The sequence below is a fragment of the Leuciscus leuciscus genome, assembly GCF_965113295.1.
Source record: "Leuciscus leuciscus genome assembly, chromosome: 6".
Classification (NCBI taxonomy): Eukaryota; Metazoa; Chordata; class Actinopteri; order Cypriniformes; family Leuciscidae; genus Leuciscus; species Leuciscus leuciscus.
In genome coordinates, this window is record NC_138730.1 from 18,288,012 (window position 1) to 18,360,100 (window position 72,089).

Consider the following 72,089-nt stretch of genomic DNA (forward strand, 5'->3'; position numbering starts at 1 on the left):
TGATCTCGACAGACACTGACTTTTTAAGATTTGTTGACTTTCAAATATTAATATGCAGCGATGCTGTTTCTAGAAACAACTTTTTCTCCTCAAAGAATTTCATCCTTTGACGAGCCTTTTTCTTTTATTTATATCAGGGCAGATACTGTATATCACCCTGACATTTCTGACTTCATCAAACGAAAATGAATTTAAATTCAGAAATTAAAAACATTTTCAAGTCTAAATCAATGTATAAACTGCATTCGTAATGTATTTTGAAGAAACTGATAGATGAGCATCTCACCATTGATCCTTATGTTGTATAAAAATTATAAGATAATGTTATATAAAACATATCACTTTCATTTCCTGAACTTCCACTCTATGAAAGTCGATGGGAACCTATATTTGTTTGGTTATGGATGTTCTTAAAAAGATTTTCTTTTGTGTTCAGCAGAAGAAAGAAAGTCATATAAGCTTGGAACGACATGAGGGTGAGAACATGGGTGAACTATCTCTTTAAATAACGGTTTCTGATGATAAGTGCATGTCACACCACCTGTCCATGTTGACATCTGCCGAATTGACTATAGCTTCGACCAAATGATAGATGAATGCGCGGCCAAATACCATAGAGTTTGATTGGATGCATGGCCTTTGACATCAGCAAAAAGAGACTTTGCATTTTAATTATTTGCATTCAGTGTTGTTTCTTCCCTGCTGTCTGTGATCCAATCAGATCAGACTTGCGACCCCTTGCACTTTTCTTCCAACATTTTAGCATGCCATCACTATGGTTGAATTGCTGCGTGTACCCACAGTGAACCACACTGACACACTGGAAATCTGGTCACCTTATGTGGCGAGTCACGCTTGTCTGCGAGATAGAAACATGGGGACTTTAACTTCACAATGCTGCTGTCAATCACGACCACGCAGCACTCTGGAGCAGCAGATGGTTTCGCAGAACCAAAAACAAATTCATCTGAACCCCAGCAACCGAGGTAAATAGCTCACACGCTTTGAACAGACTCCTGCTGCCGTGGAGAAGGATGTTTGATAATGGGCTCTGTCCAGGGTGCCAGCCTTTCGAGCGCCGCATGTCTCCATCTCCTCAGTGCTCATCCATCACACCGGGAGCGATGACGGAGTGGAGGACTGAGGGAGGTCACTCTCCTCATCGTTATTCGCCTGCTGATAAGTGCCAGCGCTCGTCTCTTGAGGACCGCACATTTAGGGCACTAAATTTGCCACAAAGAAAGTAGGAGGAGACCATATGCCGTCCGTCTTTAGGGGTTGTTAAGAACCTCTTCACACACTAAGGTGTGATGGAACGTTGAAGGATGAGTTGGAATATGCCATGTGAATCAGGCAGGAAATAATGTTTATTAATGACCATGTGATTGATGTTTCAGAACGCAAATCTGATTTTGGCGTGAATTTTAAAATGAATCTCAGGAATGGGAAAATTGCTTTCCATTGACAGATCAATACATATTTATGTATTTCAGCAAATTAATTCATTTGAATATCCGTGTACACCTGAAGCCATTACTAGCTTGTTCGCTTCATCTGATGTCTTTATGCTGTAGATCTGGATTTCAACTGGAATGACACATTTGAAGGAATAGCAGCACCTCTGCTTTCAGTGCCAACATAACTTTTAATGGTGTACTTCAGTATTCTCTTTCAAAACTTACAGGACTGGATTTAAAATATATTCCCTACATTCATATTTTATATATATATATATATATAAGTAGGGGATTAATTATTGTCTTGGTGTAATTGTAATTAAAAGCAATACAAAAGGGTTGTATGTCACATGCATGACTAGAAGTGTAAGTGTGACCAAACATGTTCAGGTCGCGTTTCACCCCAAAATGAAGGGGACAAAAATGTACAGTCATATCATGAGATATATATAATGTAACGAGAATAATTTGGTGTCGGTAAGATGTTTTAATATTTTTGAAAGAAGTCTCTTATGCTCACCATAGCATTTTGATAAAAACAGTAATAATGTGAAATATCATTACAATTTAAAATAACTATTTTCTATTTAAATACTTTAAAATGTAATTTATTCCTGTGATGCAAATCTGAATTTTCAGTATCATTACTCCAGTCTTCAGTGTCACATTATCCTTCAGAAATCATTCTTACATTGCTGCATTATCAATGCTGAAAACAGTTGCTTAAATAGTAAAAATTAAAGATAATTGCAACTTTTTATCTCACAATTCTGACTTTTTTTCCCCTCAGAATTCCATGATATAAAGTAGCAAATGCGTGTCATAATGTCAGAATTGCATGATATATTATGCAGTTCTGACCTCATAACTCACAATTGTGACTTTATATCATGGAATTCGGAGAAAAAAAAAGTCAGAATTGTGAGATAAAAAGTTGCAATTATCTTGAATTTTTACTGACGGAAACAAGCTTCCATATCTTGATGTGTTATTGAGTTTCTTTAGATAAAATTTAAACTAATTTGCGAAAGGAAAGTTTTTGTTAACTTTTTGTTAAAAATACATTCTTAACATTTTCTATTGCAGAGTTGGGATCCAGCCAACCATAATCAGTGTGCTACAAAAACAAAACAAAATGTTAGATCTTTTTTAACTAGGTCTTTTTTGCCTATTTTATTTAATTCAAATATGGCAGAATTGATAAAATTGTGCAAAACTTTGTTTAATCTGAACTACCATTTGAACCAAAGACATCAAATATATACCATGTCTATGAACAGTAATGACTTCATATCAAACAGCAACAGTTAAATTAACTTCTCAGCGAGTAAAGCAAAACATCAATGGCAAAAATAAATTGGTTTGCTTTCTAACTACAAAGTTTCGCAGCTTCGTACTCTTTGTAGAACGGCTGTTTGGCACTAAAAGTCTGCAGTGTGTTGAGTATTCTCTGTACCTCGGAGCTGGACAGTTTGAGCCTATGTCGGAGTAGGCAGGAGAACAGATCTAATGGCAGTGGTCCAGGAGGAGACAGTCTATTGACCCGGTATCGGATCTCCATTAGCTGCAGCAGGGCAGAGTCTTGAGATCCCTGAGTGTACGGATAGTCCAACTGTAGGATCAGGTCCTGGATAGCCTCGGGGTCAAAGTGCATACTGTAACCAAACAGCTGCATGCTGTTGATCTTCATGTATCCAAAGTTCTGGGAGGAATCCATAGCTTCTAGAGGCTCGAAGTAGACCGTATCGTTCCCCTGAGAGGACTCGGTCCGAATGCGGCTCCTCAGGTAAAAGTGAACAGTCTCAAAAAAGCTCTTCCACCGGTTGCCTAAAGTCAAGGTCCAATTGAAGCAATCCAAAGGAATGTCCAGCTTGGTTTTCTCCCAGTCCGGGTAGCTGTTTTGATTGATGGGCATAGTCCAGCTTTCTGAATGGCTACCGCCAAAAGGGTTGACGTAGACGGACAGCGCAGGCTCTAAGGTGGAGTTCTTGGTCATGCAGATCTGCAGCGAGATACCCAGGAGCATGTGGACACGGTTGGATTTGAACTTGTTGCTCTTTAGCGTAAGCAGCATCCTCTTTCTCCAAGACGGGTCGAACCAAACGTTGAGGCGCACGTCGTTGCTGACGAAGATTGCATGTGTGGTGATGCGGGCGTCTCTGTGTTGCAGTAGGTAGCGTAGCTCCAGGTCTTGTAGGTCCGTCTCAAAGCCCAGGTAGTGGTCTGTGGGGTTGGGGACGGCGTATTTACAAACTCCATGACTGAGAACGTAACCTGGGTTGCAGCTGGAGCAGCGGGTGCGGTTGTCCACAGAGCAGGAAGCGCAACGGTGGCCATCACCCACTTCGCATGGGACGACACCCTGGCACGAGGGGTTCTCGTACGGACAGGCACAAGTCCGTAATTCCTCTGTGTAAAATCCCAGTTGGTTATTCTCACTGCAGTACAGGATGGACAGGGTGAACTGTAGCCAGTAGCCCAAGGGTCTGGGAAAATCAACAGTAAACAAAAAATGTGAGTAAATAATTGTATAGCTTGTAATGTATTCAAATAATTGCAAAGATCATAAGGCAATGATTCGCAACAAATGGTGACAACCAATAGACAGTTTTGTTTAGCAACAGCACTAATTGGTTTCTAACCTTCATCTCTGCTAATATCTGCCTTTGAAAGCACTGGTAGGACAAAAGTAATCCATTAGTGCAGCAGTAGCCTCAGAGGCTTTAGTGGGTGGTTAAACAATAGATTAGTCATTAGTCTTTTATACTCGCTTGGAGATCGGGCTTGGCTAAACAATTGCGCTTTCAAATCAAAATCCAGTAGTGTAATACTCATTCAAAGTGTTTTCACAATCTCAGAGGTAAATTAAATTGCTCAGAGGTTACCCTTTCAAAGCTCAATGGACTTGATCGAGATTTTACTTATGTTTAATTTATGTATCATCGACACATTACATAAAAAATAGACACAAAAGAAACCATTGTTGGTTTTAAAACTTTCTGATCGATATGGGCCCCAAATATTGATTTACTCACTCCCATTTTTGGGGGAGTATTATCCGTTAAAGCAAAAGTCTCCATTGGTTGTCCTTTTCATTACTGTCTAGGAGAAACAACTGAGATATTGATTCCCTATGGGATGGGATAGAAAAATATACAGTTTCAGCTAAAACTAAATAAATGAGAAACTTCTTCAGTTTAATGATGCACAAAAATTCTGAATTCCTTATAGACTAAAACTTTGCAGCTTTTCATGTAGCTTCATTTGCATAGCTTGCATAATTATACAACAAAAAATTAGGATTCATGGGTATAATGTGTGCCTATAAATACATTTTACCTCTCCCTTAGAGACACTATTTTGGGCTGAATGCGGCATCTCTTGCTGAGGCTGAAGAGCTTGTTAGCAGTTCGTCGGGTCTTGGAGAGCAGGAGGCTAACGCGGCTTTCTAGCTGCCTGTAGCGTTGCTGTAGAGCGAGGTCTGTCCTCCACAATGGCTGGATTCTTGATGAATTTAGAGCGCTCTGTGTTGGTAATTTACCCATGAAGCTCTGGAACTCATCTGATGAAAATGGAAATGTGAATTAACAGCATTTTTGTGATTTTTTTTTTTCAAAATGTAGTTGTCAGCAAAATACTAGTCTCAGCCTCAGACGTCATGACGCCCACGGACCGTTGGCTGAACGTCTGATGCATATGGCACACAAAATTGGAAACACTTCAGGAGTTTCGAAGTCGTCATCTGAATGGTTGAATTCTACAGGATTTCTGGGAGACGTGTGTGTCACGTTCTTTAACGGTCCGCATGGAAACAAATATGTCGTGAAGCCAAACCCCCTCATCGAAGAAGAATGCCGATATAATGAGCGCTTATCAGGCTCAACTAAACGCTGGATTTTCAAAAGTATGTGAAGTTTGCGGCATAGACTCTTTAAAATACGTCCAAGAGTTTTTTTAAGTTATTTCAGTACTCGGGTGTAGGTCCGATACTGTGCTCATGTACTCGTACTTGTACTCGTAAAACTACCCCGATACAACCGCACCCGATACCACTTTAAGGGGCCGTTCACATGCGCGTCACTTCTATTATGAGCGTGATTGCCGTGCGCCTACATTTGAAATAACAAATTTGCATGCACAAAAAAACACGATATGTGAACGTGACAGTAGCCTAGCCTATCATTAGATGAGCAGGTAGTTGGAGGAGGAGTAATTGGAGCTGTTTGGAGATATTTTAAGATAAGCGATGATGATAAAAGTAGAGCAGACTGCAAACTCTGCTCTGCTAAATTATCAAGAGGAGGGGTGAGAAATAGCTCCTTTAACACAAGCAATTTGATTATACAAGTTGTGTAGGCCTATTTACTTTGTTACAGTCAGAAAGTAAAAAACATCTTATGAAAATAAAACATTGTTAGAAGAACTGTAATGGTAGGCTATTATTAAGTACTCATATCGGTACTTGGTATCGGCAAGTACCCAAATGTAAGTACTTGTACTTGGTCTGAAAAAAAAGTGGTATCGGTGCATCCCTAACTGTAATAGTGTTTGCCTGGTTGCTATAGGCCGATTGTTTTGTATATTGTAACACAATGTTTTTCTTAGAGCAAGCTTTAAGATAACCGATAAAAAAGAGAAATGATAAATAATTAATACAAATGTACATGCCAATTTAAAAATTATTTTACTTAAATTAATCAAATCAAATTGTATATTTTCATGAGTAGCCATTCTGTGTTATTTTAGTATTATTTATAAACTATTGTAGGTTTTCAGTTTTCATTTAAGTTTAACATTTTGTCTTTTTTTTTTTTACAAAAATGAAATAGCTTTTACATTTTTATTTCAGTTCAAGTTTTAGAATTAATATTACTAAAGATATATTACTAAATATTACTGATTATGATTATATTAATTATTTTTAATAGTTTAATAGCTTTGGTTCATAATAACTACACTGATATCAGGTAATAAGTGGGATAATGCACAGTCAGCCGGTCATTATTCCTTAAAAAAAAAACTTCAGAAGAGAATTTTTGGTGAAGTTCCCAAGGAAGGGAGTCTTGCTAGTTAAGCAGTCTTGCGGCCTAAGGGGGACAACCAGCACCTCATGAATGGAGGGGACAAAAAATGCTCCACAGAGAAAAAGAGAAAATCAAGATGTAATGGCACCTGAGTCTTGAAATTCCTGGTTCTCCTGTCTCCAGGCCTCCCTCATGCGCTCCAGATAGCTTTCCTGGGAGCGGATATCAGCCTCGGGGCAGTTACACTGGGGAAACTCCTTACTGCATTGGCACCAGCAGTCATTGTCTTTGCACACAAACTGGCCTTCAGCATTGCAGCCTATGTAACCTAAGGCAGCCTGAACAAAGCTGCTACTTAAATAACTAGGCAGAATAGCCTGAAGTCCTAGAAGGAGAAATACAGAAGTGTAAGGTCGACCACACATGCCTTTGCTTTTCCATGGCTGAGAGTCAAAAGGGCCTCAGTCTTGTCAGTTGCTAAATCCTTTAATCTAATTAGCAAGCACAGTCATCTATCAACATTCAAGTTTTGTGTATAATTAGCAGGCTAATTAGACAACGGCGGCATCAACGCTTTGATCATGTTGCTACCATGGCTCATCACACAACCTCGGGAAAACACTTTAGAATTAACAGCAGAATGAGGGGAAGTGTTTTATGAGGAAGTGTGGGATTGTGTATATCCCTACCTTGCAATTGAACTTTGTTCTCCTGGCTGTGAACCAGAACGGAGCTGACAGAGTCGAGGTTGTCATAGTTACTGCACCCCAAAGGGCCGGTCCTGGTCTCAGTTACCTGGAGATAGAGAGAGAGAGAAGCAATTATTGGCTTTGTCTAATAAATTGATTAAAGCGGCTGGTGAATATCAAATACAACTGGACATGTGGGTGAGCGAGTTTCAATGTAACCATCTCAACAAAAAACTACTGTTCTAATACTACAGTAAAACACTGCTGTTCACTTTCAGAAGTTGTAGGGATGTTTTCTTGTCACAAAAAGAATGTGAAACACTATGTAGGTTATATCATTTTAAATATATTTGAAGGATAATTTAAGTTTATTTTACACACTTTAAGCATTATCGTATCGCATATCAAATATTGCATTATTTAATGAGTTATCGCATAGGCTATTGCAATTTTCTTCAATATCGTGCAGCCCTAGTATATATGTATGTATATATATACACAACAGTTCTTTCTGGTTCTTGAATCTGATTGGCTGAGAGCCTTTTCCAGCCGTGCGATATTCCCCCAGTATCAGCATTGGAACCATTTCACCGTTTGTATCACTCCGCTTCCAACATTTCTCACTGAGAGTGTTATGGCAAACCACCATGATTTTACAAATACTACTGTTATTATGTCACGGAATGTAGTTTTAAGAGTTTTTTTAGGTGAGAATGTAGTTATTTAGATCTCAAATATGCGACTTACATGTAAACATAGCGCATATTTGACAATTTGTTTTGACATTTCCGGAGATTGAGCTCCAGGCCGTCAGCGGCCATTCAGCGCTCATGTACTCGCCAAAAACAGCTTCCTCTCGGCCAGTCCTACGGGACTTTGCTGCTGGCTCTTATTTACATAGTTTAAACATGAGGTATTATTTATTTTGGGTATCAAGCGGGCAATCTTTGGTATTAATCTTTTAGGCCTACTTTTTCCAGAGCAAATTGATTTGGCCAAGGGCAAAGTTAAGTTTCATAACTTTATATTTAAATGAAATCCTGTACTAGCTGCTTTTGTACTTTTGACTGAACTGTTTATTTCCTATTGTACAAAGGTCTTATACTTTTGTTTATTTAAATATTATTTTTCAATAAATATTTTATGTAAATAACATGCCATATTTGGCATTGAGAAAGGGTCCGTTAGAGATTGTGATTTCGACTTCAGTGAAAGTAAGCTACGTTATTGCACCATTAGATGGCTGCAAAGACTGTCTTTAAGAGTGAGTCAAGAGCAAAGTCTTTTACAGTATATTAAATGGGACTCAAGGTTGTAAACAATAAGATGCAACTTACTAATGCATTGACTAGAGCTGTAATGTAAAATTCTCTAAACTGAAAAGGACAAAGACATTGCTTTCCTCAACCGGACATTCAAACTGATTTTGTGATTATGGATATAAGATTGACCTTAAGAATATCAGCTAGATATGCAGGGTAATGCCCTCACTTAGTCGATCTCTCTTTCTCTCTCATAATACTCTACTCGACATAATACAACAAGCTTAAATAAAGTGACTCAACGTTCCTTCATTACTAATTCTAAAGTGACATTTCAGAATTAGTATAACGGAGGCTTGACCTCAACTGTTAAACTGCCAACTTGAGATTTAAATCCATGGAGGAAGGAAGTAGTTCTGTACAAAAGAGGGTTTTTAAAGACTGTTGTTTCTTATTTATTTACACTTGTGCTGTCAGACTGTTAAATTTGGTCACACTTTAGATTAGGGTGCAATTCTCTACTAACTATTAACTATGACTTAATTATAGTTTGTAAGGTAGTTGTTAAGTTTAGGTATTGGGTAGGATTAAGGGATATAGAATATGGTCATGCAGAATAAGGCATTAATATGTGCTTTAATAAATAATTGTGTTCTAATAAACAGCCAATATCCTAGTAATATTAATTCTAATAAAATAGTTATTGGACCATAAGGCTTTACACCAGAAGCCATTTACAATTTAAAAGTGTGTGTGTGTGTGTGTGTGTGTGTGTGTGTGTGTGTGTGTGTGTGTGTGTGTGTGTGTGTGTGTGTGTGTGTGTGTGTGTGTGTGTGTGTGTGTGTGTGTGTGTGTGTGTGTGTGTGTGTGTGTGTGTGTGTGTGTGTGTAAAAATATTTATATTGCAAATTAATGCTTTTTAATTAATTTGCAATAGAAATATTGCAAAATATTTCTTTTCTTTTTATCTTTTTAATCATCAAAATTGTTCTTTGGATCTTTGGATCTTTTTAATCATCAAAGAATCCTGAAAAACTGTTTCCACCATTCTTTTTTTTAAAATCAGACTGTTTTCATCATTGATAATAAATGTTTCTTGAGCAGCAAATCAGCATATTAGCAGCAAATCAGCATCCTTGTGACACTGAAGACTGAAACTTTTGAATATATTACTTAAAAAAAACAACTATATTTGATATTTTATATCTGAGCATAAATTGTTTTAATTCATTGTTTTCAACTCAAATGTAAAAAAAAAACTCCTAATATTTCCAGGTTCTCCATGACTAGTTCTCATTCACTTCACTCTGTCTATTTTCTGTTTTGAAATATTATTTAAATCATTATATTTTTAAAAGTTTAGTAAAAAAAACAACAACAAAAAACAGCACTTTTTGTACTTGCAAAAGCAACAAACTATGTAGTTCTACTTCTGTTTGTGTAATGATGCAAGAGTTGGTTGCATCTGGTCCTAATTTATCATGAAACTAATTAGGTTAACATCACTGTATTTAATTAACATTTTTATTATCTTTGCGCAGCCCAGAGAGCACTGTTTGTCTCTTTATTCTGCGGTGGCATAAAACTATGGATTTTATTCAGCAAAATAATGTAAAAGCTGAGATAGTTTATCATTTATGTAAAAAAAAAAAGAAATAAAAAAAGCTATAAAAAGTATTAAAACGACATGAAGTCAAGGGCAAGAATCAGCGGAGTGTGAGAGAAACAGAGAGTGAAAAATCACAACTTCATTACACCCACAGCAGGCTCTTACGCTTCTGGAGGGAGATTCATTAAATCCTAAAAATTGTCTCTGAGGTCCGAGCCAGCTCATTGTCCCTGGAAAGGCCAAACACACAATAGGCCTGTTGTTGCACTCTGCATGTAATTGTGCATCAAACAAATAAATGAGAAATATCGTATTCTGAACGTGGTAAAATGACAAAAATATAAAGTGTGTTGTTAATTGTGAATATGGAAGGGAAGGGAAGATTTTACTTGTCTGTTCTTCATGCAAAGCTATTTAATGGCTTCAGAATATAGGGTGAATTTTATTATTATTACGTGTGGGGGGATTATTTGACATTTTACAACCTGAACTAACTATTATTATGCTCATTAAAAAAGCTAATAAAAAGGTAAAATTATCTGATATTTTTAAGGCCATATGATGCTCTTTTAAAATATTGAGTGTAATGGAATAGGTTGACATGCTTTAATTGCAGGTCCTCTATTCAGCCTGTCGGAAACGTGCCGATTTCTATAAAGCCCCTCCTTCTGAAAAGCTCAGAGTGCTCTGATTGGCCAGCTGATCCAGTGCGTTGTGATTGGCCACACCTCCAGTGTGTGTCAGAAATGTGAAAGCACCTAATCGCAAGCTTCAGCTTCCATGGTGTTAAGCAAATGTAAACACACAGTTAATAATGTCAGCGGTTTTACTTTATCAGTTCGAGCCCAATTCTGAAAATGCGGATGATCAAGCCGATTGATCGAATCCAAGTTTTTCACACTGTTTCACAGTGGTAATTTGTCTTCGTAAATAGCCTGTGTTGTACTCGCCCAGGTTCAGGAAACTGTCCTCTGTAAAATGTGGGTTGTACTGATCCAGGAACAGCTTTATAAATACATCTTAACGTCTGATTCCTAATTTCATCAATTTTTGAAAGGCCAAACTTCACATCAGACACACAGCATATCTGTGACATGAAGCCTCGTCATCTTTCTTAGCGTATGCCTTTGGGCGAGCATTTTAATAATATTTTACATTGTGACGTTTGAGGAAGACTTCGAGATTGAGGCGTTTTAGGCAGGTCTGTTTGATCCCTTTGTGGGACACTGCTTTGTAACGTTGCAGATCTTATACATGCATAAACAAACCACACTAAAGGACAAGGAAAACATTAAAAAGCATCATATGACATCTTTAACTATTTCCCCGCCAGCGTTTTTTTGTTGTTGTTGTTGCCAGCCACCGCCAGCATTTCTGATCATTTTCACAAAAGTTTCATGGATATCTGCATGCAATATATCAAAAGAAAGAACAAAGCCTTTTAAACAATCAAAAAAAAAAATAATTATTCTAGCTGAATGAATTATTTTTTTAATCAACACTTACATTTACATTTACATTTACATTTATTCATTTAGCTGACGCTTTTATACAAAGCGACTTACAATTGCTATATATGTCAGAGGTCGCACGCCTCTGGAGCAACTAGGGGTTAAGTGTCTTGCTCAGGGACACATTGGTGTCTCACAGTGGATTCGAACCCGGGTCTCTCACACCAAAGGCATGTGTCTTATCCATTGCGCCACCACCACCCGTATGGTGAACACTTGAATTCAGACCGATGATCAAAACACAGATGGAGTACATCGAGTCCATCAACACCCACAAACTTCACAGTCCTAATTTCATTTAGTAACATTAGGCAGTTTTGATTATGCTGTTTATTGATGATCACGTTATTTCACATTATATGTAGAAGCAGAAAGCAAGAAGCAGAAACAAGCAATAGCTTATGTAATCATATGCATATATGCATATGATTACATAAGCTATTGCGTGTTTCTGCTTCTTCTTCACGTCTTTTTGTGATGTTTGATTCTTGAAACAAATCATTCTTTTGAGCTGGTTCTCAGGAAGTAACCTGGTTCACTTATCGAACTGAATCAAACTTTTGTTTCCGGGTTGATGACGCAAGACGTAGCACGTCAGACTCAAAAAGAACCCAATAAGCCGGTTCAACCAACTGTGGAAGTTTGCCGAGGATTACTGAGGAGTCTGAGTGAGTGAGTTGATGATAATATGCAAGCCTGTGGCAATAAAGTTTTATTAAAGCCTGCAAAAACCTTTCTGTCGAGAGATGTTAATACATTTTACTTCAGATTATATTTTAAGTTGTTAAGCAGAATGAAGGAGTTTATAAGACTGGTTTATTCTTTCTATATACTTAAGACATGTAGATAATTTCCACATTTGTGCATCAATGTCTGTAATGTGTGCTGTAGGTGCGAAACTTTTAGAAATCTTATCCAAGATGTAAGCTACTCAAGTCGTATCCGACAAAGGATTCGCGAATGAAACTGTGACCGTAAACACCATTAACGTAAGTGAATGAAAGGCAATAATCAGAGATATGTGTTCAACAAATAACTTTTTATTGGAATGTTTCAAAATGCTTAAACACAAATGACTTTATTTGAATGTTTCCTTGATATACTTGAAAGTTGTTAGAAATGTGTAGTGCCATCATTGCATGATGACGTAAGAAACCGATGAATCGTTTTTTTTTTTCCTGCTTCATTCATTGAAACAAACTGTCCGAAAGCACCGGTTCGTGGAAATGAAGCAGACTTTACATCATTAGTCTTTTGATCAGGAGATTATGTACTCTTTCAGAAGATATGTCATAGCACCCCCTACCTTATGAAAGTGAAAACACGGAAAGCCGGAAATTTCCGTCAATGGCAGGGAAGTGTTGTATCATAAATGACGGAAGTTTCCGTCAATGGTGGTGGGGAAAGAGTCATTGGCTCAGAGTCATGATATTATTGCCTGTTTTAGATTTGTGTTTGTGTAATGAAGAAGTCACTGCATGTATACATGGCATTTTAATGCATTTTTTTATAAATTAATAAATTACATTATTATTATTATTATTATTATTAAACCTAATTAAGAGTCACATCTTTGACCATTTGGAACGACAAAGGTTAGTAAACTGTGAACTGTTTCTTTCAAAGCACTGATTGACACTGAATGACAACATTTGCCCAAACTCTGGGAAATCAATGCTAAAACAAATCTTTCCTGGTGAACTTAAAGACACTTTGGTAGTGAAAATGGATTTCCGTTATCTAAATGATGGTGTCCCGTGATCATGTTTAATTTAGGAGCCAGAAAGCATCATGTGAAGGTTAATGTTGTTTGGCCTTCTTTCTTCCGCTTTACTGAAGAGTAAAAAACTGTGAATAATGAGACTGTGTTTAAAGCTTCTTTCCAAACACTCTGGATTTACAGCTTTGATTAATACAAAGCCAGAACGAATATTTCACCCCTGCTTTCATTCTCTGTGTTAATATTAAAAAACTAATTCAAACAGCGAGAAATCACCACCTTATAACAGAATCTATAACCTTAATGAATAACATATATCATTAAAAAAACTATTATTGCTCACAGACAAATCATTATTCTTCTGAACACATTTAATCCATTAATTAGTGTTAAGACAGACAATTGTTCAAAGCACCAATGAGGTCAGTTACCGATGCCATCTGTGACTATACCGAAGACCCAGCAAAACTAATGAGGCCAGTTGATTCAGCAGCGGTGCATCATAATCAAACCTCTAATTTATGCTCTCAAACACCTTTCGAAAACCGTCCTCCCTCACCTGATCATCCATAAGAGAAACACTGAAGAATCATCCAACTAGCTCCATTTAACACCTCGGCTAACCTTATAATGCATCTTCCATACATCTGTTTTCGTGCCTCAGAGCTCACTTCATGCTAGATGCAACTAATGAGTTGAATTAGTCAATGCAGAAAGAAATCTTAATGGAAGCGCCAGGCTGATCCATCACCGTGATGCATGTTGTGACTAACACCGACAGGCGCTTTGTCCTCATTAATAGCAATTTAGCCCAGGATCCTCTTAGCAAACGGGCTCAGACCCCAAAACAGTTTGCCTGACTGAGATTGCAAATGACTGAATGTGGCAGGACAGAGTTGGAAATGGCCTTTGAATTGAAAACTGCTGTATTGGATTAAGTCGCTGCTTTACTGATGACTGCTTGAGACTTTTTCAAAGGAAACCTTGGGTCATTCATATCTGAAGCACTTCACTGGTTTAAACACGGATTTATATTTAAAGGCTGTACTTGGCACGGGCACTTTAAACAAAGCCTGCGCAAATGAGATCAGTGTGGAGTCTATCACGAACGCCGCAGGCGCAAGGTTACGCTGCTGATAACTGCGTATTGAATAATGAACTCACCTTCGAGGCAGTAATAATTGTATGCAAGAGGAAGACGTTTGCTCGTATGTATCGCCTGCGGCTGCATGCATGAATCCAACATAAATTCAGGTTGAACATCGTTCCAGGTTTTCCTGCGTTGGTACCGGTGAGATAAGTTTTAAGTTGCAAAGAAACTGACTTAAGGCTTCCAAACTAGAGACTTTTGCACGATACGAGTCTTCTCTGAGTACTACTGTATAAAGATGAGAATCGTAAGGAATCAGTTCTAGTTATGATTCCTTAATTGTTCCATTAATGATTATTTTTGTAATTACTTTTTAGCAGTTACTATTTTGAATGGAAAGTAGGTAAAGCCTGCTCAAAAAGGAGTTAAATTTCACTAGATGATGACGTAATGCGCCAATTTCCAGAACTTTACATTTGTTTTCTCTCTTAATCTGTGCTCACATTCTGTATTTGAATATAATATATGGCTGAATGTCAAATAAAGCTGTTCTCATTTGCATATTTTCTCAGATAATGGAACGAGTATGATATAGTGACTGACTAAATGTTAACCAGTGGTCCAAAAGTAGATTTTTCGCTGGTCGCTTTAAAAAATATATTTTTTTTTTTAAGTCACTAAAGGAGTGTGAAAAGTTTGCTAAATGGCAACTGCTTTTTATAAGCGCCAAGTGGCCTTAAAAATGTGTATCGAATAGCAATACTAAACAAACAAAAAATCTATTAATATAAAAATAACATTGACAAAATCATAATGCTTCTCTATAACTAACATGTTGTCATATGCACACACTCAGTCAATTACTAACTACTCAAGTTTTAAGAACAACTAAATACAGTAAAGGTATGTGTTTGATTCAGTAAAACAAAGCTGGTTTGTACGGTGGCTGAGAGAGCTCAACGCGCTGCAACTGAAGAAAACACATGCAAATAGAAAAACACCTGCAAATTAAGAAAACATCTTCATCAGTTTCACAACACATGTGTGCTCCAAATACTCACAACACAACCAAATACAGAAACGTGCTGCAAAAGTTCACAACACAAACAAATACAGAAACGCGCTGCAAAAGTTCACAACACAAACAAATACAGAAACGCGCTGCAAATAGGACAGAACACAACGGAAATGTTTCCGGGGAAACCAATAAGTGACGGACCCGGCTGGGACGTGCTTACAGCTGTCTACTCTTATTATTATTAAATATTTTTGCAAAACATACAGAGATGACACGTTTATGACATACAACTTTGTATACAATATACAAAATGTATTTACAATATGTTCAATGTCATAAGAATACTAAAAAGAACAATGAGCTGAAGACTAAAATAAATAAATAAAAAAAGAGAGAGAAAATTAGGGAAAGACATTAATCTATACATCAGTTACATTGTACACATTTTGTCATGTTATGTTAAAATAAGTTTCATAAGAAATGTTACAGCTAGGGTCCAAATATGAGACAGCAAGTTTTAAAGTTGAGACACTCACACACAGATATAACGCATATTTTAAAAACTTTGTTGTATAAAATGTATATTTATTTGCAACAGTTATGTTAACAGCAATAATACTATATTTCTGGTAAGAACAGCTATTCAGCTGATGGACACGCGCTGCGTTGTCATGGGAACATCCCAGGTGAAAATAATGAGGAAAATATTACGTTGTCTTTCGTTGCTCCCTTCATCAACATAATGGCACACAAGTGCCCCGCTCCCTCCAAAGTGCCCAATTCAAGGGCTCTGCCGTCTGCCCTTTTAAGAGAGTATAGGGCATAGGTAAAGCTCACGAGCAATAAGCACGTCCAGCCGTCCGTCCGTCCGTCACTTATTGGGTTCCCCGGAAACATTTCCGTTGTGTTCTGTCCTATTTGCAGCGCGTTTCTGTATTTGTTTGTGTTGTGAACTTTTGCAGCGCGTTTCTGTATTTGGTTGTGTTGTGAGTATTTGGAGCACACATGTGTTGTAAAACTGATGAAGATGTTTTCTTAATTTGCGGGTGTTTTTTCTATTTGCATGTGTTTTCTTCAGTTGCAGCGCGTTGAGCTCTCTCGGCCACCGTAGGTTTGTGTATATATAACAAATATATATAACATACTACATTGGTTGTGCTGTGTGTTTTTGATTCACTTAAAAGAACCAAAATGTAAGAGTCGATTCATTTCATTTGAGAAACAGATAATATTGGTTGTGTGGTATGTTTTTGATTCATTAAAAAGAACCAATTCAAAAGAGTCATTGGTTCCTAAATCAGACTTTTTCAGGTTTTACTGAGATTTCATTCAGGAACGAGACTACAGTCAGTGATATGATTCAGAATAAGGTTCCCCAGGTATGGCCATTTGCTCCACAGCAGCACTTCAATTCAATGGCCACAGCTGGCACAGCATCCTAAGGTTTAAAGAGACTAAAATACAGTGTAGAGAAAAACAGCAGACAAAAATCATGTGGCTTCTTTTTCTCTGATAGATCAGCCGGTCACCATTTAAAACATGCTAGAAATACAGAACAATTCATGTCTTAAATGTATATCATTGATACAGTGCTATACTGGGGGGTTGGTTTGGCATGAGGGAAAACAAATCCCTGTTAACACAGTTATCCATTGAGATTTCCAAATCAGTGGCCATTCAAGGAAATAAAGGCATGCCTGAATGTTGTTCAGTGGATTTCCTTTTTAATTGCTCCCTTGCTGACTTGGATAATGAGTAATGAATAAACTTTCCATTTTAATAGTACATGGTATAAGATAAAATGGTCTGTTGATTCAAGTTAAACCTCCAAGACTTACGTTTGGATTAAGTATGGCTTAATGAACAAGGACATTTTGCGAAATAATACTCTTTCTTTTGCTACAACAGAGTCCATAAAACTAACATACAACATAGAGGAACTTATTACCAAAAGACTTGAGTCCTGCGACATGATTAAGCAAGGCGTTAACATGTCTGGTCCCAAATCCCCTATAATAGTTAAGGGACCCTACAAGAAATTAGAAACACAAATCAATTTGAGGCTCCCGTTTTTGGGAGTGGGGTGTGTGAAGTCCAAAATTGGTTCTGCCAGAAAGGTCTAAATGTCCCTGTGCGGAACATGCAGTTTTGTGAGGCTATTACAAAATGGGACTGACACCACAGGTTCTCTTCTTCACATTAAAAATGAAGTTACAGCTTTAATTATTGACTGTGCTGATCAGTCAGGTTTTTAACATACAGTGTTGGGAGTAACTCATTACTAATTAATTACTGTAATTTAATAATTCTTCCCTTGAAAAGGTAAAGTAAGGGATTACTCTTAATTTTTCTGTAATTTAATTACAGTTACTTCTGATGTAAGTGCATTAAATACTGTATAGACTATAGAACAATTATATAAAACAATAGTGGATTTAACGGCAAAATTTTATGTCTAATGTTAAAACATAAATATTTAATGTAACCTTCTCCCTTTAAATATTTTGGTCAGTTCAAGAATAATTTATACAATTTTATATTATTTATGCGAAAGAATTAAAAGAGTGGTTTCATGTCTATCCTTGTATTGTTCAACTGGTCGAGGTTGATGGGATTTAGGAAGTAATTAGTAACAAGTAATGCAATACTTTTTAGAGAGAGGAATTAGTACAGTAATCGAATTACTCTGTTAAAGATGTAATTAGTAGCTAGTAATTCATTACAGTTTAGAGTAACTTACCCGACACTGATAACATACTAGAGGGTTGATTAGGTTTAATCAAAGCTGCCAAAAAGGCAAGTCCACAAGTAATTTGATGTCAAGTTAATCAATTAGTAAAAACACTAATTAAAATGAAGCCAAATCAAACCTTGTTCCATTTATACATTTTAGTTGATTACAAAATGGTAATTTAATATGTAATGGGGATTTGAACCCAGAACGATTTGATCAGGAGAAATATTTTATCCTATGGCCCAATAAAACACATATTCCTCATGATCAACAAGAACATTGTATATATATATATTTAAAAAAAATTATTAGTATGTGAGTTCATAGATATTTTATTATTTAATATTAGTTGAGCAGGATTGTGTGAGTTGCATACGCTACTAAAGCTGTATAGCTATTTTTAGATATTTTCCAAAATTTTAACAATAAAACAATATTTTCTCAATTTTTAAATTTTTTAATATTTTTGTTGCCCCTATTAAAAGGCATGATCTTCATAGTACAGCTATTGTATACAAATTGTTTTAATACAATTGTCCAATACATGGCATGTATATTTTTGTCCCGTTTGCAACCATGTTTATCACTGTGAATCATAGCATTTTCGAATTCAATCCCAAACCCACTTAGAATTCAATAAATATGGTTGTCAGTCTAGAAATGTTGCAGTGTGTAGCTATTAGCATGAGAAATAAAAATTGGGTTTCAATTTATTTTGATGGTCCCTTTAACACATTATGTTAAATATTTATAATAAAGTTGTAAATTGACATGTACTTGCAAAGTTATAGTCAGTAGAATGTCTGTTGGAGGACATTCTGCTCCTCCACAATAAAGACTTAGCAGATCTTAAGCAGACAGTAATGAGAGTTATGGCCGGTTCAGATTACACGTTTTTTTTATCTTATGCGATAGTCACTGTGTCAGATTACACGATTTTGACTCCTAAAATCGTGTCGTGTCGTGGACAAGAACCATGTCAGACTACACGTTTCTTCCAGACCAGTCATCGCGTGTCGTTTTTGAAGACGCGCGTGAAGGCGAAACTAGTAGCGCCTGACTTCCGGAAACGAACGTAAACAAACAATGGATGAAGCGGCGATTTTCCTATTGGCTGTCTTGTGTTCAGAAAAAGATAATAAAAGAAAGAAAACCCGACAATGGACACGTTCTTGGATTGCACGAAGAGGACAGTATGGACTGTCAATCCTTCAAAGAGAACTTGAGGTAAAATATGTTTCACTCACACTCTCGCTCGCTCGCTCATTCACACTCTCTCACTCATTCACACACACTGACTCACGCATTCTCACTCGTAACACACATACATAATCACACTCACACAAACAAGTTTCTCTATAGCGAAGTACAATTTAATGAATGATTAGTTAGCTTAATGCTAATTCCAGTCAGTTACTCACCGGGTTGCTGAAGTACTTCTGCTATTTTTCGCCAGCATTTTTCTTTTTGAATTCTGTCATGGTACTCTCTCGATGAAACATCATACAGGCAGGAGTACTGTTGCCACAGCTCCACGAACCTTTCCTCCATTTCATAATTCCACTTAGCAACACCATCGTCTCTATTTCGTTTCGGCATTTTTGAAAGCTTTGTATGGAAATGCGTCTGTGCTCCTATTGGTCAATGTCACACGTGCTAGAACCCGTCGTGGAGGACCGAAAAAAAATTAAACATGCTAGTCTTTTTGTCGTGGTGTCGTGAAGCATCGCAGACGCAACGTAGGCTGTCGCCCGCTATGACACACTATACGAGATGAAACGATCGAATCTTGCGTCCCGACGCCCGTTGTCGTATACGAATTCCCACGACACTCTAAGTCAAACGGATCGTGGCAAAATCGGGCTAAAAACGTGTAATCTGAACCGGCCATTAGTTGTCATGTAGTTGCAAAGTTGTAAAGGTTGCATGTAGTTGCAAAGTTACTTAGGGCCCTTTCACACCTACATTGTTTGTTCTGGATATTCAGACTTTTCAGTTTGATCCTAATCAAAATTACAGGTGTGAAACCTCCCGCGGACCAAACAGACGAAATGTGGTCAGACGAAAAGAGGTAGTCTCGGTCCGGATCAAACTGAACAAAGGTTTGGTTCGTTTCTAGTGTGAAAGCATTTTCTGTATGACTTTCAAACCATTTACAGGAAGTTCCGTTGGTTCTCGCAGGATTGCTTGCAGTCTTCTCCTCCTTTCCTGCCGGCGACCATAAAATGTTCGCACAACGAGGACGTTCATTTGGCGAATTTGAACTAGCCTCAAGTATAGCTGGTGCTGCTGGTAGTAATGCCGTAATAATAACAGTATAGTGGCAACGATATGCGTCTGTTCATTCATTCTTGTCAAAGTTACCCGCCGAACTGACAACACGCTGACGTCAGACGCACGTCCGTTTACAAACCAATCAATATCCAGATGCAGCCCACATGATGACGACAGGGCGCAAGTATGCCATGTAAAGTTATTTAGTGCGCTCGCATAATTGCAATGTGAAACCAAACCAAAACTAACCGAATATATACAATGTGCGGACTTTCAGGTGTGAAAAAGTCAACAGAATGTTCAAAAGGGACCATCAAAATAAAGTGTTACCAAAAATGTAATTCAAATAGTGAATGGTTTATAACAGAAAGTGAGCAAAGTGTGTTTGAAAACAGGCGCCTATTAGCTGTGACGGTCGAGAGATGAAAAAGGAGAGTGAAATTGGCTTACTGTCTTTAAACAGTGAGCAAAACTTTTAAGATTATTGTCAATATTCCCTAATTTTACACAATCAGCAAAGATATCACAATAATATCGCTAATATATATGTAGCCCACCGGCCCTACATTGAAGCATAATTGATTTTTGCGTTTATTTAGCCCTGATCGAGTGCCATCACAGTCCAAACCCTGGTCGGTTCCATGGGGGTCGTACCTTAATGGCGGTGGAGGCGATCTGGAGGTGATGGAGCTTCCGGAGCGTGCTGTCTCTGTCGATGAAATAGGATGCAGCCAGTTGGTGGAGGGCTTCGAGGGTCAGCGAACCAGCTGTAGCGTTGGAGGCACCGCCATTCTGCTGACCTCTGCTAAGCTTGCTTTTGTCCACGAAAATGGTCAAGGACTCCTCGCCTAATCAAAAGCCAGACAGAAAAGATCATCTCAGCTGGAGAAGCTAATCAACCCTAATCATCTACAGCATGAGCTCGGCTCGCCTCGGCCCGTCGGGGGCCCACAAAGCCATGGAGCTCTTCTCCATCTGATGCGTCAGCTCTCATTACACGCATGGTACAGATGAGAGTATCCTTTATCTTTGAGAGGGATCCAATGAAAATCAATTGACTCAGCTGGTGGGTTTGTTTGGAGAGAATAAACGCCTAAGAAAAAATGGTGGAGTCAAAATGTGTCCCGTGGAGCATTAGCCAGACCTTCAATGGATCCCCACTTTCAGCCTCAGTCATGGTATAAAAGCGGTTTATTTATGGAGCGAGATATTGACGAATGAGAATGTCTCTTTTGAAGAGGTGTGTACTGTAAACAATCTCTCGGTAGGCAAGGTATAAAAGACTATGCAGAACCAAAGGACTACAACTCTGCAGTATATCTACAATTGAAGATGAGTTAGAAGAGGGATGAACACCAGCTAAACAAACAGGGATGTACCTTTCCACACTCTTCATCTTGCCTCTGGAAACTGACAAGGCAGTAATACATTTTACTTCGGCAATAATGTATTTTTTTTTACAACAGAACATAAAACATTCAAAGAAAAAGAAAAAAGGAAGGTGCTTAGTATATAGGGGAACCGAATAGACATGGAAAAGTGGGAAATACTCCACCAGCACTTTTTTACTTTTTGAGGTTAAGTTATTCAAGAGCATCTCAACATACGCCAAGGGCAGTGGTGGACAGTAACAAAGTATTTTTACTGTACTACTTAAGTAAATTTATCAAGTATATGTACTTTACCAGAGTATTTTTATTCTGAGGAACTTTTACTTCACTACATTCCAAAGAATAAAATCATACTTTTCTTGCTGATCAATATGATGTACGTACATACATATTATGTATCTGCATCCACTAATCTTCCTTACTGACTAGTGTTGGCTACTTGACAATTCATAATAATTAATGATGCCAGGCCCAGCAACCCCACCACCCCAAGGTATTTTTAGCAGTAGGATTATAGAAAATATTTACATATAAAATTATTAAATATATATATATGATCAGTAATTTACTTTTAATACTTAAGTACATAAAAAATCAAGTACTTTTGTACTTTTACTCAAGTAAAATTGAAATGGAGTACTTAGTACTTTCACTGGAGTAATATTTTATGCGGGTAACTGTACTTTTACTCAAGTACTCAATTTGTGTACTTCGTCCACCACTGGTCAAGGGTAATTTTTTTGTTGTTGTCAAATCTATGGCTCCATGCATACCTGACATTAATATGCATTTTCTGTGATTGAATCACAATCAGCAGACTTATCCATATCCACATCCAAAAGCTAGATGAAAGACGGATTTTGATTGGATCATTGTGAACGCATTTGGAGATCTTCTGGAATGGATTAATTTACTGAAAATGAAGGTGCAAACGCAAATGCATTTTCATTATCCTCATGCAGAGAGGAAAGTAGTATGTGATGAGGTCAAGGTAAAAAACAAAAATCATTTTCACATTCAAGCACTGAGGTCTTCCTCTCACTTAATTTAATCAACAATTTCCAATTATGTTGAATTATTTCACCGAATTACACCTGCAATCTTCTTTTTCTTCACTTCAAACCCCTAACATCAAAGCGATTTAGCAAAAAAGAAGATGCAAAAAAGATTATACTGTGTCAGTGTGTTAAAAACTTGGTAGACAAGTCTAAAAATTATGAAAATTATACCGTAATAAACATTGTATTGCCAGGTGCAAAGGAAGCATTAATGGTTATTATAGATGTAACTTTTATTACATTGCATTAAATGTATTGTGTTGCCTATTTTAACGGTGGCTGTTTCAGAGGAACGAGAGTGGGATCCAGATGCAGCAAACATTTACCCAAACAAACATTAAAGTAAATCCAGGCAAAACTGATAAATGCAGCCACAGGCAAGGATGGCAAACAAAACTGATAACAAACGCACACATAACATCCATAGAAGGACAACACCAGACAAAGAACATGAGAAACCCTTGGGTATATATACACACACACACACTCAAGGGGAGATTGGCAAACAAGACACACCTGGGAACAATCATGAACTAATCAACAAGAAAAACTACAAAGGACTACAAAACATGGCACAGAACAGGAAATAACATAAGTCCACACAAGACAAGGGGAACACAAGACAGGAATCATGACACCTATTTTAGAATGGCTGAATTACCTATAACAGTATAGACTACAACATTTCCTAAATAGCTGTTTGGGTAACTAATAGCCTTTGTCAGAAGTTCTCAACCTTTTTGACTCAAAGGCCTCGATATGTACAACCCAATATTTAAAGGCCACCCATTTTACAACAATATTAACTATAATTACAAATATTAACTAGTCTATAATTGACAGAAACTGGGGGAGTCAATATAGGTAAATGTATAGTTTACATATTGTTTATATGTTGTTGTTTTTTTTCGCATTTTAAATTAGACTTTTAATATGATAATAATATTTATTAATTTATTTCATTAATAATATAAATTAAATTATTTTTATTTAAATTATTTTACGTCATCCTGCAGCCTCCTTGGAAGTTTGCTGAGTGCCCCTTGTGGGCCCCCGGTCCCCTAGTTGAAAACCACTGGCCTAGGTAACATCAGCCAAAAACCAAAGTCATTTCAGAGGCAGAGAAAAGATTTAGCAAAATTACAAAGTATTTTTCTTAGGAAGAGCATGCACTGATGAATCAAGACCAGAATTGTGCTTTAATAATAATTAAAAAAGAAAAACAATGTGAATTTTGAGTTAATTGTCTGACCCATTACATTAATTCAAGAACTTGAATTATGAGTGTCACATTCATTAGACAACACTAACCCCAGTGTTCAATAATGCATATGTCATGTCAACCTCTACTGAGACTATATAAAGATGACCTTGCAAACTCAAGCACAAGACAGGAATGAAAATCTATTTCCCAGGGATAATAACTAGCTAACACATAATAGAGTTTTCTTACCTCCCAGAGTAGCAGAGAGCAGGAAATGAGTCCCGTATTTCTTAATGATGGTGTCAGTAATTTTCTGCAGGCTTGGCCTTCTCCCCAGAAGTCTGATGTTATGGATAAAGTCTGGGTCAAAGGGCACGGCCACCCCATTGCCTTCTTGTCTCTCCGCAGCAAGGCTGTTGACCTTCCATCGGCCAAACTCCCTGTGAGTTCATAATCATTCATTGAGATGTCGTATGAGCTGATATCGTAGCACAAGTAATCTGCACATCCCTCACATTAGTCATTACAGTCACATTCACGTCACCCTCTCACATGTTCGGCTTAATCTGGCTCTCCTCCACATCTGTTTGTTTGCTCTATTTCTATCCCATAAAGCTGTTTTGGGCTCAACAGTGAAGCCATGACGGTAGGTGGTATTTCATTGTTTAAGGCTTGAAGAGCCTCTGTGGGGAGCCAGGTGCACAATCTGAACACATTTTTTACAAAGCACTGAGGATGTAATCCCTTAAAATCCTCCTTTAAATTCTGTTTGGTGCCTCTGCATTTCGAATTGTGCATATTAGTACCTTGAACAATCCTTCTTGTTGTTCAAGGTAAAGCTGTACTTGTTCAACTGCTCTAACCAAATACAGAGGCGGCACAGTGTGTTATAATGTTGGTTAATTTCCTTTCGAAACCATTATGACCTCACACGGGATAACAGCAATCGCTTCCTCGACTGAAGGATGCCAACTAAAATGCATTGTACACCCACTAAACTATGAAATAGGTGTTGGATTGAGAACTGAATCTACTTTCTATCCATTTAAATAAGTTGGCATCTATTATTATGCAGCAAGAGAGCTCTGTTTTCAAAGTTTAGTCATCTAATATTCTGTTCTAATCCGTTCGGACAGAATTTGTAGCGTTCCCTGAAGCTAACATTCAGATGGTAGATCTTCAAACAAAGCTTCCCACTCATGTCTCCCTAAAAGCTTTAGCAAAAATTGAGATTGTAAAACTTTTCTTTTTTTTTGGAAATATTTCTCAACTTTCTTTGTGTGTGGAAATGACACACTCATTTAAAGCATCACATTCCAACATCGTGACATTTGATCTGTAAGAGATGCAGTAAAGAATTTCACAGAGAGTGTGTTCCCTTTCAAAAGCTACTCTCAATGCTGCGCGAAAGCGCTATGGGAAAACATCTTTGTTTGACTGGTTGTGAACATGTGTGCCAAACACACCAAAACTTTGGCTTAAACAACCTCTGATGATGCCACACGTGTTCACAACCGGTCAAACAAAAATGTTTTCCAATAGCGCTTTCCCGCAGCATCTCGTTCCCCCTTTATTAGGGAACAATGTTTCAGTCAAGTAACCTGACACTTTTTGCCTCAACATCATAATGTTTACATGCAGTTTAATATAGGGGTGTGCGATATGACGATTTTTTATCGTGGACGATTAAAATGTCTCCACGATCTGCTTTTGAAGAAATATCGTAGTATCGCGCATTCTCAGTTGCTGTTCTGGCGCCTCTGTCCCAACATACTGAACAACGCGACGTATATTCAGATCAAATGTTAACGCAGCGGAACGGGACACTACAGTTCACAAAAGTTCATAATTTGCATGTGCTTTAATGCCTTGTCGGTTAAACATTTAATTCGCGTGCTGATGCGCTGTTCTAACGTGTGCGTTTCTCAGCGCGTACATGCGAAGCTCACATGCACTAAAAGCCTGTCTACCAGCGCCTGGATACTGGTCTAAGTTATCTTTCGAGTGCTAATACTGTCAAATACACACAAGGTTTACATAAACAAAGTCGGTGATGTCTAAAGTGAAAGCAAACTTGAGAAAATTGAGAGAAAATCTGCTTGTCAAATGCGTGTATAAAAGACGCGTCGAGTGCAGCTCTTAAAGAGACGGTAGTAATAGTAAACACGCTGCCGTTTGTCCTTAAAGGGATAGTTCACCCAAAAATAAAAATGATCTCATTATTTACGCACTATAATGTTGTTCCAAGCCTGTATTAATTTCCTTCTAATATTTTCTAATATTTTTCTAATATTAATATTTTGAAGAATGTGGCTATACAAACAGTAGCTGGTCCCCATTGACTTCCATAGGAGAAAAATATACTATGGAAGTCACATTCTTCCAAATAACTTTTATTTTCAACCGAAGAAAGAAACTTATTCGAGTTTAAAACAACTTGAGAGAGTAAATTATGACAATTTGACTTTTTAGGAGAACTATCCCTTTATTGTTAATAAAACAACAAAATGCAAAGAGAAAATCACTCACTGCTCTTGACTGATAACTTTAATAGTAGCTTTAATAAGTATCAATTTATAATTTATACAGTGAAGTCTATGTTTTGTTTTATTTTTATATTTGTTCATTTAATTACTTTCTTCAATGCTACTGTTAAATACACCTGTAGCTGAAAACAAAGCACTGTTTATTTAATTTGTATATTAAGTTGTGTGTGTAATGTATATCTTTGATCTTAATATTTAATAACAAAGAAAATAATGACAAATATTTTTTATCTTCGCCCCGTCTGCCATTCTTTTTTATTTTATATTTTGTTACCTAAGGCTTTGTTTTTAAAATATGGACATTAGTTTGGCTGTAATGCTCAGTCACAAAATAGTAAAACCAACATAAAAAAGAATCGTGATAAAATCGTTAATCGTGATTTTCCTGAAAAAAATCGTGATATGATATTTTTACCATATCGCCCACCCCTAGTTTAATATAATTAAGCAAGGGGTCCGGTCAAGTTTTGTTAGCATTTGCCCCCAGTGGTAGATAAATGGCATTCAAAGTAGGGACATTTTATATTGTAAAGGCATTTACATGTAGACATAATTTATACTTGACAAAAATTCAAGCAATTCAGCATGAGCAAAGATCCTAAAAAAGGGTAAACATGAACTGTATCTGTTTCAGTTTGGGTATGTCATTTCTGGGGATTTTTCAAAAGTGGCGTTGCAGCTTAACAGGTTAATAGTTTTAAGAAATATAACTTTTTGTATAAACTTGTAGCCTATGTAATTTTGACTGGTTGTACAAATAGGCAAAGTTGGAATGTGAATGTATGTAAATAAATGTATATATAAGTTTGTTTGTTTTTGACTTTTAGATCAAAGGGTATAATATCATGAGCAGTATTCAGCAAGGATGCATTAAATTGATCAAACATGACACTAAAAACATGTTACAAAAGATTTATATTTCCTATAAATGCTGTTCTTTTGAACTTTCTGTTCATAAAAGAATCTTGAAATCTCAACTTTGGTTTCCACAAAACTATTAAGCAGTTTTCAACATTTATAATAATCAGAGAGCAGCAAATCATCATATCAGAATGATTTCTGAAGGATCATGTGACACTGAAGACGAGTAATGATGCTGAAAATTCAGCTTTGCATCACAGGAAGATATTACATTTGAAAATATATTCAAATACAAAACAGTTATTTTACATTGTAATAATATTTCATAATATTCCTGTTTGTACTGTATTTTTGATCAGATAAATACATCCTTGCAGAGCAAAAGACTTTTCATGCATCACATATTGTGTTGTAAAAGATCATTTAATATCAGTGTGTCAAATAACAGCAAATTAGATTTGTATCCAGTAAGTTTTCCCTCATGGGAATATATCTCATGATTTATATACAAATGAAGTCACTGTTATCCAAGCAGTGAACAAATTGCATAGCAAGCAAAAAAACCATGCCTCTTCTTCTCAGGTTCTGCTAGACCACACCATTAGATCAATATTTATTATTTTCTCTCATCCTATTTCCCGCATTCCCTATCTCCATTACAAGGTTATTAGTCTCCACACCGGTGAAAACCCAGGAGGTTCCCCAACCTTGGTTGAAGAAATCTCTCTTTGGAGATTAGCAATTAAACCACAGCCCTCTGCACTAGTGACAGAGTTTAAAACTCATGGGAACCAATCCAATCACTCACATGAAGAGCCCTATCCAGAGAACAATCATGAAGGGAATGGAGGACGTCATTATCACCAATCAGCCCGACGAGGGATGGTGTAAGTATCAGATGAGGTGCCTGATGAGCACTTGCGTTGAGCACCTAAGCCACTGATCACCACCGACAAACCAGAGAGGGCAAAACGCTCCTTTACTGGAGAGCTCTCTGAGAGCCTGCAGTGCAGACCTGAGGGCAACATGTAATCAAAAGCCACAAGCTATTTTGTAATCAGAAGCAGAAACCAGTGGTGCAAATGAAGATGAGATCAAAAGGAAAATGATGCTAATAATAATCTAGAGTTCTGCTGCAGGGCTTCCTGAAAGCTGTGGAGGTGTTTATGCATTATTACTTATTGTTTGGAGATGGTATGTATTAGTGATTTCTGAGCGGTATGGTGAGTTAATGGCACTTGACATGGGATGTTATATAGGATTGTATTATGATTTGTTTGGTTATGTCTGAATTTAGTTTAAGCTAATATCTGAGCCCATGAGAATAAATATACACTCGACAAACTGCGTAATAGTTTACGGTGCTTTTTCGTATCACAAGAGAGAGAAAATAACAAGCACTTTCTTGATCAGGCAAGCTCAAATCTGATTGGTTGCATGGCTATTTACAGTTTCCAGGAGTATGATGCACAGAAAGTCATGCTCGCAAGGTACAGGGTTGCTGAAATGAACACTTTTGAGGAAGAACGTATCACTGCATTTATCAGAGTTTGCGAGGCTATGGCATCAAATCTTTTGAAAAACACTCAAAGACTTTTGTTTGAGGCACGTATACAAGCAAATAAAATCGCTGAGCAGACTTGCACATTCCACATTATTTTCTGTGTTATATCTGTTTAATAATTATCATGTATTAGAATGTATGATTGTAAAGTCTACACTCTTTTCTGATAAAGCTGCCTCTGAACAACTCGTAAAAAGGTGATTTGTGGTCGGTTGTTTTACATGTCAGACAGTTCTTGTTTAAGTGGGCAGTTTTTGGCCAGAATATCCTGCGTGGTTTGGTGTGGGGGAGCAAATCCCAGTTACTTAACCATGAATTAATAATATATTTAGTATTTTTAGAGCGAAAAACACTCCATTGAAAATCCATATGTACAGATGTCATTTCATCAACAGAACACACTTTCATAAGGAAACATCACTCTAGCCACTTTTATCCTGCAATACCAAAATGTCACTCTAGTACTTTAAAATGTACAATTTAAATGAATGACAATCATGTAATTTACTAGGCAACACTACACAAGGTTCCATTTGTTAACATTAGTTAACTGCATTAGCTAACATGTACTAACAATGAAAAATACTTCTAAAGCATGAATTAATCTTAGATGTTATTTTAAACATTTACTAATAGATTATTAAAATCAAAAGTTGTATGTATCTCTTAATATTATTTGACAATGAACAGTTGTGTTTTTATTAACTAATGTTAAAAAAATAAATATAACAAATGTACTGCTCATTGTTAATGTTAGTTAATGCAGATTTTTTAAATCTCTGAGCTGCGGTTTGTCAAAAACCACGTCAAAAATCACCATAAAAGTATTAGAAACGTAGTCCATTATATTTGTGCCATTTGTTCAGAAGTCATATAACAGCTTTGTTCGAGGAACAGAGTAATTGTGATGAATTGGATCAATTTAACTGATAATTTCCCCTTCTGGTATAACACTCACATTTCCCAGATTTAAAGTGCCCCAATTATGCTATTTTAAAGGTTCCTGATTTTGTTTTGGAGGTCTCTTGCAATAGGTTTACAACCCCCGAATGTCAAAAAACACTTTAATTTTCTCATAATATACACTGCAGCATCACCTCTTTTCTCATGTGCTGCGTCCCAATTCGCCTACTTATACTACGCCCTAAAAGTATGTACTCTTTTTGTGAAGAAAAAGTACATATTTTTGAGTTTGTAGCAAAAGAGTAGGCAAGCTTTGGGACAAACTACTTCGTCATCTTTAACGGACAGTCACCGTAAACTGCCCTGTCAATCATCTTGTCACAGTTAAAATCCTCCATTCAATCTAATTTAATTACCTACCGTTTCAGAGAGAAATGTGTCTTTCATGCGGAGACTCTCCTCATGTGTTTGCAATTTGAATATGATGATGCATTTAAAAGCTAATGGCTAAACGTATCTTTACAAAAGTTCACAATACTGCTTCAGATGCAATATAATGTAGACAACATTGAATACATTCGTCAGGTTAAATACTGCTAATTAATCACTCAGACCCCGTTATCTAAACCTCTCTACATAACCGCCAGACTCGTTTTTTTTAAACACTTTTCACTCGTGTTTCTTCGGATTCTGACCGGAAATAGTAGACCATCCAGGCAACATGACATCATGACTTTGCGTAAACATACACGCCACTTTCAAGTCAAGTGGCGTGTTATCTATACGCATTTTGAGCTATCCGCGTGTATGTCCACGCCGAAACGAACCGTCATCTTCCGCGTGTATGTCTACGCCGTTAAATGTCAGAGTGATTCCGCGTGTATGTGTACGCCGTTAAATGTCCGAGCGATACATCTGGGGAGCGATATTTTTTTTCCTAGGATGGTAGGGGAACACTCATAAATGGTATTAACCCCAGTGACGGGTAGGTTTAGGGATGGGGTTGGGGTAGGTCATATATATTTATATATACAGTAATGTAACGTTAAGTCAACGGCGTTGATAAACACGCTGAAAAGCGATTATGCGTGTTGATAGCACGCCAAAAATGGAAATACGAATTGGCGTGTCATACATACGCCATTTCATGAGATCAGTCTGATCCAGGTATCTTTGGAACACTCATTTCAACATACTACAATTTGGGATGTACTAATTCTATTTTCGAATACTATTTAGGACGGATAGTATGCGAATTGGGACGCACCAATAGTGTCTGAAACGATTCAATAAAGGATTTGGTCTTTCTAAACCAGGGTTTCTCAAACTCGGTCCTGGAGGGCCACTGTCCTGCACAGTTTAGCTCCAACCCTGATCAAACACACCTAGCTGTGAGTTTCTAGTGATCCTGAAGACATTGATTAGCTTGCTCAGGTGTGTTTGATCAGGGTTGGAGCTAAACTGTGCAGGACAGTGGCCCTCCAGGACCGAGTTTGAGAAACCCTGTTCTAAACCCTTACTTTCTGAGAGCCTTCTCTGCTCTGATTGGTCAGATGGCCCAGTCTGATGTGATTGGTCTATGCCTTACAGCGCGTGTCGGAAAATAAACAGCCATTACCATATCTGAATTTCAGCTCCGGACGCTTCCTCAGCACTTGATAACAGTAGCGGCTTGTCTGGGGAGGTAAGAGAGGCACAGCTTAACCAAAATCTTGCATGAAAAAATCCATAGCAGGAGACTTGTGCCTTCATTGGTAAAAAAATAAAAAATAATTAGCTAATCAACATCGAGGTTTTTTTACTTTCAGCGATTAGGGGTGTTGAGAAAAGAAACATGGCAGAGGAGGCTAGCCTCCCTTGGTGTGTCAACCAATCATTGAAGAGACTTAAATTACGTGATATTAGTTTGAACTTCTACCGCTCATGTACCATTCGAACAACAGTTACTGTAGGGTAAGGAAGGTACTGGGTACTGAAGGAAGACTCCATACCGAGGTTGGACAATAGGCTACAGCCGTCAGCTTCACTATAGTTATAATACCTTGCTGTATGTGTCGTTATTCTTAACATTTTCTGTCAAAACGTGACAAAAAAGCCATTTTAAAACAGGTGAGAAAAAAAAAAATCCATTGGAGGGGATCCGACCGCTAAAATTGTTTGTGCCTCCTCTATTTTAAAACCCACCAGCCACCACTGCTTGATATACAGTAATACGAACATAGTCGGTTTAACTGTATCAATTCAAGCCTCAGTCCTCATCATTTGGAAGTATACGCAAAGTTGATTTGCTTTAACAGCGCAGAAAACAGCGTCTTCTCGACATGTCGACTACATGAACCAAACTCTTCCAGGCCTAAGCTACAACTAGTGTTTGAGGGAGGGTCAAAATAGATGTTCACGGGCAACCACTGAAGAACATAGGTATATAGTGTGAAAGAATTGTTTAATTAAATAACATTTCTTTTTCTTGTGGGCTTAACATTTAAGAACAAAATGTACTAACACTTTAGCCAAAGTTGGTATGTTGAAATAATGGAAACATAGGGAAATGGCTTGGCAGCTATCTAAATATAATAACCCCATGACGTTGAGTAATCAAAGAACTAATAACCCCATGATTTGGGTAGAACTAAATTTGCTTTGCCAGTAACAGAGAAGGGAGGGGTTTGCTGAATTTGCACATATGAAGAATCAATCATATTAGCCAAAAATCGTGTGATTAGTAACTTGTTACCTTTGCTATGTACCTATCCTATATAAACTGTTGTATTCTTTTTGCTGGTGGGATTCTCTGTGATTGATACGGTGTGATTAACCCTCTGAGGTCGGCAAACGCGCCCCCGCGTTTTGCTGGATTTTCTTCACATTGTAGCACAATAAACTTAAATTACTCCGTCATTTATGGTCATACAGAAAAAAGAAATGAATGAATGAATGAATGAATGAATGAGGCATTTATATAGCGCTTTCCTATGTACTACTGTACACCCAAAGCGCTTTACAATCATATCAGGGGATCTCTCCTCAACCACCACCAGTGTGCAGCATCCACTTGGATGATGCGACGGCAGCCACAGTACAACGGCGCCAGTGCGCACACCACACACCAGCTATAGGTGGAGAGAGGAGAGAGAGTGATGGAGCCAATTCAATGGAAGGGGATTATTAGGAGGCCATGATTGGTAAGGGCCAATGGGTGGAATGTGGCCAGGACACCGGGGTTACACCCCTACTCTTTACGAGAAGTGCCATGGGATTTTTAATGACCACAGAGAGTCAGGACCTCGGTTTTACATCTCATCCGAAGGACGGTGCTCTTTGACAGTATAGTGTCCCCATCACTACACTGGGGCGTTAGGACCCACACAGACCACAGGGTGAGCACCCCCTACTGGCCTCACTAACACCTCTTCCAGCAGCAACCTGTTTTTTCCCAGGAGGTCTCCCATCCAGGTACTAACCAGGCTCAGCCCTGCTTAGCTTCAGTGGGCAACCGGTCTTGGGCTACAGGGTGACATGGCTGCTGAAATATAATATAAAAAAAGAATCTGTGATATTTCTACTTTTGTATGTGTCCACTTACAATCAAATCAAAACATTGTGCTTTTGTAAAATGAAGAAAATAAACAGGGTGTGCTTTCTGCCTCTCCGTCGCGGTGAACTTTTTTTTTCTTGAGCACGTCTATAAACTGAAACAAAACTCAGCGAATACTTGTCACACATTTATGAGCCATATACTTTTATAAACATTTAAGTGTGTACTTTTAAATGATCGGATTCAAACTGAAAACAAATATTCTCTGTTTAAGTAATTTGTATAAAACCAACAAGATGTCCAGCTTCTCAAAAGCTTCCTAATTATTTGTAATTCGACCACGCCCACTCGCGCAAAAGAGATACACATGCAAATCTCCACATGGAACGCGATCGCGCTCATTACCTCAAACACAAAGCACGAAAAAACTTCACAAGTCTCTGCTTTTCGTCGAGTTTGAAAGACGTGCCGTGAGCTTACATTGGATTTACCTCAGAAGAAGAAGAACGCAATTTGAAGACAAGAAAGATGTAAGGTAAGAAATTCTTACATATTAGTTTGTTATTGTTGCATAAATTTCACATTGCAGTTGAACTGTTGCTAGATATATGGTGTAATATTTAGACCTGTGTTTACTGTTACTGTGTTTGTGGATATGTATATGGTAACCATAATGTTTTATATTTGAGCGCGATCGCGTTTGAATGTATCATATTTTGGATTGCGATCTCGTTTGGCTTCATGTTTTGACTATTATCTCATTTCATATCATCATAACGAATGGAAACATTTGAAGTAACATGATAATCAATATATTTTTCTTTAGCTTAGTTGTTAGTGAAATCTTTTGGAAGATTTATAGGCTGCTATAGGTTATTGTTATTATTATTTTATCCAGCACTGCATAGCCTATGCCTACATAGCACAACAAACCTGGTGTTCATTATATTATATATTGTTGGAAACATTTGTGTGTGTGTGTGTATTCTGTGAATTTTAAAAAGCAATTTTAACCAGAAAAATCTAAAATGTATTCCCAAAATCGTGCAGGCCTTTCTCTTGATATCAGTATGTTCACTTTTTTTTTTCTTTCAGGGCCCAGATTCTCCACTGAGTCCTACTGACTTCAACATTCACATGAGTCTCTGTACATGAACATGGTAAAGTGAAAATCAAACACCTTGGAAATGAAAGGTATGTACAATGTTTTTAGGAATGGCACAAAGGTCTCTGTCTTTGGATCATTGTTTTCAATAAGTGCTTTTTTGTCATTTGTTGTGTATCTTTGGATTATGTTGTGTTGTAAATAAATCCAAACAATCTAAAAGCCATTCTTTTTTAAATCTCCTCATTCTTTGTGCAAGGTTGCTCTGAATGACAGGGCCTGATAGCTCCTAATAGGGCAGTTAGGGGAGTGTCTTTGTCTTTCTCAGGTGTGAAAAGCTTACATATTAATGAGCTCCCGCATAAAGCTTTCTCACACAAAACACGTCGTAAAAATTTTAAATCAATATATTGTCTTATCTGAATGAGCAGTCAGGGTGATTTTCACATAGTTTTAGAGCAAATATTCTAGGCTACGTCATACAATTTTCAAAAGTCTTGTGAAAAAATAATCAGTATGGGTTTCATGGCCTTATTTCAGTGAGAATTTTTTTTTGTATTTTCACAAACCACGCATAAATGTCATTATCTCAAAACTACAAACTTTTACATACATGCTGCTGATATATTATTGTAGCAGAGTTTGTGCTGAATACAGTGTAATTAGAATTTAGCCATGAAAATGTCACTAGTAACAGAAAAAAACACAAATGTCAGAGCATGTCAGAACACCTCCAGGGCCCAGAAAACAGCTCAGACCCCAGAGGGTTAAAGCAGATTCAAAGGCATCGGTTGGAGTCTTATTGCTGCGCAGCAGGCGAGACACTAGAGATTTTACTTCTATTCTCAAGTAATATTGTACAAGTAATCAAGTAATAGCATACCAGAGACCTTATTCCCAATTGATAGTGTTCGAAAGGGACGAGACGTCGACTTTAACAGGTATCGAAGTACGCCTAGTAGAGTATTTATAGATTTCTGGGGCACCTGGAATAACTTAAGTCAGGTGCGTAGGGTAATTTCTACCACAATGGTCTTATACATAACCTACGTAGGTTTTTGCAGGAAATAAGAATGGAATTACTGATGACTCGTTCAGGCAGTTCAGAATCCTTTCTTTCCTTTGGGAGTCAATAACCCATTTATCGTGCACTTTCATCTTTAAAACTTCTACATGCACAAACAGCTATATTACACAATACATGGAAGATAGTCTCAGCCTCAGCACATCAACCGTTGGCTGAAGGTCTGATGCATTTGGCACACTTAACTGGAAACACTTCAGGATTTTCGAAGTCTTCATCTGATTGGTTGAACGTGTGTCGCGTTCTTAATGGCCCGTCTGAAACCAAAGCCGTCGTGACCCCCTCGTGGAACTGTTTACAACTGTGACAATGAGCGCTTACCAGGATAAACTAAACGCTGTATTTTCAAAGGTATCTGAAGTTTGATTCTCCATTGTTGCTGTAAACTTGCACAACAATCTTGAATGAATAATTTATTAAATGCACGCCGGTCTGTTATCGTAGGGACATCGACTTTAGATTTTTACGCCTCTAAACATGACGCAGAACAAAATGAACTGTGATTGGTTGCATTACATGTCAATCAAACATCCTCTTGGGCGGTCCTTGACCAATGAAAGCTGCAGTGACTCCATAGCAGTCCTTCTATCATACGTCTGGCTACACGAGACTATATGAAAGGTAATATCTGAAAAAGCACAAATGAGGGGCACTTTAAAATTCAAAAGGAAGTGTTACGACATATTTGACGTCAGTGACATCAAATTCATTGGCTCACACTCGTCTTGTGACCCCTTGTGACATGCCAATGTGTCTTTTTGAATGATTGACTGGTTATGGATGGGATGATTATCAATGAAAAAAGCAACCAACTTAGATTTTGCCCTGTTCCTCATACAAAGTTATTGTATGCATTCACATCACTTGGATTTTGACTGGCAAATAAGAAATCTAGCTACAAACCAACTAAAGTCCTCAATGTGAATTAATTATTTATAGAGCTGAATATGAATATGATACGAAGATGAAAAAATATTTTTTTAATGAACAGAATCAAAAGATTCGAGTCACTGGTGGTTACCTGTAGCCTTGAGTTTACGGCGAGTCAGTCATGCTGATATTCAGTACAGAAGCACTCTAGTCCGGGTTAAATAGATACAATAGGGGTTTAAAGGGCAAACCTTACGAGGTTAGAATCTGACCCTGGCTTCATACAGTTCGGCGACAGTTCACATAACCAAAGGAGAGTTACCTCAGAATTCATTCTTTCACATTACTGTATTTCAGAGCTGTCGTACCTGTATATTTTGTATCTGGTTGTGAAGCCGTGTTGGTATCGCTCGGTGAACTCAATGAATTCCTGAGAGCGGTGGAAAGGACCTTTATCGGACAGCAGCCACCCGAGCGGCTCCACGGAGCCCACATACACAGCCAGAGAGACGAGCACACAAGCCCAGCGGAGACAGATCACCATCCCCTCCCATAAGAGCATCAGGTCAGGCGGTCTAGGACCAACACTCCGAGCCCACATCCTTCAGCCATACATGCTTCCTCCTCTCAAATCCCCTTTGTGTCCTGCAACTCAGAATCATAGATGTTTTCAAACCGCGCTCTCAAGTTAAAATCACCATCACACAGATTTCGGAAAGAGGGGCACTACCTGACATGAGTTACACTTGGGGTATCCGAGACACAGAACAACACTTGGAAATCCTCCGAGCAACTGTTCGAAATGGAAAACAATCCTTTCGGAAGATGTCTAAATTATCTCGATCAATTTCTCAAATCAGTTGAAAGCAGGTGCGCGTGCCTTCACAAATCCCCGCTCGCGCGCAATGGAAGAAGTTGACGCGCGTCTGACAGAGGTAGAGAAAGAGAGAAAATGCTCAACTGAAACCGCTTTTCGCAGGAATGAAAAGTGAAATGTCTTTAGATCCCTCTGTTCTCTCGGGAGTAGCAGGTTGGATGTTCTCTCTCTCTCTCTCTCTCTCTCTCTCTCTCTCTCTCTCTCTCTCTCTCTCTCTCTCTCTCTCTCTCGGGTCAGCTGTTAAATGGGATGGAGCATGAATGCTGGTTTCCCCACGAGTGCGTCTCCTGCCTTAACACTTTCACACTGAGCAATACATATAAAGCATAACTATTGTGCCGCCACCCTTTTTCTATTCCTCTCTCCCTGCATGCCCCTCCTTCTGCGCATTAATTTCTTTTTTTGTTGTTGTTGGAGAATGTGCCCTGAAAAAAAGTGCATAGATTATATTTCCTCCAAGTTTCAGAATTTAAAAAGGTAAGTCACTTGCTTTGGGGCTTATTGTATGGGGCTTATTGTATCAGGTGTAACATAGTCTTTATGTTCTGTTTGAGGTTTAAGAGGCATCAGCTATTTAAATAGCTCAAAAGCATACTAAAAAAGTATTTCCATCTTTCTTCACAGTGTACTCTCTCAAGAGGGTTCCCTTTTCAGCACTGTGAGTATAAAGCATTAATTACAATTTCAAAATTTGGTTTGATAAGGAGGAAGAAGAACAGTTTCATATTCACAAAGAGACTAAATCAATCATGCATGGGATATCTGTAAAGTGCTGGAATATCTTCATCCTATTTTAGTGCTGATCTTTGGGATTTGTAATTGGAAATGTTTTGACTTCTGAACGTGTTATGCACTTTAGATACAGAGTTACCTCATATCTTCTGGTAATTATTAATATTTTAAGTGATACCAAAAGTCTTATGCCAAAAGTCTAAACCCAGTAGAATTATTCTATTTAGCATTTTTTTCTAATTTAATAGGCCTGAATATTTGTATTACAAATTATATTATCAGCATAACAAAGTTTAATTGAAAAAATGTCAGAAATTGTATGTATGTCCCCTTTCGTTTTAATAACAGCAGCACTTAATTTGCAGGAACCTGATGATCATGTTCTCCAGCATGACTGAAAGAGCATCATGAGTGTTTGTATAATCGAGTCACATAAACAATGCTACAGAAAATGTGAGCGTTGACAGATAGAGCTGACAAAATGGCCACATTTTGCTTGTCACACTTGCATTAAATATACACTCACCTAAAGGATTATTAGGAACACCATACTAATACTGTGTTTGACCCCCTTTCGCCTTCAGAACTGCCTTAATTCTACGTGGCATTGATTCAACAAGGTGCTGAAAGCATTCTTTAGAAATGTTGGCCCATATTGATAGGATAGCATCTTGCAGTTGATGGAAATTTGTGGGATGCACATCCAGGGCACGAAGCTCCCGTTCCACCACATCCCAAAGATGCTCTATTGGGTTGAGATCTGGTGACTGTGGGGGCCATTTTAGTACAGTGAACTCATTGTCATGTTCAAGAAACCAATTTGAAATGATTCGAGCTTTGTGACATGGTGCATTATCCTGCTGGAAGTAGCCATCAGAGGATGGGTACATGGTGGTCATAAAGGGATGGACATGGTCAGAAACAATGCTCAGGTAGGCCGTGGCATTTAAACAATGCTCAATTGGCACTAAGGGGCCTAAAGTGTGCCAAGAAAACATCCCCCACACCATTACACCAGCACCACCAGCCTGCACAGTGGTAACAAGGCATGATGGATCCATGTTCTCATTCTGTTTACGCCAAATTCTGACTCTACCATCTGAATGTCTCAACAGAAATCGAGACTCATCAGACCAGGCAACATTTTTCCAGTCTTCAACTGTCCAATTTTGGTGAGCTCGTGCAAATTGTAGCCTCTTTTTCCTATTTGTAGTGGAGATGAGTGGTACCCGGTGGGGTCTTCTGCTGTTGTAGCTCATCCGCCTCAAGGTTGTGCGTGTTGTGGCTTCACAAATGCTTTGCTGCATACCTCGGTTGTAACGAGTGGTTATTTCAGTCAAAGTTGCTCTTCTATCAGCTTGAATCAGTCGGCCCATTCTCCTCTGACCTCTAGCATCAACAAGGCATTTTTGCCCACAGGACTGCCGCATACTGGGTGTTTTTCCCTTTTCACACCATTCTTTGTAAACCCTAGAAATGGTTGTGCGTGAAAATCCCAGTAACTGAGCAGATTGTGAAATACTCAGACTGGCCCGTCTGGCACCAACAACCATGCCACGCTCAAAATTGCTTAAATCACCTTTCTTTCCCATTCTGACATTCAGTTTAGAGTTCAGGAGATTGTCTTGACCAGGACCACACCCCTAAATGCATTGAAGCAACTGCCATGTGATTGGTTGATTAGATAATTGCATTAATGAGAAATTGAACAGGTGTTCCTAATAATCCTTTAGGTGAGTGTAGTATCCAATTAGGATGTTTTGAAATTGAGATTTATTAATCATCTGAAAGCGGAATAAATATGTTTTCCATTGACGTATGGAATTCGATAGGACAATATTTGGCTGAAATACAACTATTTCTTGAATCTGAATCTGAGGGTGCAAAAAAATCTAAACATTGAGAAAATCGCCTTTAAAGTTGTCCATTTATGTTGGCGATTGTGCTGCATTCACTCACAAAAATAAATGTTTTATATATTTACAGTAGGAAATTTACTAAATATCTTCATGGAACATGATCTTTACTTAATATCCTAATGATTTTTGGCATAAAAGAAAAATCATTCATTTTGACCCATACAATGTATTGTTGGCTATTGCCACAAATATACCCGTGCGACTTATGACTGGGTTTTGTGATTCAGGGTCACATATGGAAAGAGCACTTAAATTTCTCAATTTTGAAACAGTTGTGCTGCCTAATATATATTTTTAAAAACCACGATACTTTTTTTCTAGGATTCTTTGATGAATATAGAAACAGGATTTATTTAAGAAAATACATATTTGGTAACATTATAAATGACTTAACTGTCACTTTTTGTCATCATTTAAACTAAATATTGCATATGTGGAAATGTGGAAAATATGCTTTTCCAAAAATTAATTGGAGGTAAAGTTGTGGGTCATGTTTTTGTCCAATTTCTGAAGAATCAGTGAACTATTAGCTGTGTGTGACCTAAATCTCCAACCAATTACAAAAGCAATTACAACAGTAATTAAAGTGAAATGAAAAATACTCTAGACACTTCTCGACTAACACCTTAAAAGTGACCTCTGCTTTTGGGAAAGTTGCTTGCATTTAATCTTTACGGGCAATTCATTACCCCCAAGCTTTCGGAGATAATTTCAGATGTAATAAAAGTCTGTCAGCAGAGACAGAACATCAAATGTTTGCTGTGCGTCTCTGACATTATTTCTGTGAGGAGCAGAGTTGAGGAGGGGAAATGAGTTTCCCTTGAGGCTAAAGACTGTTATAGTTTCTAGTGTTCCAGGCCTTTGTTGTCTGTTTACACAGTAATTGAAATGTTCCTAAACCTTTGCCCTGCCTTACTCTTCCCCTTTTCCCTGTTTCCCATTCCCTCTGTCTGTTCATTTCACTCTCTGTTGCTCACTTTACCCTCTACTCCCTGTTCCTTCCCGACTCTTTGTTGCTCCGCTTTCTTTGGTTGTTTTCCTCGTGCTTCCAGCAGAGCTGAGGGATTCAGGCACTGTATCTTATTTGTGTGGTAATCATCTCCTGCACCTCAGTAGCACAGCTGGCACAGATGAACCAGTCAGAGGTATATGTCCTCCATTATGGAAGGAAGGAAGCATTCCTTTTTAAACCAAACCAAAAGAATGTGGAGATGTGTGTATCCATCTATCTCCAGGAAATAGGTTTGTTGGTTTGGGTCGCTGCAGGACTTTGGCTGGATGCATGACGTTAAATTGAGTTCTTGAAGAGTCATGGCAAGTTAAGAATTTTATGCAGCAATACTTCATGAATAAAAAAACTGTGTTTGTTTGTTAGTGCAAAATATATCTCAAGCCTATGCGGAGCAGGATCGTAATCAAGTCTCCCCCAAAAAAAGAATTATGTATGATGTTCTTATTTTGTAATGGAATATTGTAGTATTTATTATAAATTATTTATCTGTGCACATCATCATTTTTTTTTTTTTTTATTCAAGTGCCCTTGTAATCTTTAATAAAAAAAAAGTCCCCTCCCATGTTCCTGGTCAAAAATGACCGGCCTTTTAAAAATCGCTTGTGTGTGTGTGTGTGTGTGTGTGTGTGTGTGTGTGGCACAAGTGTGCATATATCCACAGGTTTGAGGCCTTAATTTTTGCAATGTGAACATGCTCCTGAACACTAAATGTTTCTCTTATTTTCAATCTCCCCCATTCATTTTTAATGGATGGTCATTTTTGACCGATATAAACTCAGATCAATGAGGTCTACAATCAGTCCGTTTCAAAAAGAAATACAAAACCTGTCCTAATTGAAAGAAAACAAGTTGACAAAAAGATTGAATCCAATATTTGGTGATAATAGCATAACGAAAGATTTATAAGCAATTTTATTTGTAAATAATCACACATTTTTTGGGAAGTAGTTATAACCTGTGTGAGCAAAGTCAATAAGTTTTAGTCTAATGCGATACAAAAATTTTTCAGGAAAAAGAAAATCCTCTCCAGGTCAAAATGACCCGAACACACAAGGGTTAAGAAGCCTTTTCACTTGGATATTATTATGTCACAATAGCGAATAAATGGATTTCATGCTGACTTATGGTCAGACAGGAATTTGCTGTTTAACTAGACAAAACTATATAAAATGGAATGTAGAGACAGTTAAAGGTTGAAATAAAATAAAATAAAAATTTATAAAAAATTAAGTTAAAATTACTTCATGTAACAATTAACATTCAGTCATCATTTACTAACCCATTTACTTATCGTTTCAAATGACTTTATTTTATACTTTATTAAGATGTCTTTGTAGAAGGTTTCAGTTGTTTTTGTCCCTATGAAGCTGGAAAATCAGTGGGGTCCAAAAACACCAAAAAGGACGTGAAGGGTTATCCAAACAACTTTTTGGTTTAATCCAAGTGTTCTGAAGCAATACAATCACTTTTGATGATGACCAGCAATTCAAGTGGTTATTCATTCGCAAAAAAAAATAAAAATCAAATCATTGATCAGTTCATGTACACAGAGCCCAAATCAAATATGCCTACACGTCAATAACATCTTGGCTTATTGATGTTGGTGTCGTAACATCACACAACACACAAGAACTAAGTTTGATGTTATTGACGTTCAATTGGGCTCTGTAAACGTGGGTTTATAAATGTTTTCATTTTCATATTTTTGGGTGAACTATTCCTTTAAGCAGTGGTTTATTGCTGAGTCATGATACATTGAGAGTTCTTACATTGATACAGTGCTCTCTGTATATTTATAGGATCAATGTCACCCAAACCTCTCTTGTTTTATTTGATTTTAAGGCATTTTGCTACCCAGCCTCATGGGAAAACCTAACTATTTTACGAGGTGGTGATTTTGTGTGGATAAAAAAAAAAAAAGAAAAAAAAGTAAGCATGAAGAGCACGGAGATCCACTCCTAATGTAACACATAAGAATATCAGACGAAAACAAACAAATTGTTTGTTTTTCAGTTCTAGTGTTTTTCTGTCAGTTTGTTAATTAGTTCCGTTTTCCTTCTCTCCCTGTTTGTCTCTATGGTTACTGATTGAGTTAGTTCTGTTCAGGTGTGTCTCGTTAATTAGTCTCATTAGTTCCTCTGTTTACAGTGTGTTTAAATCCTCTGTGTCTTGCAGATCATTGTCGGTTCTATATTATGGTAAGTTGGTTGTTCTGTTCGTGAGCCTTTTTCCTAAGATTCTGTTTTGTAGAGTTTTGTTCTTGTAATTACAATTAAAACTACTGCATTTAGTAGTTGGTGGTTTGGCTTTAAGATGTTTGCTCAGAGAATTTAATGAAGGCAGTGCCTCAATTTCAGAAAGGGAAATAACAGTAAAAAAAAATAAAATCATGAAAAATTTGAAGAAATAGTGTGTAAATGATTCATTTTCTAAAGAAACTCTGCATGCAGAAGACAAAAGATCAGAGTGAGGCAAGCATCTCTTTGGAACTCATCGTGCTCCCATTAAGCTACAGAAATGTTGCATGAATGTGCTAAAAATTATTCAAAAGGACAATAATAATAATAATTGAAGAGCAGTTAGTTACAAATGAAAGAACAATCCATCTCAACGGATGTGACATTTGCAGTGAAAACGTTAAATGTAATTTTAATGAGAAAGAAATAGTATGTGGAACCATTAATAATCTGTCAAGATTTCTCCATTTTAAATTGAGAAATGCACTTGCCTTATGGTACTGATAGAAATGGCCATTATTTTTTGAGATATGAGACACTTTGTAGGAAGTTTGTGAACTGAAATGCACAATTTAGAAACAATAAGGCTTAGCTCTCAGAACTCATATTAATGAAAAAAACAACATTCAAGTCTGAGAGCGGCACATAAAAAACAACGGGAAACCATCTACAGCAAAATGCTTTGAAACCAGCAGACTTTAACCACTGAGACATTGGTATGGTATGATTTAAGCAGCACAGTTGATCTTATTTACAATGAAATCATGAAATGGCCCTGCATGATTATTAAACCGCAGATTATAGTTGGCTTTCACTGCTTCTATATGAGTGAAGGAGCAGCAAAGTTAGAGGTTGAACAGAAATAATTACTTCTCATTCCATCCCCAAATCCTGTTATAAATGTATAAGCTTTAGTTACATCACAGGCTTGACTACAGGGCTAGTAAGAGATCTGTGTGCATCATCACGGTCAGCTGCGGTTTTACTATTTAGGCACCAAATAAAGTTTGGCTTTTGGATGTTCTGCATCGGCGTCGGCCTGTTGGTGAGAGAGAGAACTCTGATTGGCCGATCAACTTAGCAAACGAGTCAGTGCACAAGAATAAAAGTGAAAGTGAAAGCCAGCAATGAAGTCAAGACGGTACAGACAGAAGGCTATTATAATTTTTTATCACACAGCTCTGTGGAATACTTGCTTCTAATTGGTCAATTGCGCCATCCAAATGATGCACCTGCTTCGTGTCGGGGTCCTGATGCACATTCTAGTAGTTGACAGTAGCCTTTAGTCTTTTTTGTGTGTGTGTTCAACGCTAGTTCTTTGACGTCGGCTTGGTGTGTCCGGGGCTTGACTTGGAAACCATGCAAGAAATTGCGACTGGAATTTATATTTACACTGGAGAAAAAAAAACTAAAAAAAAACATGCCACTGATGTACACATATTATAGTTGGTAGAATGTCTAATGTGGCCCATCAAAATAAAGTGTAACCCTTTTTTTTTGTAATCATGTTAACATGCAGTACGTAATTGGCATACACTTTACTACCATATACAGTACATGTGGTTCATTCATTCAGCATCTTTCTCCACTATAATCTCTCAGAGTGTATGCTGTTGTAATGAACATCTTCACTTTTTTTGTTCTCAGTCATTTTACTTTATTTGACGTTTCATTTATCACAGTTCCCCCTTATGCATTTATCCACATGCATGCTCTTCAAAAACGCTGCTAATTGTTGACATGCAAGAATATATAGATTGAAATGTAGACTATACAGTATATATTTAAATGGAATGAAAGATATAGAATTTACATGTTTGCTTGCTAATTGTAGTCAAGAGTGTGATGTATTAAAGTCCACGTCATGCTGACAAGAAACTGTTTCTAACAGCGCTGTACTTCCAGCCACACAAGTTTGCGATGCTGTTTGCGAATTTTCATTGGAACTATGGTTTCAGGAAATGCCAAAATGTTGAACTATGTTGGTAACGACGTATCTTGCGACCACAGATAGCTAACAATGCTTTCGGAAAAACTCAAACAGTGGATGTTAGTCTGTGAACATCTTTCCCCTTAAAATGAAAAAACTCTCCTTCTTTTCCGCACAAGCTTTGTCCTCATAAATGCTGGACAATCAAAGGGAGAGGAAATCATTTTCCAGCCCTCTGTCTTGACTTGGCTCATTAGCGGTACTGAACGGAAACATCACAATATGTATCAAAGCTCTGACACCGCGCTGTTTCTCGGTTACGTTTCTGCACTGCATGTCTACATGCCCTTTGTGTCTTGAGTCACATTTCCACAGCAAAGGACCTAGAGCATTTTAAATTGGGCAGAGGAGCAAAACACAAGAGCTCTCACAATCACCCCTTTTCTCTTCTGTTACATCACTTGACAAACGTTCCTTGAAGCATTTCAATGTGCAGCATTCAAAATCGGAGTTAAAAGCTCTTTGTAGTGGAGTCCGGTATTGCTGATCTGTTACGAGATCTGATGCAATCCTTTCAGGTAGACATATGTGGCTTGCGGTATTCGTGAAGTACTGTAGGGTCTTTCTATTTTAAGTGTGAATGGATTTGGTGCTTTGCCTTGAATAGTTTTCTCTAGATTCTTCGATTACTTACATCTGCACAGCAAATTAAACCCCAGACAACACGCTGGGCTACCATATCGATTTGCTTACTCAGCCTCCGTTCGAGGGGCAAAATGAACACAGCAAAGCCTGGAGGAAAGAAAATTAAGTAATAAAAAGTAATACCTTGAAATAGAATCATCCTTGTGGAATACAACGGATTTCGATCGAATCCTGCGCGTCGCCTGTCGCACATGAAATCACCGGTGACTCCTGACCTCTGATGTGGTGAGAGAACTGCCATCTTACAAAATTAGCCGTGTAATTTAACACGTAATCCTGTAATACAAAACTATTTCAACCAAATGAACTGTGCTTCTGGTTATATTGAGTCACAGGGCCGTGCAGAAGATCAGCTATTGTCATTACATGTTAGAATAAATATCACGAGTCTGCACTACATGGCATTAATGGCAAGATATTTAGAAAGTATTAGTAAAGCGGTTCGCCTTAGGCTGCTCGTGGGTCAGCGTTCAGCCATGGTGTTTAATCATGCCTCACGGCAATATGAGTCAGTCACCCACACCATTACTAATGTATGAAGTTTATTATAATGCAGATGAATCCAAACTAAAATCTAGAGGAGGCCAAGGACACAACTTTTACTCCAATTAATATTTTTCGGGGTAATTTTTTTTAATAATTTCTCTGAATACACATACCTTAAAGTCTTAAAACATTTCCACTGTTATTGCTCAGAGAAAAAAAAAAGATACAGTGGCAGCTTCCCTATTTATTTATCCTTGAAAAATTCAGAATTGAAGAAAGTGGCTAAATAATATCGATTCATAAATGTGATTTAAACAGGAAGAGGAATTTACATTAAAAAAAAAAATTTTAATGTTAATTTATTAAATATGACATACTATATAGTACTTTTATTTTTTATTTTATTTTTTTTATCACAATTTCCAACGCTATCTCACGACCAATTCGTACGAATTCGTACGAATGATAAAAAGTTGGCTAATTCGTACTAATTCGTACGACCTCACTCGTACGAATTTGTACGATTTGTCTAAACCCACGTGATGGGTAGGTTTAGGGGCGGGGTCAGGGGTAGGTCATTCGTATGAATTCATACGAATTGGCCAATTCGTCAAATATGTACGATTTTGCAAAAATCGTACTAATTCGTACGAGTCAGGTCGTATTAATTCGTACGAATAAGCCACTTTGTACAATTTGTACGTTTTCCCGTGAGATCGGGCTGCAATTTCTGTTTAAGGACACATTTCAGACCTTTTTTTCCAAAACAATTTTGGATTCAGGAATTGAATTTAAAAGGCATTATCAATAGAATGCCTTTTAGTATTCAAGAGACATTCACAATTTTATTCAGAATGGCACACACAAAAAAAAAAATATATTATTGAAAAAAGAGAGGATTTCCTGCTCAAAAAGATATAGCTGATATGCATCCATTTTTGTCCATGTACAATGGTTGAAAATAAGCTAATTTAACTTAACTCATGTTACCACATATTTTAAGGATGTATTTGATATGAATTCCAACAGTGAGTTTTAATCTAAAATGAAACTAATCTCACAATGTGTGATTTGAATTAAATCACAGCCCATATGCTGCATTGCTTAGTATTCAACACACACACAGTCATATTCTTCTTCATATCAGTGCTGACCACATTGTAGAACGGCCGCTGACTTTCCCAAGGGACGTGTCTATCAGAAGATAACAACTTCATGTAAATGCAGTTATGTCAAAATAGAGGTCAACATGTAACATGAGAATGATTTACAACTCAATGTCACCAGAGGGAATAGTAATCTGAAATTCTCAAGGCAATAGTCCTTGGACAGACTCACAGCCCGTTCTAACCGCTACTGTGGGATAAAGAAGAGGAGTTTTTATTATTTTTTTCCTTTCTAGATGTACAGTAAGTTATACTTTGCAAAAAGATGAGGACAACCTGTTTGATGACCATCATTGTTTTGCCTTTGCCTCAGGGTGTTTCTCAAATAATTTGGCTTCTGCATGCTGGACAATTATTGGAAATAGTAGTTTTCTCTTCAGGTTCATAATGTTTTGCACTGGAATACTGCCAAGTCCCAGTTCTTTAATTATATCCTATGTAGTTCCATGGGTTGTTATTAACCTTTGGCAGGGCAAGCATCACTGCCGCAGCGTGTGCATGACTGAAAATGAGCACTTTACTATTAACATCTCACATATTCCTTAGTCTGTATGGGATTTCTTACATTAATTTACCTTTATTATACTGTACGCTCTTTTTGAAACATCTGGAATCTGATGTGATTGTATCACACAATCATGTACTTCACAGAACATGACCCATTAATTTCAGCCATGAATGATCTTTGGAGGCAACTAGAAAAGAAATGTAAAATCATGCTGAGCCTGAAATCTGTTACTTGATTTCTTTAAATTCAGAATATGCTTTTTATTATCAGCAACACTGTAGAGTGACTGAGAGACCGGCCCCCTGGAGAAGGCTGAGATTAAGTGCCCAAGTGAGGGCTGCAAAATAAAAAAATAAAAACCCTCGTTTTTTTAGTCTCTTAATTTGGTCCTGTTTTTTCAGTGGCAGGTGCCATATCCAAGATAAAGTATTGTGGGGTTTGACAAGAGGTTTTAAACAATATGAGCATAAATCCTTATTTTGTGGTGAAACAAACTATGAAACTTTTAACACAGGGCTCGCCAGTGTACGCATTTCAGTCGCTTTTGTGATTGAAATAGGTAGGGGGAGAGTGGGGTAAGATGAGCCAGTGGGTAAGTTGACCCACCCCCCTTTATCTTGACAACTGTACACTTCTATTGCCATGTGACCATATATTTCTGCCAAACTGTGAAAAGCAGAAACCCATGGGAGGAGTGGAAGGCACCCATTTATTTTAAAAACTGTTTTTGCCTTGTCAAAATTTTTTTTCACAAAACAGAATTAATGGCTGTTACATCTCAGCAAATTTGTCCAGGTCTAAAAATATTTATGATCCATATTGGTGATTTAGCAATGTATTGACTGATTGGTGGCTGTGTCAGGGAGAGCGGCGTCTTTGCGACGGCCTCCGTGGCCTTGTCACAGGAGAAAGGATGGGAGTTTTTGAATGGCCGCCGTGGCTGGAACACAGGAGACAGAGTTTCTAATGGTTGCAATGGCTGTGACGAGGATGCTCATGATGGTCACCATGACCGCAACGCAGGAGCAGGGATGACAGGAGACTAGGCTGGCCTACGGCGCCGAGACGAGGGACCCGGAAGCATGGGGAACAGGAACGGCCACTTCAGCCTTGACGGGTACTGGGCTGAGCTCTGCGAAGGGACTCGCTCTAGGGGCTGGAGCCGACCCTGGAGCCGATTCTTGACTGAGCTCGGGAACAGAACATGAACAGGCTCATCAGCTGACTCATGGTTTAGAGTAGACTAGAGTAGACTAAGTCTTGGTCTGGGGAAATTCTTGAACTGATTCTAGGACTGGAGCACATTTTGGAGTTACCTCAGACTCATGGACTGGAGTGAATTCCTGGACAGACTCATGGATCTGAGCAAACTCTGGAGTAGACTCCAGATTGGCTTAGACTGGAGCGGACTCTGATTTGGCTTGGACTCAGGGATCACAGGAAGAATGAGCAGCCTTTCAGGAGTGGTTCTGGTGAGTAGGAGAGCATAGAGAATGTATTCCCACGTCATCCTAGAATGCAAAGGTTCGTCTAAACCTCCATGGAAAATAAACAAGCATATCATCATCCAGGTAAACTGTAGTAGCCAGCTCCAGGAAATCCTCAGCATACTCAACTGGATGGACATTTTGAGTAAGGGAGTACAATAGATCTATCAGGCAGAGAAGTATGCTCATGCTGCAGTCGGTTCTGGTCTGGTCTTCTGTCAGAAGACACAGACTGGAGAGATCAGTAAGTACTGTATAAACAGCCCGATCTCATCCCAAGTCGTCATTTACTGACGCTTTTGACATTTCGTCTACATCGAACGCACATGGGTCAATATGAGACGCAGATAGATATGGTCCAGAAGGCGCCTCCTAGCGGTCTAACCCTAACCCTACCCCAGACCTAAACCTACCCATAACCGAACAAAGCTTTGTGCGTCTCATATTGACGCTAAAGGGTGCCATGTGCGTTCGATGTAGACAAAATGTCAAAAGCGTCAGTATATGACGACTTGGGATGAGAATGCGTTGGTATAAACAATCAAACTCTTTATTGAACAATAAGGTGAAGCTGGCAGAGTGAAAGCAATAAGCGGCAATGACAGTGAATGTAGACGGGGGAACAAGCAGGTGAAGATCCACACACACATTAAAAGTCACTGAGTAGCAATGGTAACTTTCCTTTGTCTTGCAAGTTTTCAATGTGGGAACCAGGGAACGAGGAATTAGGATACTGAAGAGGAGACAGGAACGAGGAGCTGGACACAGAGGTGAGTATAGTTCAGGCAAGTCACTTTCCCATGTGCTGATGATTAATGATGTTTGCTGGTCATTTTGTGCCAGGGCCAACATCAGTTTTTTTCTTCTTCTTCTTTTTTTGCCAATAAAGCTGTTTGCAATTATTTAAAATGCATCTGATCACACTGCACAATTATCTAGAAACAATGTGAATTCATATCAACCACTGAAGCAGCAAACTTTGCAAAACACAAAATTTATGTCACTGCCAAAACTTTTGGCTATGGCTGCATACTGCATTATTATGCAATTAAAAAATATATTATTGCTTTTTTTCAGTGATAATTGCAAGTTACTTTATTACATTTATGCTAATGATAAGGATTTAAGCTGATATTATGTCCAAACACCCATTTTGAAAACTGGAGAATTTCCAAATGTTTAGAGGGCACAGTATATATATATGGAAAATTACAAATGGACTCATTTAACAGTCGTCATAGATGGGCAAAGTTCTATAGTGGTTAATTAAAAACTTTTAGATCTACTACAATAAAAATCAATGGCTTTCAATAGGAGGAAAAAATACAGCCATACCTAAATAGTAAAGTCTTAGGCCGATGTTTTAGAAGTGGTTGATTCACAGGTAAGTAGCTGGTCTTTCGGGGTTGCCCTGGCCTGGATACATTAGCATCTACAATAAAAATGCATTGTGCTCACATGTGTTTTACCTATAAATGTGATTGAGGATCACAAAACATTTACTCCTGTATTTACTGTAGCACTGATCGGATCACTGACCGATGTACCAGACGTAAAGGGGTCTTTGTGTTAGCAATCCAGATGCCTTAACCATTAAGCTACGGCATGACCTTTATGTTTCAATGGGTTCTGAGCAAACCCCCTCTAGCAAATTGACATGTGCAGCTTTGATTTCCCTCCATTTGTTTGAGGCGTTGTTATGAATGAGAGCTGTTTATCTGTGCTTTCATTTATTTATCATGGGTGGGATGGTTTGCAACACATGGCAGAGGATCCATTGAGTCCCATTTGATAATGGACTAAGTAGGATTTTTTTCACTGCTAATGCATTTTTAATGGAAGCAAATTTAAGAATGGGAGGAGAGGTTAGCCTGAACCTTTCAAAACTATGGACCAAACACAGTAATAGAGAATCGGCAGTGCTAAATGACAGTAGAGATTTTGCATAAATGTATGCAAATCATTTTTGCTGTTGTTCAGGCACTTTAGGCTCCACTTCCAATAGAATAATTATTGTGTGTGAAATAAAGCATTCCCAGATGTTGTTTTATCACAGATATTACAAAATGATGGAACGCAAAGCTGTTATTATTTATTTGTTTGTTTGTTTGTTTGTTTGTTTTTTTGTTTGTTTCATTATTAGTTGGTTGTTCAGGAATATATTGGTGTCAAAATTTTGTATTTCCATCTTTATTCTGTAATTCTGGAAATGCACCATTGTCCAGCATTTTAAAGTCAGCTTTAATTTATTTTCTTAAAGCATGTTACCGGTCTTTGCTGTGAATTATTTGTCAGTGCATTTTTTTTTTTTTTTTTTTTTTTTTTGGACCATCAAAACATTATAACTTGTTCTTTCTGTGATATTAATCAGTTCTCTCTGCTGACATATGCAAATCCATGCTGCATTTAAGCCAATCACATTCAGATCTGCCTCTATTCTGGTGTGCAACGCTCATTTTTCACAATCCAATCAACATCTTACGTATAAAATCAAGTCCTGCCATATGATTTTGTTCTTGTTCACTATGTTTCAGTCTGAAATAAGGAGGAGAAAGAGGACAGTGGAATGTTTTTAAAGTACAATTGCTTAAATGGTACGATTTTTTTCACCAAAAACGTGAAAAATGTTTAGCGAGCCACATGGACTTCTTTGCTGACACTCTTGAGGGTGTTCTTAACCATTAAAGTGAGACACAATGTACCGTCAAAGTATTGGATTCACCAAAAGCGGATTTCCATATAGGAAATTTGGAAATATTTGAACTTGAAACATTTCTCACAGCTTTTGGACTCTGACCGTGTTAGTTAAGGTTTTCATGGCCACTTTTCCATGAAACATCTTCAGATCCTTTATTTAGGCACTCAACAAAATCAATTAATGCACTTTCACCGAATGACTGGGACACCAACAGAGCTGGAAGAAAGAACATACAAAGACTTGAAAAATAGCCAGGCGTCACTGAAAATCCTGCTAGGCTTATTCAGAAACTCATGGATCTTTTCTCAGCAGGTGGGTCTCTCTGAGTAGTAGATACAAGGGGACTGGTCCTAATACCACGCTGTTCTGGGAACAGTTTAGTCTCTGCTGGATTTAGATTACAGAATGTTTGTCTATAGTCTTTGCCAGCAAGACTGCAGCAGAACTGAGGAAATACACCTAATAATATGAGGATTACTGAGCGAAAGAACCTAAAAGTACAGTCTTATAATTATTGCCAAGGTAAAAGTTTCTTATCACATCCTCCATGGCGTCATATAAGCTGCCAGTTTATTTTACTTGCAGGCATGTTCTCACTTGACAAATCTGAAGGACATGTCAAAACAGTCATTATTAATGAGTGATTTTTTCCCCAAGGCTTTTGCTGTTAAAGAGATCCTCTAAATAACTTTCAGTATTATCAGCAAATTAGTATGTTTATTATAGTGCTCACGTTATAATATAAGCAATAAGGAATAGTTCACTCCTAAATGACAATTCCTTATGTCATTCCAAAATCACATGACTATCTTCTCAAACAAACATTTTGAAGAATGTACTTTTTCTATTTTCCGTTCATTTATAATGAATGGGGACTGTCAATGAGGCTGTCAAGCTTCAAAAAGTAGCATGAAAGCAGAAAGCAGTATGAAATCATAAAAGTACAGTGTGACAAAAGTAGTTCATATGACTTGTGATCTAGTCTTCTAAAGCCATATGATAGATATGTAAAGCAAGGATAGAAATTTAAGTTGCCAGACACGCTAAATCGACATCTGGTGATGAAAGCCGACTGAGCTGTCGCCTCAAGTCGTCTTCATCTTGGCCGAAAAGTTGAATTTGAACACACTGCAAAGACTACAGCCAACTAGCATGCCATTCAAAAAGAAAAACCATATGGACAAGGATTATGGACATACAAACCGTAAGAAAGCAGTGGTTTCTAACCATTTTCACATCAATCTTGCTCACCACTGATGGATTCGATGAAAATCATCACAGATTTGATGAAGATGAAAAATGAGAAGGGCCTTCTGTGTGCACGCTTGACTTCATAATTGCTTACTTTTGGGATTTACCACTGATTCAACATGCTCAACTGATCGAAAAACTGCTGTAAACACACTAGAAACAAAACTAAACCACCAGACGTTCAACGCCCAACCGTCGGTGGGGTGTGTCACGGCTTTTAGTCACTGAAAACCCTGATATAAGTCAGATTGTATCAATGAAACATTTGATTCAGTTCACAAAACTGATTCAGACTTTCTCTCATGAAATTTGCTTCAAGGAGAGGCCGAATGTCAACATTACAATTGAATAATGATGTAAATTTGTATCTAATCCTCATACAAAACTATCCTTTACCTTGGAACTTGGAATATATGGTACAAGTTGCAAAGATGATACTTTTATGGTGCCTTTGTATACTCTTTGAAGCTTCAAAGCTCCAGTCCCCAATGATTTTAATTGTGTAGAAAAGAGGAAAAGAACAGCCAATACAGGATACTCTTCAAAATGTCACAATTTTGTGTTCCATAGAAGACAGTAGGTCATACGGGTTTGCAACAACTAATGGTAAGTAAGGGGCAAATGTGCTTTTCCATTCCACTGTGCTACTTTTCCATTGTTTTTCAATGTAAACACACTAGACAGACATGAGTAGTTGATATGACGGACCACCTGTCAAAAAATGATTGATTGACAGGTGCCACGCCCCTTCCGGTGACAGGTCCCGCCCCTTCCGGTGACATGTCCCGCCCCTTCCGGTGTCCCGCCCCTTCCGGTGTCCCGCCCCTTCCGGTGACAGGTGTCCCGCCCCTTTTGACTTTTGATTGACAGTTTGACAGCTAGTTTTGACTTTTGATTGACAGGTTGACAGTTAGTATGACTTTTGATCATGTTTTGACAGCTAGTTTTGACTTTTGATTGACAGTTTGACAGCTTTTGATCATGTTTTGACAGCTAGTTTTGACTTTTGATGTCTTTTGAAGTCTTTTGAAGTCTTTTGAAGGCTTTTGATATTGACAGAAAGTGTTATAACAATATGTGATGGTATCTGACAGCTAGTTTGATGCCTTTTGAACATGACAGTTAGTGTTTTTGAAGCCTTTTGATCGTTTGAAGACACTGTGATTAAATAATACGTCATGGCTATATGACAGCTAGTTTTAATTGTTTGAAGCCTATTGAAGCCTTTTGAACATGACAGTTAGTGTCTGTGAGTGTGTGTGTGTTTTTGAAGTTGGTATCACACACACACGATCCTCCCTACATATTCCTGAGCGTATCCGGGCTGTACTGTGAAACTGATAAGGGGAAAACTGTGTAAGTTTATCTCACACAAATGTTGAAAAACCATTCAGTTCTTTTAAAAGAATATAAATGAAATGTTTATAAAGATCTTACTAAAACCTCACTCAAAAAGTTTAAATAAAATGGAGTCACAAAAACAATTGCAATCAGTTAAATGTTTATAGAGTTAAAAAAAACAACAACAAAAAAAACATATAGGTTATGAAACAATCAGTTAAATGTTTAGAGAGTTGAAGAAAAAAACATATAGCTTATGAAACAACGCAATAAAATAAACGGGTTCACGAAAATAAAAAAATAAAAAATCATCTCACATGTTTAGATAACTAAAGCGCCTCTCCAGCACAGCCCCGGCCTGAGTGGTGCGCGCGCCCTCCGCATTCTGACATCCCCCTCCTTCTGCTCCTCCACATTCCAGAGCACAGTGATAGTGAGAAACAGAGATTTTATAAAATAATGTATATTTCACACAAATAATATAATATACAATAATATAAAATATCATCTTACATAAAACATTCTGTTCTTTAAAAGAATATAAATGATTATAAATAATATAAAATAAAGATCTTACTAAAACCTCACACAAAAAGTTGAAATAAATGTAGAACTATCCAGTTTAAATAAAATGGATTCACAAAAAATTGCAATGAGTTAAATGTTTATAGAGTTGAAGAAAAAAACAAAACAAACAAAACAAAAACAACATAGGCCTACATGTTATGAAACAATCAGTTAAATGTTTAGAGAGTTGAAGAAAAAACATACAGCTTATGAAACAACGCAATAAATGAAACGGGTTCACAAAAATAAAAAAATATCTTTATTAGAAATCAGGGCCCTCTGGCCTCTTTACACCAGCGTTTGACCTGCGGAGCTTTCAAAAAGCACCAGCCAAAGGGTGTGTGTGTGTGTGTGTGTGTGTGTGTGTGTGTGTGTGTGTGTGTGTGTGTGTGTGTGTGTGTGTGTGTGTGTGTGTGTCAGAGAGTCACACAAATTCAGTGATCAGGATATCAGGTGCTGAGTTTATAAGAAGTATAATCTTAAAAGTTTAAATTATATCTTTTAAAAATACAAGATTGTTTAAATGAAATCTTTAAAGTTTGAATAAATACACATCTTCTATTTATCTTTTAGAAGATTACTGTAATGATTTTGTTTAACGGTTATTAAACAATGTCTGTTCAAAAACTGTACTTAGTCGTCTTAAATCTCATTTATATGAAAAGATTTTGTCCGTGTGGAGTTTCAATTTTGATGGCTTTCCATAGCCATGATGATTTTTGTACCGTAACTGCATATTCGATCATGTACACCTAAACACGCTGATCTTTCTCAATTTATTTCAAAGTATAATCTTAAAAGTTTAAATGAAATCTTTAAAGTTTGAATAAATACACATCTTCTATTTATCTTTTAGAAGATTACTGTGACCTAAAGTATTATTGTTATTAATTAAACAATGTCTGTTCAAAAACTTTAGATGGTTGAAAAACCGTACTTAGTCGTCTTAAATCTCATTTCAATTCAATCATTCAATGAAACATTTCAAGATTCAATCAGCATTTTTTGTCCATGCGGAGTTTCAATTTTTGTGGCTTTCCACAGCCATAATTGATTTGTGTACCGTAACTGCATATTCTGTCCCTTACACCTAAACACGCTGATCTTTTTGAATTTATTTCTAAGCATAATCGTAAAAGTTTAAATATGATCTTTTAAAAATGAAAGATTGTTTTAGTTTGAAGTTTAAATTTCTTAACTTTCTTGCTTGAAAAAATCTTTAAAGTTTGAATACATTCATATCTTCTATTTATCTTTTAGAAGATTACTGTAATGATTTTGTTTAAATTGAACCTAAGGTATAATTGTTATTAAACAATGTCTGTTCAAAAACTTTAGATGGTTGAAAAACTGTACTTAGTCGTCTTAAATCTCATTTATATGTAAAGATTCAATCATAATTTTTTGTCCATGCGGGGTTTCAATTTTTATGGCTTTCCATAGCCATAATGATTTTTGTACCGTAACTGCATATTCTATCCCTTACACCTAAACACGACCATCACAGAAAACTACATTTTCAAAAATGTAAAAAAAAAAGTTTTAGCTAAATAAATATATAAATAAAAACACCTTACATTTCCAGAGAGGTGAAGTAGTTCTTTATGCAACGATAAAAAACAATCCAAAAAGCAAATAGTTTAAGTTGTCAAACAAAACACCCCCAGATCCTTCAGAGATAAACTACAGTGTGAACTGAAGCTTCAGGATATAGGGTAACAGACCAGATGAGTCTCGGGGGACAATGTCACAGTAAATCTAGTCCGCGTTCCAGAGTACATCCAGAGTTTTATACTAAATTCATTTAAAAGCATAACCTTAAAAGTTTAAATTAGATATTTATATATGTCAATAAAAGTTTTATTAAAATCATATCTTCTATTTATCTTCTTAGAAGACTTATGTATTATTTTTACTAAACAGCGTCTGTTCAAAAACTTTAGATGGTTGAAAAACTGTACTTAGGCGTCTTAGATCTTATTTATACAAAAATATTTCAAACAGTATTTTGTCCATACAACATGTTGTCAAAGTTTGTCACAATGTTTTGTTGTTGCGTTATTTTTAAGAAATCCGAGGACTCTACGTTGCTCTTATTTAGACTAAGTTGTATCATCAAGTTAAATGTAAATTTGCAAATCCAAATGATAGGAAAACTTTATGATAGGAAAGTACGGACAGCGCCTTTGACCAAGCCTCTACATATGGGGCACTTGCGTAGAGAAGGCGCACATTCTTGGCACACAACTAGGTGACCACAGGGGATGAAGACAATGTTCACTTCCTTATCCATGCAAACTTTGCATGTGCGCTCCTCTTGAAGTCTTCTTAACTGTTCCTCCATAGGCAAGTCTGAAAGATCTTGACTCGGTGATGCAGCTTCATTTGTCTGGGCCATCAGTTCTCTCAGCAGGCAGACATCATTCTTCTTGATCCAGTTGCGGAAGACCTCTGCTGCTGCATTTCCTTTCGACAGGACTAACTCAATGAGCTGCCCTGTCTGCTGCTTGACTGTAGTGTAGTTACGAATAATGTCATACTCTTTCTGTGAGATGACGTTCTCCTCTAGAAGATGGTCCATTAAGCACTGCACACTTTTTAGCCGCTGTGACACGGCAAGATGATGTTTCTTAAGAAAAGTAAGAAACTTACTTTCTCGCTCCTCCTCTCTCTTCTCATCTTCCGCACGTAGTAAATCAGACACCAATTCTTGAACGGTTTTGTAATTTTCTCCACTTGCGAGAATTTTGCTTTGAACGGTTTGCTTCACCACAGGATTGTTCATCATCACTGCATCTTCTCCAGGACCCAGGTGTACAGCAGCTGGATCAACAAATTCTCTTGAGTCGCTGTCTCCATTAGTCAATAGCTGTTCAAATAGTCTTGGAAATCTTGCTTGAATCTGATGAACAAACTCTTGGCCCTTTTCTTGCAACAGGTATTCACATCTTGGAAACCACTTAGCATGTTCTCTCCATGGATCATCACCAGACTCCCAACATCTGAGTCCACCATCACAACAAAAGCACTTCACGTCATCATTACGACCAACATAGTAAAAACCAGCCTTAGCCAATTGGTCTGGTCGAACAGTTATTCTTGAGGGCCAGTTGACAAATGTGAGCAACCTTTCTTCACACTGTTGCATTGCCGATCCATTGGAAAGGCCGCCACCAGATAAAGGTACATTATCTGCACGGTCACCTCGAACAAAGCGGCAGTTGGGGTAATGCCTCTGGTGCTCTGATGCTGCCCGATCTCCCGGTTCCCAGTTGCTAAGCTGGCCTCCACAACTGAAGCAAGCCACTCTGTCGCCCTGGCCAACGTAGTAGAAACCACTTTTGGCAAGCTCAGCTGGAGCTAATGTAGCAAGAGTCCAATTCTGAAAGGTGTCAAGGCGTTCCAGTTCCCGACGCATGCCAGGATTGTGACAAGTCGGAGGTCGCTGGTGAGACATATCCTCAACTCCACGGGAGGAAATGGGGCTGGAGAGGGCCAGGTTGCTGAATGCCGTGTTTAAGTAACCCACCTGCTCCTCCATTTGGCTTGAAAAAGATGCCGTGGCGGTTGATGTTACGGCTGTCGCAGGGTTGGAAAGCTGTAAGATGGCTACGTTGCGAAGCGGGGGAAAAGGCAGAGTGAGAGGACGACAGGAGGTTTGCTGTGGCGGGTAAAAATGTGACCACAGGGTGTGTCCACTCAAGCCCTTCTCTCTGCTGAACATCCCATGACTAGTGTCTAGTCGTCCATGACAGAACACATAATCTTATTAAACTTATTAAATACCCTCTATGATGCAGGAACCGATGCTAAAAACAAAATCAAACACCACAATTTCAAAAATTTAAAAATCACCACACAATTTCAGGTATTCACATCTTGGAAATGGTTGCCACCTCGGGAATACAGTCATTTAAATGCAGAAATCAAATATTTAAATATTTAATCTTTTAAATCATGTAGTATTTTTAATTATTCTAAATATTATTATTCTAAATATTATCATGTATACTATTATAATACTATTATTATGAGCTCAGACATTTTTTAACCAGATTTTTTTTTATTTCAACATTATACTTTCGAGTATACATTGAAGTAGTGAAGAAAATGATAGATCGGCAGTACATAAAGTAAAACGACGTTTACAGATGGTCTAACCAGAATAGAAAATCTCTGCAGGCTATCATGTTTTGCTCTAGGGTATAGTTGACCAGACTTTCAACTATTTCACCAACGTCAGTTTTTGCATTTTTTGACACCAGTGACATGCAGAGATCTGTTACAAAAGTCCATATAGCGAGTATCTCTGTGATTTCGAATTCGTCACAACATTCACGCAGCACATCCAGAACTTGTTTGAGGATTACGCCGTTTGGCTCTTTGCCGTTAAAAAACATGGGTGTTACATCAGGCCATGGCTTTGTCAAGCCTCTTACGACATCCATTTCATTTTTGAGATGTGTCACACGTTTGGTATCCTGCGCACAATCGTTTTTCATACCACACGCAGCATCAATGATCCTGTGCATCAAGCCAACCATCTGACCTCTAAAATGATCTTTAAACATAGAGTCTAGCGTAGCTCTTAAAGAACACTCTTTGCCCGTGGCGCACTCACACGCCGGATGATACTTGTTCTCCATCCGTTTTTGCGTCGCCATTTTTTCAACTTTTCGAATAGTCCACTATTCGATGATGAAAGATGCTTTTCGTTCCTGGAATGTTCCTGGAATCTCCTGAGCGAGTCCTTGCGGCACAGTCGTCCAGGGTTTGTGCGTTAATGCTCGGAAGTTTGTGTTTTGGGGTCAGAAGCGTAGTTTACGTCAGGTTCAGGCAAACAGGACTTTCAACTTTTTCCTTCAACCTTTGATCAATGAGATGATGTAGTAGCACAGCAGTCCGAGGCTAGTAGAGCTAGAAGTAGAGCTAGAGTGTGCAATGTCCTGAAATATTTATCAGGACAACGATTGGGGTCCGCCCCCTCGCCCCACTGGAGGGGTTGAATAGGGTGTCGTCATCAGGAAAGCCATAAATAACTATGTAAATTATAGTCACGATGCAACAGAAGTAGCATCATGGAGAAGTTATGCATATGCCACCAGAGAGAAGTTTATTATCTTCACTCATTCCAGTTACAAAATCTGATTAAACACTGTATTCAGTTGGCTTTAAGTTAATTTTACCGACTATGAAGATATTAAAGTTCATAGACCTTTAGCGCATTCAAATGTATTGAGTTAAAATCAATATCGCATTAAACACATCATTACTGTGTTTAATAACTTCAATAGTTATCAAGCACCAGCTGATTTAAGTTTTTCTTCAAACAAAAGTAATTTTCTGATAAATCATCGTACACCTACATGTGTGTTTTGTTGTATGCACAGATTTTGAGGGTCGCTTATAGAAAGATGCGTCCTTGTCTTTGTTTCGCGGTATTTTTAAAAACATAGAACCAGAGAACAGAGAACCTTGTGCGGAATTCTATATCCGCATAAAGGGTTAAAATATAAAATATACATTTTAGCGCTATTTAAAAACTAGGACGGTATAATAATAATAATATAATGTAAATGTCTCACGTGAAGATGATGGTTTAAACCATCATTTTATCAAATCAAGCCAATTCATGTGAATACTGTCGTATATGAACAAAGAGAAGACCTAGAGTTCACTAACACTACAGCTACAGTAACAGTAGGAAACTGCACAGCGCATTATATAAATATAATAATAGTTAGATGATTTATCTAACCATTGAAATTTACGATATATTAAAACATTCGGAATTATGCCGAATAAAAAGAAGATCATAAAAAACAGAACAATTATTAAGACATAAAACACAACGGCTGTTTTCTGGATCGGGCCTAAAAGACAGATGCCTAAAACTCAAAGTATTGGTGGGTACAGAATAAAAAAATTAATCAACCCTCCTTTCACATAAAAATACCATGTATCAACTGTGATTCATTAGCTTAACTGTCGCTAGTTATTATTCTCGGCCTCATCAAAGTTTCACCGGACCATACCGACTCTGAAACAAGACCAAATATTAACGCGTAACATTTATTTGCATTTCTTCTGAAACACCCTGTTTTGAAATTGTTTAAAAAATTTTAACATCACTAGCGTAACACTTATCGTATTGCCGGGTGTGATTGTAATGTTTTGTATGGCGTTTTCTTTACACCTTCCCCCGGATATCGGTTTCCTACTGTTACTGTAGCTGTAGTGTTAGTGAACTCTAGGTCTTCTCTTTGTTCATATACGACAGTATTCACATGAATTGGCTTGATTTGATAAAATGATGGTTTAAACCATCATCTTCACGTGAGACATTTACATTATATTATTATTATACCGTCCTAGTTTTTAAATAGCGCTAAAATGTATATTTTATATTTTAACCCTTTATGCGGATATAGAATTCCGCACAAGGTTCTCTGTTCTCTGGTTCTATGTTTTTAAAAATACCGCGAAACAAAGACAAGGACGCATCTTTCTATAAGCGACCCTCAAAATCTGTGCATTCAACAAAACACACATGTAGGTGTACGATGATTTATCAGAAAATTACTTTTGTTTGAAGAAAAACTTAAATCAGCTGGTGCTTGATAACTATTGAAGTTATTAAACACAGTAATGATGTGTTTAATGCGATATTGATTTTAACTCAATACATTTGAATGCGCTAAAGGTCTATGAACTTTAATATCTTCATAGTCGGTAAAATTAACTTAAAGCCAACTGAATACAGTGTTTAATCAGATTTTGTAACTGGAATGAGTGAAGATAATAAACTTCTCTCTGGTGGCATATGCATAACTTCTCCATGATGCTACTTCTGTTGCATCGTGACTATAATTTACATAGTTATTTATGGCTTTCCTGATGACGACACCCTATTCAACCCCTCCAGTGGGGCGAGGGGGCGGACCCCAATCGTTGTCCTGATAAATATTTCAGGACATTGCACACTCTAGCTCTACTTCTAGCTCTACTAGCCTCGGACTGCTGTGCTACTACATCATCTCATTGATCAAAGGTTGAAGGAAAAAGTTGAAAGTCCTGTTTGCCTGAACCTGACGTAAACTACGCTTCTGACCCCAAAACACAAACTTCCGAGCATTAACGCACAAACCCTGGACGACTGTGCCGCAAGGACTCGCTCAGGAGATTCCAGGAACATTCCAGGAACGAAAAGCATCTTTCATCATCGAATAGTGGACTATTCGAAAAGTTGAAAAAATGGCGACGCAAAAACGGATGGAGAACAAGTATCATCCGGCGTGTGAGTGCGCCACGGGCAAAGAGTGTTCTTTAAGAGCTACGCTAGACTCTATGTTTAAAGATCATTTTAGAGGTCAGATGGTTGGCTTGATGCACAGGATCATCGATGCTGCGTGTGGTATGAAAAACGATTGTGCGCAGGATACCAAACGTGTGACACATCTCAAAAATGAAATGGATGTCGTAAGAGGCTTGACAAAGCCATGGCCTGATGTAACACCCATGTTTTTTAACGGCAAAGAGCCGAACGGCGTAATCCTCAAACAAGTTCTGGATGTGCTGCGTGAATGTTGTGACGAATTCGAAATCACAGAGATACTAGCTATATGGACTTTTGTAACAGATCTCTGCATGTCACTGGTGTCAAAAAATGCAAAAACTGACGTTGGTGAAATAGTTGCAAGTCTGGTCAACTATACCCTAGAGCAAAACATGATAGCCTGCAGAGATTTTCTATTCTGGTTAGACCATCTGTAAACGTCGTTTTACTTTATGTACTGCCGATCTATCATTTTCTTCACTACTTCAATGTATACTCGAAAGTATAATGTTGAAATAAAAAAAAATCTGGTTAAAAAATGTCTGAGCTCATAATAATAGTATTATAATAGTATACATGATAATATTTAGAATAATAATATTTAGAATAATTAAAAATACTACATGATTTAAAAGATTAAATATTTAAATATTTGATTTCTGCATTTAAATGACTGTATTCCCGAGGTGGCAACCATTTCCAAGATGTGAATACCTGAAATTGTGTGGTGATTTTTAAATTTTTGAAATTGTGGTGTTTGATTTTGTTTTTAGCATCGGTTCCTGCATCATAGAGGGTATTTAATAAGTTTAATAAGATTATGTGTTCTGTCATGGACGACTAGACACTAGTCATGGGATGTCCAGCAGAGAGAAGGGCTTGAGTGGACACACCCTGTGGTCACATTTTTACCCGCCACAGCAAACCTCCTGTCGTCCTCTCACTCTGCCTTTTCCCCCGCTTCGCAACGTAGCCATCTTACAGCTTTCCAACCCTGCGACAGCCGTAACATCAACCGCCACGGCATCTTTTTCAAGCCAAATGGAGGAGCAGGTGGGTTACTTAAACACGGCATTCAGCAACCTGGCCCTCTCCAGCCCCATTTCCTCCCGTGGAGTTGAGGATATGTCTCACCAGCGACCTCCGACTTGTCACAATCCTGGCATGCGTCGGGAACTGGAACGCCTTGACACCTTTCAGAATTGGACTCTTGCTACATTAGCTCCAGCTGAGCTTGCCAAAAGTGGTTTCTACTACGTTGGCCAGGGCGACAGAGTGGCTTGCTTCAGTTGTGGAGGCCAGCTTAGCAACTGGGAACCGGGAGATCGGGCAGCATCAGAGCACCAGAGGCATTACCCCAACTGCCGCTTTGTTCAAGGTGACCGTGCAGATAATGTACCTTTATCTGGTGGCGGCCTTTCCAATGGATCGGCAATGCAACAGTGTGAAGAAAGGTTGCTCACATTTGTCAACTGGCCCTCAAGAATAACTGTTCGACCAGACCAATTGGCTAAGGCTGGTTTTTACTATGTTGGTCGTAATGATGACGTGAAGTGCTTTTGTTGTGATGGTGGACTCAGATGTTGGGAGTCTGGTGATGATCCATGGAGAGAACATGCTAAGTGGTTTCCAAGATGTGAATACCTGTTGCAAGAAAAGGGCCAAGAGTTTGTTCATCAGATTCAAGCAAGATTTCCAAGACTATTTGAACAGCTATTGACTAATGGAGACAGCGACTCAAGAGAATTTGTTGATCCAGCTGCTGTACACCTGGGTCCTGGAGAAGATGCAGTGATGATGAACAATCCTGTGGTGAAGCAAACCGTTCAAAGCAAAATTCTCGCAAGTGGAGAAAATTACAAAACCGTTCAAGAATTGGTGTCTGATTTACTACGTGCGGAAGATGAGAAGAGAGAGGAGGAGCGAGAAAGTAAGTTTCTTACTTTTCTTAAGAAACATCATCTTGCCGTGTCACAGCGGCTAAAAAGTGTGCAGTGCTTAATGGACCATCTTCTAGAGGAGAACGTCATCTCACAGAAAGAGTATGACATTATTCGTAACTACACTACAGTCAAGCAGCAGACAGGGCAGCTCATTGAGTTAGTCCTGTCGAAAGGAAATGCAGCAGCAGAGGTCTTCCGCAACTGGATCAAGAAGAATGATGTCTGCCTGCTGAGAGAACTGATGGCCCAGACAAATGAAGCTGCATCACCGAGTCAAGATCTTTCAGACTTGCCTATGGAGGAACAGTTAAGAAGACTTCAAGAGGAGCGCACATGCAAAGTTTGCATGGATAAGGAAGTGAACATTGTCTTCATCCCCTGTGGTCACCTAGTTGTGTGCCAAGAATGTGCGCCTTCTCTACGCAAGTGCCCCATATGTAGAGGCTTGGTCAAAGGCGCTGTCCGTACTTTCCTATCATAAAGTTTTCCTATCATTTGGATTTGCAAATTTACATTTAACTTGATGATACAACTTAGTCTAAATAAGAGCAACGTAGAGTCCTCGGATTTCTTAAAAATAACGCAACAACAAAACATTGTGACAAACTTTGACAACATGTTGTATGGACAAAATACTGTTTGAAATATTTTTGTATAAATAAGATCTAAGACGCCTAAGTACAGTTTTTCAACCATCTAAAGTTTTTGAACAGACGCTGTTTAGTAAAAATAATACATAAGTCTTCTAAGAAGATAAATAGAAGATATGATTTTAATAAAACTTTTATTGACATATATAAATATCTAATTTAAACTTTTAAGGTTATGCTTTTAAATGAATTTAGTATAAAACTCTGGATGTACTCTGGAACGCGGACTAGATTTACTGTGACATTGTCCCCCGAGACTCATCTGGTCTGTTACCCTATATCCTGAAGCTTCAGTTCACACTGTAGTTTATCTCTGAAGGATCTGGGGGTGTTTTGTTTGACAACTTAAACTATTTGCTTTTTGGATTGTTTTTTATCGTTGCATAAAGAAGTACTTCACCTCTCTGGAAATGTAAGGTGTTTTTATTTATATATTTATTTAGCTAAAACTTTTTTTTTACATTTTTGAAAATGTAGTTTTCTGTGATGGTCGTGTTTAGGTGTAAGGGATAGAATATGCAGTTACGGTACAAAAATCATTGTGGCTATGGAAAGCCATAAAAATTGAAACCCCGCATGGACAAAAAATTATGATTGAATCTTTACATATAAATGAGATTTAAGACGACTAAGTACAGTTTTTCAACCATCTAAAGTTTTTGAACAGACATTGTTTAATAACAATTATACCTTAGGTTCAATTTAAACAAAATCATTACAGTAATCTTCTAAAAGATAAATAGAAGATATGAATGTATTCAAACTTTAAAGATTTTTTCAAGCAAGAAAGTTAAGAAATTTAAACTTCAAACTAAAACAATCTTTCATTTTTAAAAGATCATATTTAAACTTTTACGATTATGCTTAGAAATAAATTCAAAAAGATCAGCGTGTTTAGGTGTAAGGGATGATAGAATATGCAGTTAAGGTACACAAATCAATTATGGCTGTGGAAAGCCACAAAAATTGAAACTCCGCATGGACAAAAAATGCTGATTGAATCTTGAAATGTTTCATTGAATGATTGAATTGAAATGAGATTTAAGACGACTAAGTACGGTTTTTCAACCATCTAAAGTTTTTGAACAGACATTGTTTAATTAATAACAATAATACTTTAGGTCACAGTAATCTTCTAAAAGATAAATAGAAGATGTGTATTTATTCAAACTTTAAAGATTTCATTTAAACTTTTAAGATTATACTTTGAAATAAATTGAGAAAGATCAGCGTGTTTAGGTGTACATGATCGAATATGCAGTTACGGTACAAAAATCATCATGGCTATGGAAAGCCATCAAAATTGAAACTCCACACGGACAAAATCTTTTCATATAAATGAGATTTAAGACGACTAAGTACAGTTTTTGAACAGACATTGTTTAATAACCGTTAAACAAAATCATTACAGTAATCTTCTAAAAGATAAATAGAAGATGTGTATTTATTCAAACTTTAAAGATTTCATTTAAACAATCTTGTATTTTTAAAAGATATAATTTAAACTTTTAAGATTATACTTCTTATAAACTCAGCACCTGATATCCTGATCACTGAATTTGTGTGACTCTCTGACACACACACACACACACACACACACACACACACACACACACACACACACACACACACACACACACACACACACACACACCCTTTGGCTGGTGCTTTTTGAAAGCTCCGCAGGTCAAACGCTGGTGTAAAGAGGCCAGAGGGCCCTGATTTCTAATAAAGATATTTTTTTATTTTTGTGAACCCGTTTCATTTATTGCGTTGTTTCATAAGCTGTATGTTTTTTCTTCAACTCTCTAAACATTTAACTGATTGTTTCATAACATGTAGGCCTATGTTGTTTTTGTTTTGTTTGTTTTGTTTTTTTCTTCAACTCTATAAACATTTAACTCATTGCAATTTTTTGTGAATCCATTTTATTTAAACTGGATAGTTCTACATTTATTTCAACTTTTTGTGTGAGGTTTTAGTAAGATCTTTATTTTATATTATTTATAATCATTTATATTCTTTTAAAGAACAGAATGTTTTATGTAAGATGATATTTTATATTATTGTATATTATATTATTTGTGTGAAATATACATTATTTTATAAAATCTCTGTTTCTCACTATCACTGTGCTCTGGAATGTGGAGGAGCAGAAGGAGGGGGATGTCAGAATGCGGAGGGCGCGCGCACCACTCAGGCCGGGGCTGTGCTGGAGAGGCGCTTTAGTTATCTAAACATGTGAGATGATTTTTTATTTTTTTATTTTCGTGAACCCGTTTATTTTATTGCGTTGTTTCATAAGCTATATGTTTTTTTCTTCAACTCTCTAAACATTTAACTGATTGTTTCATAACCTATATGTTTTTTTTGTTGTTGTTTTTTTTAACTCTATAAACATTTAACTGATTGCAATTGTTTTTGTGACTCCATTTTATTTAAACTTTTTGAGTGAGGTTTTAGTAAGATCTTTATAAACATTTCATTTATATTCTTTTAAAAGAACTGAATGGTTTTTCAACATTTGTGTGAGATAAACTTACACAGTTTTCCCCTTATCAGTTTCACAGTACAGCCCGGATACGCTCAGGAATATGTAGGGAGGATCGTGTGTGTGTGATACCAACTTCAAAAACACACACACACTCACAGACACTAACTGTCATGTTCAAAAGGCTTCAATAGGCTTCAAACAATTAAAACTAGCTGTCATATAGCCATGACGTATTATTTAATCACAGTGTCTTCAAACGATCAAAAGGCTTCAAAAACACTAACTGTCATGTTCAAAAGGCATCAAACTAGCTGTCAGATACCATCACGTATTGTTATAACACTTTCTGTCAATATCAAAAGACTTCAAAAGACATCAAAAGTCAAAACTAGCTGTCAAAACATGATCAAAAGCTGTCAAACTGTCAATCAAAAGTCAAAACTAGCTGTCAAAACATGATTAAAAGTCATACTAACTGTCAACCTGTCAATCAAAAGTCAAAACTAGCTGTCAAACTGTCAATCAAAAGTCAAAAGGGGCGGGACACCTGTCACCGGAAGGGGCGGGACACCGGAAGGGGCGGGACACCGGAAGGGGCGGGACATGTCACCGGAAGGGGCGGGACCTGTCACCGGAAGGGGCGTGGCACCTGTCAATCAATCATTTTTTGACAGGTGGTCCGTCATATCAACTACTGACATGTTTGACCGTTACGCTCACGTCTTTTTCAGTGTCTTGTGCATTACGTGGCATTCTAAAAACGCTGTGCTCAGGTTTAAAAAAGTACTAATAAAAATAAAATAAAAACATGTCTCTAGACCTTGGCTCATTTGAAGCATTTGTTTCGGAACAAGGCACGTTTTTTTCCCTTTAGTTTGGTTAGTTTAGGCATTAATGAACACGGCGATTGTGCTCAGATCCGCAACAAATAAACAGTCTGAGATAGCCTAAATGAGGTGGTCTCAGCCTCATCTCTGGAGCTGTTTGGATGTGGTGAGAAAGCGATCTGACCCAGCGGACCAAAAAATCATAATTCATAATGGGAAACGCAGTGTCTGATTCTGTGGGTGAGCACATTAATTATGGCAGTTGAAAACCAAAGAGTGCCTCTTCATCTTAAAAAGTTTAAAAAAAAAGTCTAATTTCTCATCTCCGAAACAGGTGCATTGCAGGAATGCTGTCCAGACAAAGAATTGATTCCTGTTCTTACTGATCAATTATATATAAAAATGATGGCTACATTTGTGTGTGTGTGTGTGTGTGTGTGTGTGTGTGTGTGTGTGTGTGTGTGTGTGTGTGTGTGTGTGTGTGTGTGTGTGTGTGTGTGTTATGGGTTGAAAGACTTCAGATTTTTTTAAGTCAACATTTATGTGATTAAAGTCAAGTCGACGTTGACCTGTCGCTGAATGAACAGATAAACCCGAACCTCGAGCTGAGACTCGAATGCGGGTTGCCTTGTTCTATGGCATTTGACACACAGCGCTGCCCACAAGGCTATTTCTCCTACATAACAGCTTATTTTTATCAGTTCTTTTGTCTTTGGGTCTTTATTTTTCTCACAGATATGTCTGCTCGTTTTAAATCAGATACAGATAAAGTAAAGTTTACATTTATATGAATGCATTATGCCCAGTACACATTGTGTGATTTTGGGATGTCCCAGTGGAAAGATGACCAATCTTGGCAATTTCTGTGGCTGTGGCTCCTACACGGTGGTCTTGCGTCGTACAGGGTAGAGGGTCAAAGTTGGCCTGTGATAATTGCAGGCTTGGGAGGGTTACTTTAAAAATGTATTCCGTTACAGTTACAAATTACTTCATAAAAAAAGTATTCAGTAACATAATCCAAGTACTATAATATGAAAGTAATGTAACTGATTACTTTTGGATTACTTCAAGGTCATGTATATAAATAAAGTCAAGCAAGAAGAAATATTATAAAAACTAAATAAATTTTTTTTTTTTTACTAAGAATTTGGTCCAGTGTACAATATTTGCTAAATATACACACAGGCCTGAATATATATTTATGTAAAGGGCTATACAGACATCTAGTGGCTAATGTATGGTATTACAGATTATTTTGTTTTATTTTTAACTAATTTTTAACTAAAAAATAAAAACACAACATTTAAAATGTTTACACAATCTACATATTAGTTTATTTTAAAATAGGCCCACATGTTGACTAAAGCCGTGATCTTTCTTAATTTGCCTGACTGAACTTGGGGCATTGGCAGTGGGAGTTCCCCTACGTTACCTAGACAGCGAACATCCCGTTACGTGAGAAAAGATTAAGAAAGGACATTTTGGGTACTGAAAAAGCTACTCTCCTAATTTCTACAAAATAGCAGCGGTGTTTCCATGAATTAAAAGCGATTTTACCCGCAGGCAGCATCGTTTCTACTAGCAGCAGTGATTCAATCTGCGTCTGAGGAGATTGTAGAAAGCTGTTATTTGCACATGCACCAGCACACGTGAGTCATTACTGGCAACAGAACCAGGAACTACTGTATAATCAAGCATCGCTTAATATAGTGTTATTATGCCAAAATACTTATTTATTTTGTTTTAAATGAAACCATTGTAATCCTGAAAGTATTCCCCCTTTTTAAAAAATGTAACTATAATCTGATTACTACGTTCTTTGACGTAACTGTAACGGATTACAGTTACTGGATTTTTGTATCCTGATTACATAACGCCGTTACATGTATTCCGTTACTCCCCAACCCTGGATAATTGTCTGACAGTGTCAGAAATGTAGCATGATCATCTCACAGTGTGTTTGCTGCTACGACCTACGTCCACTGACTAGCCAATAAAAATGCACAATGAAATGCGTATTGATAAACGCGACAAGGCGCTAAAACTTAAAACTAATTACCTCAAGCTCCATTTACAAAATTGGCATGCCAAGTTGGCCTTTTTTCCCTAGCCATGACCACGTCCATATTCTCCTCTTTCGCTTCGCTTCAGCGCACATAAAAACCATAATTGCCAAAGTGTGATTCATCTTGCTCTATTTGTTTACCACTAGCCAATGCTGATGACATTTTATTCTGCTCTATTAACTTGTGTCGTAGACTGCGACAGGTGTCATCATCGTACAGTCTACATAATATATGTATCCAAGTTTATTAGATCCATGATCAAGTGTGATTTGTAATGATCTTATAGATTGCCGAAATTGCACAGTCTGTAGCAGGCATTAGTGAGAGAGCCATTGCGTGAGAATTAATTCTGTGTGTGTGTGCGTTACAATGCAGCAGTGCATTCGTTTAGAATGGCGATTAACTTACCTGTACAATAAGCTGTTTAAAACGTGTATTCACCTGATCAATTTATGGTATGGAAAGGTATGAAAACACCTTAAATGATGGCAGATTATTCATTTCTGAAGGAACAGATCCTTAAGTCTCTTTATTCTTCCTTGAATTTCTGACAGTAATGAAACAAGATTATTTTGAAATATATTTTAGTGTAATCGTTTTAGGTCTCACTACCCAGCTACTCGTGAAAAAAAGATGAAGAAAATCATTTAAACCTCACACAGCTAATTACCTAGGTGTCATAATGATGCAGAATGACTCATACATTTCCTGCACTGAGTGAGAGTGACGGAATGGGAAATGCTGGAAAACAAATCATATCTGGTTCTTTATCATGCAGCCCCATCGCTCAGGTGAAGCGATAAAAACCTCACTCTCTCATTCTCTATAAAACTCCCTTCAATGGCCTGGCCCACAGCCTGCCGTTAAATCAAGCAAACAGAACCGTGCTCTATTGCTGAAAACTCCTGAATAACAGTGTGCCAAGTCCTGGGAATGAGAATAAATATGATTCTGTGGCGGCCTCAGATTAAAATACACTGAGTGACCTGTTCTTTACTATGTAAAGTTGAAGTGTAACACTTCTATGCCACTTGTATCACCCAAAAAATATATAAATAATAATTTCCAAAAAGGTTTTCTCAGCGCTTTACCCATTTTCCATTGGTCAAAAACACATTGTCCTGCCTCCAAACTCACACCATTGGTTTGAGCCAATGTTGCAATGCTGTCTCTGTTGTCTCTACCCATTAAGATGCCTTAAGAGAAAGTACTTTAACACCAATAATGCACACTTAAACTTGGAAAGACATATCCAAGTAATAGATCAATTAATATCTGTAATAGAGGCAGTTCTGGCTGATTGAAAAGACAGCATTCTCATTACTGAAAGTCCGAATTCATCAGAATT

The 72,089-nt window shown here is 37.6% G+C and overlaps 3 protein-coding genes across 3 annotated transcripts; 1 reads left to right on the top strand and 2 right to left on the bottom strand.

The window, feature by feature from the left end:
* Window positions 1–256: 256 nt before the first annotated feature.
* brinp3b (bone morphogenetic protein/retinoic acid inducible neural-specific 3b) lies at window positions 257–37,609 on the bottom strand. Its single transcript, XM_082173785.1, has 8 exons — window positions 37,240–37,609; window positions 36,878–37,154; window positions 24,291–24,481; window positions 21,043–21,236; window positions 7,171–7,276; window positions 6,630–6,866; window positions 4,797–5,019; window positions 257–3,943 (listed from the first exon to the last, which is right to left on the bottom strand). The coding sequence occupies exons 2-8, from the start codon at window positions 37,108–37,110 to the stop codon at window positions 2,827–2,829; spliced, it is 2,301 nt and encodes a 766-aa protein (XP_082029911.1). The 5' UTR covers window positions 37,111–37,154; window positions 37,240–37,609; the 3' UTR covers window positions 257–2,826.
* Window positions 37,610–56,619: 19,010 nt separating this feature from the next.
* On the bottom strand, window positions 56,620–59,055 carry LOC309502166 (putative inhibitor of apoptosis). The gene has a single exon (XM_082174433.1). It carries the CDS (start codon window positions 58,964–58,966, stop codon window positions 57,584–57,586), a length of 1,383 nt encoding a protein of 460 aa, XP_082030559.1. The 5' UTR covers window positions 58,967–59,055; the 3' UTR covers window positions 56,620–57,583.
* Window positions 59,056–63,535: 4,480 nt separating this feature from the next.
* LOC309500262 (putative inhibitor of apoptosis) lies at window positions 63,536–65,811 on the top strand. Its single transcript, XM_082171816.1, has 2 exons — window positions 63,536–65,689; window positions 65,772–65,811. Exon 1 carries the CDS (start codon window positions 63,620–63,622, stop codon window positions 65,183–65,185), a length of 1,566 nt encoding a protein of 521 aa, XP_082027942.1. The 5' UTR covers window positions 63,536–63,619; the 3' UTR covers window positions 65,186–65,689; window positions 65,772–65,811.
* The last annotated feature ends 6,278 nt before the right edge of the window (window positions 65,812–72,089 follow it).

Excerpts from the sequence above, each read along its gene's own strand:
- LOC309500262 (XM_082171816.1), top strand. The coding sequence starts at position 63,620 with ATGTCCAGCAGAGAGAAGGGCTTGAGTGGACACACCCTGTGGTCACAT.
- brinp3b (XM_082173785.1), bottom strand. The coding sequence starts at position 37,110 with ATGTGGGCTCGGAGTGTTGGTCCTAGACCGCCTGACCTGATGCTCTTA. Across the intron at positions 21,237-24,290 it reads GCTCTCTGCTACTCTGGGAG|GCGAGGAGTCCTTGACCATT; the intron begins GTAAGAAAACTC and ends GCTTTTGATTAG. Across the intron at positions 7,277-21,042 it reads TCGCCTCCACCGCCATTAAG|GTAACTGAGACCAGGACCGG; the intron begins GTACGACCCCCA and ends CTCTATCTCCAG.
- LOC309502166 (XM_082174433.1), bottom strand. The coding sequence starts at position 58,966 with ATGGAGGAGCAGGTGGGTTACTTAAACACGGCATTCAGCAACCTGGCC.